At 33.6% G+C, this 72,089-nt stretch overlaps 2 protein-coding genes, 1 long non-coding RNA gene and 1 other non-coding gene across 4 annotated transcripts; 3 read left to right on the plus strand and 1 right to left on the minus strand.

Annotated features, from left to right (window-relative positions):
- Window positions 1–8,582: 8,582 nt before the first annotated feature.
- Window positions 8,583–9,308, minus strand: LOC131170215 (uncharacterized). Its single transcript, XM_058129285.1, has 2 exons — window positions 9,104–9,308; window positions 8,583–9,052 (listed from the first exon to the last, which is right to left on the minus strand). The coding sequence occupies exons 1-2, from the start codon at window positions 9,306–9,308 to the stop codon at window positions 8,583–8,585; spliced, it is 675 nt and encodes a 224-aa protein (XP_057985268.1).
- Window positions 9,309–12,534: 3,226 nt separating this feature from the next.
- On the plus strand, window positions 12,535–14,755 carry LOC131170422 (uncharacterized). Its single transcript, XR_009141173.1, has 3 exons — window positions 12,535–12,706; window positions 13,148–13,206; window positions 13,785–14,755. It is a non-coding gene; the product is annotated as an uncharacterized LOC131170422 (long non-coding RNA).
- A 16,153-nt stretch (window positions 14,756–30,908) lies between these two features.
- On the plus strand, window positions 30,909–31,016 carry LOC131170878 (small nucleolar RNA R71). Its single transcript, XR_009141643.1, has one exon. It is a non-coding gene; the product is annotated as a small nucleolar RNA R71 (small nucleolar RNA).
- Window positions 31,017–44,869: 13,853 nt separating this feature from the next.
- LOC110668484 (BURP domain protein RD22) lies at window positions 44,870–46,597 on the plus strand. Its single transcript, XM_021829748.2, has 3 exons — window positions 44,870–45,015; window positions 45,159–45,264; window positions 45,540–46,597. The coding sequence occupies exons 1-3, from the start codon at window positions 44,962–44,964 to the stop codon at window positions 46,409–46,411; spliced, it is 1,032 nt and encodes a 343-aa protein (XP_021685440.2). The 5' UTR covers window positions 44,870–44,961; the 3' UTR covers window positions 46,412–46,597.
- The last annotated feature ends 25,492 nt before the right edge of the window (window positions 46,598–72,089 follow it).

Consider the following 72,089-nt stretch of genomic DNA (forward strand, 5'->3'; position numbering starts at 1 on the left):
ACTCTTAACTCCATTTTATGTTTCTTTCATTTACTTTATCATTTTCCTTTGTAAATATCACTATGAGTGAGTAGATTTTCCAATATTTTATAGTTGGGTTGTAATATTTTGAATTAAATTGTGGATTTGGATTTTTTTTTTAATTTATAATATTTGTAAGTTTTGATTCATTCTTTGTGTACTTTATTGACTTGCCTAGTGTTGGATTGCATTAGGTTTAGTTTTCAATCTTTGATTAAAAGACCGAGAGGTGAAAATCATTAATAGATAATTAAGGTTTTGAACTTAATTATCTAGTGTTAGAGATAAACTAGAGATTAAAAGGATTTATTGTTGATTAACGTTCCTAATGGGTTTTGGGTAAATCAAACATTTTACGAGAGAGGGTTTTGATTTTCTTAAAACACTCCTTGGTTTGCTTGAGAAAGAAATCAAAGGAGATTAGATTTAGCCACCTTCAAACCATAGATTTTCTTAAAAATTAGATGAACCTAGCCAAATCCCATTTGGTTTAAAGCATGAACCCCAACTCTAGAATCACTTTTACTATCAATTAATCTCTATTCTTACTTACCCATTATTAGTTTATTTAAAATTTACTTAGTTTAAGTATTTATTTGCTTTTCCCATTGCATATTTTCCTTTAAATTTCATTTACATTGCTGCATTTAGTTTATTTTGGGTTTCATATATATTGTCATTAGTCTAAATAACCGTAGTAACCATAGTTTAGTACTGAAACACAATTTCTCATGGGAATGATACTCAACTTATTACTCAATTACTTGATGCAGCCCATGCACTTGCTAATAATACATATCATTGGCTTCATTTTTTTTAGCAAGAATAATTTTAGAGAGACAACGATACAAATCTCATCCATTCTCTAGGCTCCTAATGTTGGTAGACATGACAAATTTTTAAAATGTTATATCCACATCAAAAACTCAAACCTTTGGTGCTATTAAAGATAAAATGCAAAATAAGTTAGTGACCTAGAAGGAGCAGCTTCTATCTCAAAGGTCGGGGGGGGGGAGGGGGTGGTGGTGGTGAAGATGTCACCACTTCCATTCCCCAATGTGCAATGGCAAGTTTCAAACCACTGGTATCTCTTTGTAAAAGCATAAATGATATGGTGGCTAACTTCTAGTGGGGTCAAAAGGATGAGGAAAGGAAGTTGCATTAGATTTCATAGGACAAAATTTACAGAGGGAAATCAAAAGGATGCATGGGTTTTTGAGACCTTGAATGTGTTAATAGACCCCTTTTAGCTAAACAATGATGGTGTATCCTTAACAAAACTAACTTTTTTCTCTCTTAAGTTTTGGATAGTAAATAATTTCCCCATACCTCTTTTATGAATGCCTCTACCTGTTCTAACATGTCTTGGGGATGAAAAAGCTTGTTATGGGAATGAGAAATTTTAGAACAAGGGCTTAGATGGCAAATTCATAATGGTGCCTCCATACTCTATAAAGAGGACAAGTGAATTCCCTTTTCCTTTCCTAACAAACCAAATGTTAAATTTGATGCAAGTTTAACTATCCATTGGGTTGCATAACTCATTGACAAGGATTGCAGATGTTGGGATGTTCGTGCTTTACGATCAATTTTTCACGAGGATGAAGTTGCAAATATTTTAAACATTCTTATCAATTTTTTCAACAGAGATGATCGGCTTATTTGGCATCATACTTGAGATGGTCTCTTCATTATTAAATCGAGTTATTATGCAGCCTATCAATTGAAGTACCAAAGTTGTAATTTGAATGATGCAGGTCTTGGTCTAGCTTCATCTCTTAATTGCTCCAAGTTTTGGAAAGAAATTTGGAAGTTAAATTTTCCTACAAAACTCTCCATTTTCCTTTGGAAATTCTATAAGAAATGTTTGCCCCCTAAAATGTTGATCAAGAAGCAAATTCCAAATTTCAAAAAGGAATGTAGTTTCTATGGGGCTCAAGGATCAATTAAGCATATTTTCTTCTCTTGTCCTTGTGCCATAGAAGTTTGGGTAAATTCTCCTTTCAGAATGTGATCTTCAATAATCTATGGTCATTTAATGTCAATTTGTTGGGTGGAGATTAAAATTGGCATCTCAAGACAACTGGAAGATAGTATTTTCCTCAACATTGTCCTATTTCTTCTTTAGTGTATTTGGAAGAGTAGAAAGGCCATGACTTTTCAAAACTAGAGGAATCATCATTAACAAGTTATATCAGCAGCTCTTCATCTTTTTGAAGAATTTTAGTAGTGCAAAATCAACATTCTTAGCACACTGTGGAGCCCACAAATCAACATGTTTGGTTGGGCCCTCCTTTGGGTTTGATCAAAATTAATTTTGGTGTTGCACTAAACAAGCGCAACATATTTGGAGTAATTGCACCATCTGTAGAGATAGTTCAGGTTGTCCTTTCTACTAGAGCTGCAAAAGAGTGCCGCAAATTGATGATCCACTTGTTCTATAAAGTCTATCTTGTAAAGAAGCAACTTCCATAGCCAAAGCCAGAGCTTAAATTTGGATAATCATTGTATTAGATAGTTATTGAAGGAGATGCTAAAGTTGTCATTCAATGTATAAATGGTTCCACTCCCTTGCTTCCTATTAAGAGTGTTATTTTTGGTATTCAAAATTTAGCCAATGATCTTCATGATACTTCTTTTTCTTTTGTTAAACGTTGTTGTAACAAGGTGACTCATTAGTTAGCCTCGAAAGCTCTATATGATGATTCATTCATGGTCAATGTCATGAATTAGTCTCTTTTTGTAGTTGGTATTTGGCTTATGGAGACTCTCTTTAATATAATTCCAATCTTTTGAAAGAAAAAGAAGAAAAAAAAAAAAAAAAAGAGAGAATTGCTTGTAGTTTGTAGATGAAAAGAAAATTAATTGATTGAACTAAATTGAATTGATTTTTTTGGATTTGATTAGCTTTTATAAATTAGTTTGATTTAATTATTTGAAAGTATATCTATTATTTTTTTTATTTGATTTGATTTAAAATCAAATAAAAATGAAAAATTATTAGAAAATATGAATTATTCGTATAGAACTACAATGATTATCGACTTTTTATTTCAACTTACATATGCTATATTATTTTATTATTATTATTATTATTATTAAGCATATTCTTAAAATATGACACAAAATATATAGTTTGAGAAACAATAATGGAGAATGCGTCTTTGCCATGAAGTCACCATCTTGTTCTGCTGAAAAACACAAAAAAAGTCACCATCTCGGGCATTGTGTGCTGTATCAATTTCAAAAAAGTCACCATCTCGGGCGTTGTGTGTTGAATCAATTTCACATGCCATAGTTGACTTTGATTTGACATCCTTTCCTTAGCATTTATGCATGGTTTTACAGTTTTTTTTTTTTTAAATAATAAAAAATTTTCTTTTTCAGGGGCATATCCCCCAATCAAAGAACAGCCAAATCACAGGGAGGATTAGAAATCCATCCTGCCACTCGTGCCTGATTGGCTAACCAATTTGACATTTTAATAATGATACCACCTGTAGTAATAATTGAATTAATGATACTATCTAACTTTTTCTTTTTTATTTTAATCGATGGAGATTATTATGGACAAGATTTACGAGCAGGTGTTAAAATTTAATTAAATGTATTTATATTTAATATGTATATATATTTTTTAATTTTTTTTATTTATCAAAATAGACAATGCCAATTTTTTTAGTTTTAGCTCATTGAAACTTCTTAATGCTCAATAATTAAATTTTTATTTTTTTTTTCTAACTTTTTGATCTTCAATATTTTTCTTTTAAAGATACGTCTATTATAATAATTTTTCCCATAAAAATTAATATTTTTAAGCTTAAAATTAAATTTTAATATTTCATAAATCACCTAATATACAGAATAACAATAGCAAAGCCATCGAACATATTTTTGAAATACTAAATAAAAAAATATATAAATATTAGCATAATGTCCAAGAATGAAGTAAAAAAGTTTCATAATTCAGAAAATTTAAGTAAAAAGGTTTCATAATTCAGAATTTTTTTTTTTAACTCTTTAGAACTTTTGCATTATATATTTAGAGAGTATTATGTTAATTAACATTTCAATAAAATTAATGGAATTATTTCAGAATTTAAGTTATAAGATTAAAATTTCTCAAATTTATTATGAATATCAAATATAAAAATAAAATGATATATGTTGAGGCAGTGGGTGTAGAATAGGCTTTAAGGCGTGATGAATATTAATTGTCCCTACTAGATTGCTACAGGGTTATGGCAATATACCTCCAGGATACAACAAAGTCTGAAATCTGCAGACAGCAACTCCTGAAGATTTCCCTTAAGAACTCTTTATATGAACTGAATTTAGAGAGATTAGAAGAAAAGAAGAAGAAGTAGAAGTAGTATATCTGGATTGAAAAAACTCATCCATATTTATAAAGAATGAAAAGTCATGACACATTTATTAGATACACACATCTGTCTATCTCCAATAGATACAACTGTTTATGTAATAGACATGTCTGTTTATTAAAAGATACCTATACAAATAGTTGTGACTATTTGTATAGAATAGACATGTCTGTTTATTAACAGATACCTATACAAACAGTAGTGACTATTTGTATAGAATTGATATGTCTATCTATTAACAGACACATCTATTTGTTAAGTGCCATAATAGAATAATATATATTGAATTATATATATATATATATAATTCTATACATATTTCACTCTTGCCATTCCTTCACTTTCTTATATTTTAACAATATAGAAATTCTTTCTCTCTGTACTATCTAACATACAAGCTATTTATAACAATCCCCCACTTAGCTTGTATTGTTAGATCCCATTGTTTCATGCATAATGAAAAGTATCTTTCGATTTAAACTTTTCCTTAGTGTAAGTATTTCAAAGTTCTAAAGAAATCATGGTGGCCTTAGCTTAAACCTAGATTCCTATTAAATAGAACCGGAAATACTACACACACGAATCAATTAGTTCGACTTAAAAAGTTCACCAAAATTTTAGCATGAATATGGCCTTGTGCTACCTCCTGTTTTCATGAACATTTACAAAGTTATTCTCACTTTTGTTGAAGCGGCACCACTTCCTATGTTCATATAGGTGAAGTTTCCTTTGTAATAATTTTAAACTTCATTAAGAGTATAAATACTCATCCTTATTCCATTAACTTAATACACTAAGTACTTAATTACAACATTTACTAATGACTTGTTGTTACCCTTTAAACTTTATTTAGTAATAATACTATAAAGTAGGGTTCCCATCATTAGTAAATTTAATGGAATATTTTTAATCCTAATCCAGCACATGTATTTTTATTATATCTCTCGAGAGCCCTTTTGTAAACGGATCTGCCAGATTATTACAAGATTTGACATAAGTAATAGTAATAATTCCATCAGAGATTAATTGTCTCACATACTCATGTCTTAAGCTAATATGTCTAGACTTTCCATTATAAATTTTATTATAAGCTCTAGACATTGTTGCTTGACTATCACAATGTAAGGAAACAGCATGCATCGATTGTGGCCACAACTTGATATCTAATAAAAAATTTCTCAGCCATTCTGCCTCCTTACCAGCTGCTGCTAGAGCTATAAATTCTGATTCCATTGTAGAATGGTTTATACAAGTTTGTTTCTTTGATGCCCAAGAAATAGCACATCCTCCTAAGGTAAAAACCCAACCGGAAGTTGATTGATTATCATTAATACTAGTTATCCAGCTAGCATCTGTATAACCTTCTAACACAATTGGAAATTTATTATAAAATAAACCAAAGTTTATAGTTCTTTTTAAATAACCAAGAACTCTTGAAATTGCTTTCCAATGTTCAATACTAGGCTTACTAGTGTATCTTGATAATTTACACACTGCAAAAGCAATATCAGGTCTAGTGCAATGCATAGCATACATTAATCTACCAATTGCACTAGCATACTCAATTTGAGCAAGCGCCTGCTGAATTTTGATTAATTTGGAAGAAACATCATATGGAGTTTTTGCTTCTTTGACTTTTAAATGATTAAATTTATTTAATATTTTCTCAATATAATGAGATTGGCAAAGAGCAAAACCCCCACTATGTTTTTTTTACTTTGATACCTAAGATTGGATCTACCTCTTTTAAATCTTTCATTTTAAATTTTGAGGTTAGATACTTCTTTGTATCATTCACACCTTCCATATTTGTTCCAATTATAAGCATGTCATCAACATAAAGACAAATTATCACACCAAAATGATCTGTAAATTTGGAATAAATACATTTATCAGCACTATTATGTTTAAAGCCATATTCCAAAATTGCGAATCAAATTTCTCATGCCATTGTTTGATTGCTTGTTTTAAACCATATAAAGATTTAATTAATTTACAAACTTTTCTTTCATTCCCTGGTAAAACAAATCCTTCTGGTTGCTCCATATAAACTTCTTCTTCTAAGTCACCATTTAGAAAGGCTGTCTTAACATCCATTTGATGTACATATAAATTATATATTGATGCTAAAGATAAAAGTACTCTAATAGATGTTATTCTAGCCATTGGTGCATATGTATCAAAGTAGTCAATTCCCTCTTTTTGTTTAAAACCCTTTGCAACCAATCTAGCTTTAAAAGTTTGAATCGATCCATCTGTGTTATATTTTCTTCTGAAAACCCATTTACATCCTATTGGTTTAGAACCAGGTGGCAAATCAACTAGAACCCATGTATTATTAAATAATAATGAATCCATTTCATCATTGATTGCCTCTTTCCAAAAGGCCACATCCCTTATAGTCATTGCCTCTTGAAACGTTTTAGGATCATCTTCTACATTCAACAAAATTGGTATTTTGTTAAGTACAACTGACCTATTGCCTTCTACCAGAAAAAAAATAGCCTGAGAAGATATAAAATCTGGATGTAAATTATTTTCTTTTCTAATACGTTGACTTCTTCTAATTTTATTAGAAGAATCTAACTTTCTTTTGTTGCTAGACGTCGATTCAAAATTAATATCAATACTAGAACCATTGCTTTGACTTGAACTATTCATGGGCTCATGTATAGGGTCATTATGAAATTTATTTTCAATAAATTCAACATCCCTAGATTCTACAATTACATTTAAGTCTAAATTTAAAATTCTATAAGCTTTGGAATTTTCGGCATAACCAACAAAAACTCCTTTCAAAGCTCTAGGACCTAATTTAGTCCTTTTAGGATCTGAAACTCTATAATATGCTAAACAGGCCCACACTCTTAAATAGTTCAAGTTAGGTTTTCTATTTTTTCATAATTCATATGGAGAAATATTAAATTTTCTAGAAGGAATTCTATTATGTAAGTGACAAGCAGTAAGTAAAGCTTCTCCCCATAAGTTTGTTGGCAAATTAGATTTCACAAGCATAGAATTAAGCATATCCACTAAGGTTCTATTCTTTCTTTCTGCCAACCCATTTTGTTGTGGTGTATAAGGTGCACTTATTTGATGTATAATTCCATTTTCTTCACAAAATGAAGAAAATTCATTGGAAAAATACTCACCACCTCTGTCACTTCTCAAAATTTTGATTTTTTTTCCTTTTTGATTCTCAACTTCAGATTTATAAATCTGAAACATTTGGAATGCTTGATCTTTATTTTTCATTAAATAAACATAAGTATATTTGGAGAAATCATCTATGAAAGTTATAAAATATCTATTTCCTCCTTTAGTCAATATTCCATTTAATTCACAAATATCAGAATGCACAAGTTCTAATAACTTAGAAGATCTTTCAACTTTTGGAAAAGATTTCTTAATCATTTTTGCTTGTATACAGATTTCACAAGATTTTTTATTATCATCTATATATGAAATTAAACCATGTTTAGCCATAAATTTTAAAGATTTAAAACTAATATGTGCTAAACGATCATGCCATAAAGATAAAGATGACTCAACAGTATAAACAGAAATATTCATATTATTATTAATACTGAGTTTAAACATTCCATCACATGAGTAACCTTTTCCCACAAATAGTCCATTTATGGACACAATTATTTTATCGGACTTCAGAATAGCCTTATAACATTTCTTACACAACAGACTAGCAGATACAAGATTTTTCCTTATTTCTGGCACATATAACACATTTACTAATAATAGCTTCTTTCCAGAAGTGAAGTTTAATTCAACACTTCCTTTTCCCACCACTTTAGCGGAATCATGATTGCCCATTAGAACTTTCTGCCCATTTACAACTTCTTCATAATTTTTAAATTGAGTCTTATCATTGCAAACATGAACAGTAGCTCCAGAATCATACCACCAATCATTAGATTTGGTTGTTGTAGCCATTTTGAGTTCTGTTACCATTCCAATATGCAAATCTGATATCATTGCAATCAATTCAGTAGTTTGTTCAACTATATTTGCTTTATTGGAATTCTGAGCACTATTATTCGTATCTTCTTTCTTATGTTTCTTTAGAAACCTGCATTCACGTTTGTAGTGCCCTTTCTTGCCACAATTGTAACAAGTTCTTCCTTTCTTTGATTTCTTTATTCGCCATAACTAGTAATCTTGTTACTGCTTGCTTGAAAACTTTCTCTTACTTCCAGAATTTTTCTTTTGAAAATTCTGACTTCCTTGCACAAAATTAACTTTTGTAGTAGATTCAGAAACAAATTTCTTATCACGATTTCTTGTCTCTTCTTCAATGCGCAAGTGTTTCTGAATCTGTTCAAGAGAAAAATCTTCTGTGGTATGCAGTAATTTCTTCCTATAATCATTCCAACTAGGAGGAAGTTTTGCTATTATTCCTCCTACTTGCAATGATTCAGGAACTATCACTTTCAAATCTTTAAGTTTTGAAACCAGGACATGTAACTCATGGACTCGATCCATAACAGATATATTATCAACCATTTGGAATTCAAAATATTTCATGATGAGAAATTTATCCACACCTTGTTTTTCTGAGTTGTATTTGAACTCCAGTGATTTCCAGATTTCCATTGGAGACTTGACAGAAGTAAATAGATCATACAGCCTATCTGACAAGTTGTTAAGAATATGACCTCTGCATAGCAATTCATCTTCTTCACGTTTGTCTCGATCTGCTTTCACTTGTTCAGAATCTTCTGGAGTTGGTGGTGAAATAGCAGGCAGACTTGGATCAAGTATATAAGAAATCTTCAATGTGGTGAGTAAGAATAGCATCTTGTCTTTCCAGCGAACATAGTTTGTCCCATCAAAACGATCAAGTTTCACAAACTCTTGATTCATCACGGAAACAGCCTTGGACTCCATTGCGATTAATACCTTAAAATTGTTGAGGCAGTGGGTGTAGAATAGGCTTTGAGGCGTGATGAATCACTATCTTTAAGGTATTAATTGCCCCCACTAGATTGCTGCAAGGTTATGGCAATATACCTCCAGGATACAACAAAGCCTGAAATCTGCAGACAGCAACTCCTGAAGATTTCCCTTAAGAACTCTTTATATGAACTGAATTTAGAGAGATTAGAAGAAAAGAAGAAGAAGTAGAAGTAGTATATCTGGATTGAAAAAACTCATCCATATTTATAAAGAATGAAAAGTCATGGCACCTTTACTAGATAGACACATCTGTCTATCTCCAATAGATACAACTGTTTATGTAATAGACATGTCTGTTTATTAAAAGATACCTATACAAATAGTTGTGACTATTTGTATAGAATAGACATGTCTGTTTATTAACAGATACCTATACAAACAGTTGTGACTTGATGCGTCCCTACCGCAAGTGCATGGGTCGTACAAGTAGTATAGAAAAGATATCGATCCCACGAGGAGTTGTGTTAATGATTGAATTTTTGATATAAAAAATTGAGTAAAATTGAAATATTTTTGAAATTAAAGTAATGAATTGATGGGTAATGGAGTATGAAATCTAAATATGCAAAAATTAATATTCTATTCAACAATGTATTAATTAAACTAAAATTGCATCAAATTGAAATAAGCAAGTTCAAATATGGCAATATTCAAAATGGCAAGTAATTAAATTCGATTAGAAATTAACAATGGTAAAAAGGCGATTCCGGAGTTCGGGATTTCATATTCGAGCTATTTTGGGATTTTAAATTGGTTATCCAATCTTATGAAACTTATGGTTTTAAGGAGATTAATTCTTAAATCCTTTGAATTCCCTTTCGAGTGAGACAAAGAGTGCCTTAATCAAACTAATCCTACTTTCGTGGAGTTAGAATTAATTAAGACCCATTAAGTTCTTTAATTAATCTGTGAATCCTCTTAATCCTTAGCCTATTTCTAGGTCTAAGTTAATTAAGTCCAATTTCTTGATTATCTATCACAAGGCCTTCTCCTTTCGGTGCTTCAACCATGGATTAAGAACATCACTTAATGGGATCCTACACTAAGCATGTCATTAAGCATACAAGAAATGAATAAAACTCATTAAGACCACAAAATATGGATTACCCAATCAAAATCCACAAAATATCTCAAATATTACAACCCTTACTCCAGAATCAAAAGTAAACTACTCACTATCCATAATGCTTACAAGATATATTGAGTTTAAATGGAAATAAAGCTTTAATCTAAGCTAAGGAATAAGAAATTAAACACTAGAAATGTAGAAAAATGTAAGGAAAGAAAGAAATCTGCAAATCTTGGTTGAAAATGGTGTGGAAGGTGAAAGTGACTCTTCAAATTCTGCCTCTACTCTCCTTTCCTTTTCTGCTCCTTGTCTCCTCCCTCTAAAATGGGAAAATGAGACTATTTATAGCATTTTTCTGACATGGAGCCCTAAAATGGTATGTTCTAGGAGGAATTATTTGAGGGAATCTCCTGCCAGCTCATTAATGAACTCTTTATGGGACTGCATAAGTGGACTGCATAAGTTATGCAGTCCCTTATGCAGTTTTCGGCTGGTTCTGAGTCACTTATGCGAAACTGCATGACTTGGTGCATAGGTTATGCACAATTCCGTGAAGGTGCATAAGGGAGGCGAGAATGTGCATAAGCTGCAGTCTCCTTATGCACATTTCGGCTGAATCTGGAACAGTGATCTTTCTCCTTATGCAGATCTGCATAGCTTATACGGCAAGTTATGCATAGTTTGGTCAATGCATATTTCAGCTTGAAAACCTGTTTTTGACATCTTTGGCTGTAGAAGATACTCCTCAATGGCAAAATTCTCTTTAGTCCTTCAAAAACACCATTTTTCCTACAAAATAAAGTAAAAATTACAAATTAATGCAAGATTGACAACTATGAAAAACTAACTAATTAACTAATGAAATTAGCTAAAAATGACTAATAATCAAATAAAAATGGTTATAAAATTAGACCTAAATGACTATGCAAAATGTATGCATCAAATACCCCCAAACTCAAGCTTTTGCTTGTCCTCAAGCAAACTTTAGAATGTGATGCAAAGTTTTTAGGGGTGCCTTATCCAAAGAGCTATGAAAATTACCAATTGAAGTAACTTAACACACCTTCAGCCATACCAGCAATCCATATACCCATCCTTCAAAATGCAAAGAATTTAATGCTTATCCAAGCTTTCACCACTTAGCCATCAAGTCAATTATCATTCAAAATCCCCAAACCAACCAATCAAAAGAGAGGGTCATGCTCAAAAGGAATTCTAGAACAATCAATAGTCAAAGTGTCTCTATATGGAATGATGGAATTGAATGAATGAATGAATAGTTTTCCAGTCCCATAGGCAAATTCCCTACTCCTATCTCCACTAATGTAGCAAGTACTATCAAGAGATCAAAGGTCTTTTTAGGGATGTAATGGGGCCTTGGGATTCAAAAAGAGGCTAAGAAGAAAGATGGGTAAAAAGTAGTCAAAGCATGAGAATATTTTCAATTTTGAAACATAAGGTACACTTTTTATATCTTTTTCTCTTTTTTTTTTTTTTTATATATATAGGAGAAAGAAATACACAATGAGGATTGTCAAGTGCTAGCATATTTTACTAGACACATAAAATGGAGGGACATTTTGATACTTTAGATTTGTATTTTGCATTTTCTTTTGATGCTTGTCCCTAGAATTTGCCACCCCCAAACTCATTTCTTTTAATACTTTGGGTGGATTTCGTTCATTTTGAATGACAATGGTGAAAAGCACATATACTAGCACTTTTTTACAAGATGACAAGCATTTCTTCTCCCTTTTATTGTATATTTTTTTTCTTCTCTTTTTTTTTTATTTTTATTTCTATTATTTTTAGAAAGTATACCTAATATTCAATATTATTCTCATGAAAAGGGTTGGAGTGTTTGGTTCATTGGCTAGGTAGCAATAAGGGTTTCAAGAAAAATTAGGAATAAAAAGGTTCAAAGGGGTTTGCAAGGGTTAATTTTAATTAGAAAAAAGGCCAAAGGTTTAAAATGAGAAGGTTTAAATCAAAGAATACCTAATCATCTCTCTTTTCAAGTACAAGCTGGTATTTCGCCTTGAAAGGTTTAGAAATGTAACACCCTTGATTTTTTTTATATATTATTATTGGGCTTCGTGTAGGTATCCTCAATTCGCGGAAATTCGACAGTTGTCCGGATCTGTGAATTTCCGGACAGACAGACCAGCTACCGGAAAAGTCTCCGAATTGGATCGAGATTTTGGCTACCCCACCATTGTTAGGCATCCCGAGCACGTTCCCTTAGTCGGAATCGGCAAAGGTAAACCAGAACCTTGTTTTTTCATAATTTTCTAGTGCTTAAATAGGATTAAAAATCCATAAAATATTCGTGGTAGCTTAGAAAATTACGATTCTTTTTGCAATAGCTTAGTAATATTTCTAAGGACCATGCAAGAGTTTTATAATTTTTAGAGCTTATTTGAGCGCTTTTTGCAAAAATGATCAATTATAAGGACTAAATTGAAATTTTACATATTGTGATGGATGATTGATTTGATGGGCGGGAGGGGTGTGTGATGTGATTGAGTTGTGGATATATGGATTGTGGATATAGAAGTGTGTTTTGAGCCCTTTTACAAAGTTGGGTAGGTCCTAGGTATAGGGAGACTCACGGATTTTCGGCATGACTAAGGACGTATTGGGTCTTTTCTTGATTTGTATTGAGTCAGATTGTATTAAATAAATGTAATATGATTGTCAGGTGAGCCGGGACAGCCTTCTTCCTCCGCCCAGCCGCCACAGTAATTTGTCGTCAAGTCTGTGAGTAGAATATTAATTTTAATTGTAATTTCGATATTATTATATGTTCAAGCATGCCCATGCATCACTTATATGCATATATTTATGTAGTTAAACTCTAGGCACGATTTATGTTGCATTCATAACTGTTGATGTGCCATGGATGTTGTTGTGGTAATTTAGAGCAGTGTGCGTGCGTTGGCGTGCGTGTGATGTGGTGTGGACTATGGATAGGACGGGGTAGTCACGGCTTGAGTAATTCGCTGGGACCCGATCCTTCGAGGGGTAGTCACGGCTTGAGTAATTCGCTGGGACCCTCGATTTGGTTATTAAGTGGAAGTCCGAGCTTGAGTAATTATTGGCACCAAAGTTGGATTTAAGAGAGTCAGATAGGGATCAGCTCCCATATGTTATGATTGATACTACATGGTGTGTGAGTGCTCCAAATTACCTTTTTGATGTTATGATGTGAAAATGTTGTTGATGTTGCATTTCACTCTACAAGGTGCATTAGTTCTAGATAGTTATAGAGATTATGGTTAAAATTGATATTTTACTCTCTGAGTCGAATGCTCACTCCTGTTCAAAAATTTTTACAGGCCACAGGAGGATATTTTGTTCTGGGTTAACCTGCCTTTTTACCTCGCAGGTTGTTTATCAATATTGTGTAATTTTAATTACTCCTAGAATTTCCGCATGTGTTAGCAGTAATTATTTGAAATTGGTCTGTAATATTATATTCATGTTGGACCTGTAAACTTAATATTTTAAGTCTGTTTGATGGATTGGATGAGGGAGCTGAGCTCCCATTTATTATTATGTTGATGAGTATGTGGAGGGTGAGCTGAGCTCCCCAATGGATTGTTTATTGTGTTTACAGGTCGGATGAGTCGAAAACTCCCCGTTGGAAAGTCCATTTTATGGCCGGACTCTGTCCGTTTGTTTTCTTGATATTGGGCCCAAATGGGCCTTAGAGTTGGGTTAATGAACAGTTAGGCTTACTACGGGCCTCGGGGGCTTTAGGCTGGCCCAGGTCCTAGTGCCGGTCCGGCCCATAGGTTGGGTCGTGACAGATGTGGTATCAGAGCTTAGGCTCCAGATTCATAGGGAAAAATCATCTAAGTGTTGGGAAGAGTCTACTAGGAGTCACATGCAGAGTATAGGATTCTGTTTCGTCTTTTTCTGTAATTCTTTGTTTCTAGATTCTACGTTATACCTCGGGAAATATAAGATTACCTCAGTTAATGTCTTGATTTTCGTGGAGTACATAGAAATGTGAAATATAGTTAGTAGACATGCGAGGTCTATCATGAGGATACGTACTCCAAGAAATGTTATATTTTTGTCAGTATGGGTTTAAATAGTGTGCCCATTTCGTGCAAGGCACGAGTACATAAAAGTAAGTCCTGAAAGTACAGTTGCCCTAGATAAGGATGAGGATACCACTGCTGGCAATCATCAGTAGATGACCCAGTCAGAATAAGTTTTTGATAATAGAAGATTCAAGAGAGATAAGAAATTGGGAGACCTAGTCTGTCAGGACGTATCGTAGTAACTATACAATGTTCTCGATATCCTGCTCGTGTCGCAGATTACAGTACCGACATGGGATTATTGTGTAGAGCTGCGTACTTCCCTGTAGTGCTTATGATGAGGATGTTGCAGGCAGTCTTTGTTTTGGTACAGTAATACCAGAACAGAGTTCTATATCTGCAGAGGAGTTGGAAACTCTTGATTAGGGGTCTAGAGTTAGAATATTGAAAGGTCACAGTTGGGTGATAACTAGAGTCAGTGACTCGATTACTGACAAAGATGAGCTAGAGTTACATCAAGAGTTGCCATCGGACTGCAGGTTTCGGACTAGTTGCAAAGTAAAGGTGACACTTATAGAGTGAGAATAGTATACCTTGTGTGTATCAGTATGGAATAAAGTACAACTCTACTACCTAGAGAAGGTCGAAACTATGAATTGATGATTTATAGAGCTATGATATGATAAAAGAGTCATTAACTTGACATGGTTCTGGCAAGGTGGTAGATGTAGTACCTTTGTTGCAGCAAGTTAGGATATAGTCCTATCTTTTCAGAATGGATCGAAGGTTATTACTGATAATGATGACTTATGGAATAGTGTCCCAGATGGGACTGTAGAGTGTGGTAGAGAGTAGTTGGCTCGGGTATCCTGGAGAGGATACAAGTTCCATCATAGGAATCATATATAATCAGATCATGATGGATGTAAATCCTTTGAATTGGATGACGGGTTTGGGTGCCCGAAATCTTAAGTTTTGGAATTGAGTAAACATGGAAAATAATAATAATAATAATAATAATAATAAAAATAATAATAAATAAAATTACTGCAGAATCAGTTCTCGAGGTAGTAAGGGTATTATGTAAGTTAAAGGATAAGAATAGAGATCATACAATAAAAGTATGACTGTAATTTGCTGAGTTCCTTTCTAATTTCAAATTATTCAAAACAATAGTATAATCTAATTATAATAGTGTTAAGAGTAATAAATTAGCAAAGATAAATTATAGAAGGCCAATGGATAGAAAAAGTACATAACGAAAGTTTGGACAATTCATTGCAGATGCAATATAATCTAAATGCCAGTGGGAATACCAGCTAGAGTGGTCAAAGGACCAAATCTGAGTAGCACAGATATGTGATAACGCGGTAGAGACTCTGAAAGATATAGTCAGCAAGTACAGCTGTCATGTTAGGAAGAAGAATGAAACCAGGGATAGAATAGTCAAGTTCTATTTTGGGTAAGACAAAGGAAATGAATGAAAGGACAATCTGAAGGGCGCGTAATAAACGGAATAAAGTTAAGATATAGAGTAGACTAAGTGTTATTCTTAGCAAGGAGAATGACAAGGATGGAAAACCCAAAATGGGACCACATTAGTGAGAATAGTGATGGAGGTATGGAATAACATAATAATGAGTAAATGCTAGAAGGTGTGCGATGATATTGCGGACTACCTAATTAGGTAGAGAAAAAGAAGTTAGTAAATAGTAAGTTGAATAAAAGTCAGTCTACGGGATCAAATAGGTATGATGAGTGGAAAAAATTATAGATAATGACACATAAATTTTAGGTTAGACTTTTGAGATAGTGAGAAGGTAGTTAGAGGTTCGTTATGAATGTCAGGCAAACATTTTTAGTGTGATCAACAGAATCACTTTGTAGTGAAGCAATAACGACAGGACAATAGTAGGGGTAGAACGAAAAGTGACAAGTCTGGATGGTTATAAATTACTAGAAAGTTCAAGGATCAAATTAATGACCCTAGATAAGGGTGGAATTAGTGTTGGAAGAATTTATTAGTGAGAGAAATCTTTCAGGAATCAACAAAAGTTAAGGGCACAATAAAAACGATGATAGATATAAATCATAGGTCGAGTATAAGTAAAGTTAATAAATTATAAAATATTATGTCAAGAAGGAAAATGGTACGGTAAAGGGTTCATGCAGATGATACCTTATAGGTAGAGCATAATTGTGCTAGGAGATGATGAAATTTGGAGAGAAAGACCAAGAAACTTAGGTGAAACGTTATAATATGACAATCGGGTGTAGTTGAATATAAGAGGATATTTTCTTTCTTTTCAAGTTTAGCTTGTGCTTTTGGTTCTAGAAGGTTATATAAGGAACAGAAACTGAGTCAAGGAGACCTAGTTATTGAGAGTTTGGTAGGCACAAATTCATACATAATTTCCTGATATGAGAATGACAGTAAGTGCATACCTAGTATTAAGTATGAAAGGACAAACAGAGTAATGACAGGAGTTAAATTGAGTTAGCTACTAAGGCTTGCAACTGTTTTAAACTATGAGCTAGAGGAAATACTAATTGTGGATGAGTTTCAATAGATGAAATTATTGCTAATGGGTAATTTGAGGTTGACGTTTGGAAAGTTGTGGGCAGTATATGTGATTATATTAAAGAGAATAAACACGTGAAATATCTTATTTAGAATTAAGGCATGACACACATTTCCCACAGTAGTGTTAGTTCGGATGGAACTTATAGTTTCGGAGCTCCTATCCATCCAGGATGAGCAATTTCCTACTAAGGCTGGTAGGGAATGATAATGTTCTGATAGTTAAGTTGGGAAAGGGGTTACAAAAACGAATTTTCTATGGTTAATTATAAGTGTTACAAAAGGTGAAGAATGTGCTGGCAGGAGTAAGCCGTAAGGTTAGAATTTTCGAAGTAATGGAACTAGTAATCAAGATAAGACTAAGAAATAAAAAGAAAGTTAAAATTGATGATGGGATAGACGTCTTTGAAGGAAAAGGTGTAAGGATGAGATAGGACTAAAATTAAGGAATAAGTACAGCAGGTTGAAAAGATACCAACAATACCAAAAATAGGAAAAGGGAAGTGGATAAGATGCAAAGGACAGGAAGAGAGCTCGATAGAGTCAGTTATAATGACGAGGATAAGGAGTGTCTAACCATTGCCCCTGTGTTAACACTACCTATGAGCGGTGAAGGATACACCGTGTACTGTGATGCCTCTAGAGTTGGCCTAGGGTGTGTTTTGATGCGGAATGGAAAAGTAGTGGCTTATGCTTCAAGGCAGCTGAAGAGGCATGAGCAGAACTACCCCACCCATGATTTGGAAATGGCGGCTGTAGTCTTTGCACTTAAAACTGGAGACACTACTGCAGACGGTGAAGTGTGCGAGATATACACCGACCACAAGAGTTTAAAGTACATCTTCCAACAGAGGGATTTAAACTTGAGACAGAGGAGATGGATGGAGCTTCAAAGACTATGATTGCACCATCCAGGTACCACCACAGGAAGGCCAATGTTGTGGCAGATGCCTTGAGCGAGAAAATCTTACGCGGTTTGGCGCACATTTCAGCAGAGAAAAGACCATTGATTCGGGAAGTACATGAGTTGATGGATCAAGGTCTAATCCTAGATCTTTCGGATGAGGGGTATTGTTGGCTCACTTTTCGGTGAGGCCGGACTTGAGGGACAGAGTTAGAGTTTCCCAAAGACAGAGACCAACAATTGATGAAGATCATAGAAAGAGTAAAGAAGGTGAAGGTGGTGAGTTTGGATTTGCCAATGATGGCGCCCTAGTGCAAGGTTCTAGGATATGTGTGCCCGATGTGGACAACCTCAGAATGAAATCATGCAAGAGGCACACTATACATCTGCAAGATCCACCTGTGTTCCACCAAGATGTACCATGATGTGAAAGATAGCTACTGGTGGAATGGCATGAAGAGAGACATAGCAGACTTTGTGTCCAAGTGCTTGACTTGTCAGAAGGTGAAGTTTGAACACCAGAGACCGTCAGGGAAGTTGCAAGAGCTCCTATCCCGGAATGGAAGTGGGAAATGATTACTATGGATTTTGTATTTGGTTGCCTCGTACCACGCGAGGATATGACTCGATATGGGTAATTGTAGACCGCTTGACCAAATCAGCTCACTTCTTACCTGTAAAGACTACATACTCTGTGGCACAGTATGCCCGGCTCTACATTCGAGAAATAGTCAGATTGCATGGAGTTCCGGCTTCCATAATATCTGACAGAGGGCCCCAGTTCACTTCTCGGTTTTGGAGAAAGTTGCAGGAGGCACTTGGCACACAGTTGAACTTCAGTACGGCTTTCCACCTTCAGACAGACGGACAGTCCGAAAGGACAATCCAAACACTGGAAGACATGCTTCGCACGAGTGTTTTGGATTTTGGAGGTCAATGGGATGATCAGCTAGCTTTGGTGGAGTTTGCCTACAACAACAGTTATCACTCCAGCATAGGGTTGGCACCCTATGGGGCATTATATGGAAGAAAGTGTAGGTCTCCTCTGTGTTGGACAGAAATGGGAGAAGCGAAGGTGCATGATGTAGACCTAGTGCAGTACACTTCAGAGATAGTTCCTTTAATCAGGGAACGATTGAAAATAGCTTTCAGTAGGCAGAAGAGTTATGCAGACCCCAGATGGAGGGATATGGAGTTTGCAGTAGGCGACTATGTATTCCTGAAGGTTTCTCCGATGAAGGGAGTCATGAGATTTGGAAAGAAGGGCAAGTTGGCACCTCCGTATATTGGACCTTTTGAGGTTACTGATAGAGTTGGAGCAGTTGCCTACCGGTTGGAGCTACCACCCAACCTTTCTCACATTCATCCCGTGTTTCATATCTCCATGCTCAGGAAATACATTCCAGATCCTTCTCATGTACTACAACCAGATGTAATAGAGCTAAAAGAGAACTTGGCATTTGAGGAGCAACCTGTAGCTATAGTGGACTACCAAGTGAGACAGCTAAGATCAAAATAGATCCCTATGGTTAAGGTTTTGTGGAGGAGGCAGTCAGTAGAAGAGTGCACCTGGGAGTCAGAACGGGACATGCGTAGCAAGTACCCTTATCTGTTCAATGTGTAATCATGTACTTTATTCTGCCTTGTGTAAAATTCGAGGACGAATTTTCTGTAAGGGGGGAAGAATGTAACACCCTGATTTTTTTATATATTATTATTGGGCTTCGTGTAGGTATCCTCAATTCGCGGAAATTCGACAGTTGTCCGGATCTGTGAATTTCCGGACAGACAGACCAGCTACCGGAAAAGTCTCCGAATTGGATCGAGATTTTGGCTACCCCACCATTGTTAGGCATCCCGAGCACGTTCCCTTAGTCGGAATCGGCAAAGGTAAACCAGAACCTTGTTTTTTCGTAATTTTCTAGTGCTTAAATAGGATTAAAAATCCATAAAATATTCGTGGTAGCTTAGAAAATTACGATTCTTTTTGCAATAGCTTAGTAATATTTCTAAGGATCGCGGGGCAGAGTTTTATAATTTTTAGAGCTTATTTGAGCAGTTTTTGCAAAAATGATCAATTATAAGGACTAAATTGAAATTTTACATATTGTGATGGATGATTGATTTGATGGGCCCAGGAGGGGCTGTGTGATGTGATTGAGTTGTGGATATATGGATTGTGGATATAGAAGTGTGTTTTGAGCCCTTTTACAGGTTGGGTAGGTCCTAGGTATAGGGGAGACTCTGCCGGATTTTCGGCATGACTTAGGACGTATTGGGTCTTTTCTTGATTTGTATTGAGTCAGATTGTATTAAATAAATGTAATATGATTGTCAGGTGAGCCGGGACAGCCTTCTTCCTCCGCCCAGCCGCCACAGTAATTTGTCGTCAAGTCTGTGAGTAGAATATTAATTTTAATTGTAATTTCGATATTATTATATGTTCAAGCATGCCCATGCATCACTTATATGCATATATTTATGTAGTTAAACTCTAGGCACGATTTATGTTGCATTCATAACTGTTGATGTGCCATGGATGTTGTTGTGGTAATTTGGAGCAGTGTGCGTGCGTTGGCGTGCGTGTGATGTGGTGTGGACTATGGATAGGACGGGGTAGTCACGGCTTGAGTAATTCGCTGGGACCCGATCCTTCGAGGGGTAGTCACGGCTTGAGTAATTCGCTGGGACCCTCGATTTGGTTATTAAGTGGAAGTCCGAGCTTGAGTAATTCGCTGGCACCAGGTTGGATTTAAGAGAGCTGTATAGGGGATCAGCTCCCATATGTTATGATTGATACTACAGGGTGTGTGAGTGCTCCAAATTACCTTTTTGATGTTATGATGTGAAAATGTTGTTGATGTTGCATTTCACTCTACAGGGTGCATTAGTTCTAGATAGTTATAGAGATTATGGTTAAAATTGATATTTTACTCTCTGAGTCGAACGCTCACTCCTGTTCAAAAATTTTTACAGGCCACAGGAGGATATTTTTTTGAGGTTAACTCGCCTTTTACCTCGCAGGTTGTTTATCAATATTGTGTAATTTTAATTACTCCTAGAATTTCCGCATGTGTTAGCAGTAATTATTTGAAATTGGTCTGTAATATTATATTCATGTTGGACCTGTAAACTTAATATTTTAAGTCTGTTTGATGGATTGGATGAGGGAGCTGAGCTCCCATTTATTATTATGTTGATGAGTATGTGGAGGGTGAGCTGAGCTCCCCAATGGATTGTTTATTGTGTTTACAGGTCGGGTGAGTCGAAAACTCCCCGTTGGAAAGTCCATTTTATGGCCGGACTCTGTCCGTTTGTTTTCTTGATATTGGGCCCAAATGGGCCTTAGAGTTGGGTTAATGAACAGTTAGGCTTACTACGGGCCTCGGGGGCTTTAGGCTGGCCCAGGTCCTAGTGCCGGTCCGGCCCATAGGTTGGGTCGTGACAAGAAAATTTGTTCTAGGATTGGTGAGACATCATTTGACTACCTTATATCCAATAACTCCCTCTAAACACTTCCTTCTCCAAATGACTAGTTGGGTGGCTTTTTGGCTAAGAAGATATAGGCAAGGGATAGACACTTCAAAACCTTGCACCTTTTAGGAAACTTTCAATCCACAAACCCACTAAAAGGTGAGTCAAATCACTCTCATAGGCACATTTTCAATACTCAAGGGATTTGGCAAAAGATTTTAATGCATGGTGCATGATTCCTAAAATGAGTAATGCATTAACTAAATGGAGGAAGTCTATTTGTATGCAATGTGTACAATTTCTAAGTGATGTATAATGTGTGTGTAAATGTGTTATGTATATGTATGTGTGGAAATATATGTAAAATATTTACAATATATGTAAATGAAATGGGATGAGATGTTCCTATACTCAAAATGTGAAAAATGAAGCAAAAATCAAAATGTTAAAGCCAAAAATCAAAATGTGCACCCCCAAACTCAAAATTGGACATTGTCCTCAATGTCTCAAGTAGTGGATAACCAAAACTCAAAGCAAATAATATTGACCAGGAATTGTAAAAATTAAGAGCAAAAAGAAAGAGTTACCTGGTATGGAGCAGAGGAGAATTCAAGATATAAAGGGATGCATAAGAAGCTGCACAGGTTATGCAGAGTTAAGTGCAGTCCAGAACATGTGCATAAGTAGGGTGCATAAGCCGTGCGGTTCTGCATAAGTGGCAATATGGGTTGCATAGGCTATGTAGGACATTTACATAAGGGGAATACAGCCTGTGCAGTTATGCATAAGTAGTAGAAGGGGTTGCACAGGCTGTGCAAAATTTCTGCATAAGGAAATTCATAGCCTGTGCAGTGTATACAAAAGCTGCTGCATGAGGATTGGCAAAGGGAAATGTACAACCAGCAGTAGAAACATTTGAAATATATACAAAGCATGGGCAAATATGTACAAAAGGGCAATAAGTGCAATGAAAATCAAAGAAGACTAATGTAATAGCTATCCAATAAAACTTCAAGAAAAACAGAATTTAAAACAAACTAATTCAAAACAAACAAACATAATTCAAAACAAACTATAAATGTTTGAACATATTTACAAAGAAAAGGTCCTACAAGATTGAACAAAAGTAAAACAAAAGCTAATCTAGTTCTATTGTTTTGCCCTTGTCCAAAGATGTTGTTAAGGGGCTGGTGGCTGTCACTTTCTTTGTCGAAATGATGAAATGGAGGAGGTGATGGAGGTGGGGGTGGCATGCCCAAAAAGATCATGAGTTGCTTCACCATCTCCTTCAATTCTTTCTGCTTGTCCCTGGTTTCCATGACAAGGTCAAATAGGTGATCATGACGATCCTTGAGTGTATCAAGACCAGTGTCAAGCTTCCTATCCACAAAGTATATATCATCACTAAGCCTGTCAAGATAGGTGAATAAGGCTTTAGTGTTGAATGCAGGAGGGGTTGTGGAAGAGGAAGGTTCAGCTGTAGGAGGTATGGGTGAGGCAGGTCGCTAGGATGTCTGTGCAGTGAGGGTGGGGTAGGTGTAGTAGGGTGCTGTGGGACTGATGGGAAAGGTTGTGTTTCTGGTTGTGCAATGGGCTCAGTTTCTGCTGTAGGTTGGGCAGTATCAAAATATGACAAATTGAACCCTGTTTTGGTTAAGTGTGTAGTATCAAAATATAAAGTATCCACAAGTGCTGGTATTGAGTGCTCTGCAGGATTAAAACCAAAATGCTTGGCTATGACAGTGATGAGCCCACCCAAAACAATGTCACATATGGATTTGGTGGCAATATGCAGCACATGCTCACAAAAGAAATAACCAGGAGAAACCTTAACTTTGTGAAATGCACACCATAACATAAATAGTTCAGATTTTCCCACAGCACCAGAACTAGTCCCTCTGCCCAATATGGTGCTAGCAATCATCCGATGAATAAACCTAAGTGCAGGGTCAAGTATTTGTGATGTTTTTGATCTTTCAGCAGAGAAAGTTTGAGGTTGGTTTGTGATGATTCTCCAAAATTGGGCAGTATTCCAAATGCCCTTGTTGGCTACCTCTACTCCAGTATGTGGTACTCTAAATAACCCATCAATTGCAAAACCAAAAATGCTATGAAATTGGTCCAATGACAGCTCTCTATTTTGCCCCAAGCATCTAAATTTCATAATTGGTTTATGGTCTACATCATGCAATTTAAGGGTAGCAGAGAATGAAGAAATAAACTCCAAAACTAGAGTTGGATAAACTATCTCCTGTTTATGCACAAATTCCATCCAACCCATACCATCAAGATATGCAACTACATTGTCAAATAAACCAAGGGATTGTAGAGAATCGGCAGAAATATACCTAGTGGGTTGTACCCTTCTATCCTTGAGTCTCTTAAAAGCTGCCTTTTGAATTATATCAGGAAGAGGCCAAGGTAGCTTTGATACCTGTGAAGCTACTGAAATTGGCTTTTTGCTGGAAGAGGGTGTGGAGGCTGGAGCTTTTGGCTTTTTGGGTGGTGGTTCCGACAATGGGGTGGGTGGTTCTTTGCGTTTGGACAGAGGAGGGGCAGAGGACATGGGTCGCACAGATTTTGACCGGATTTTACGTTTGTACGTGGTTGGGGGAGGTGGTGGGGGTGTCGCTTGTGGAGGGGAATTAGGGTTAGGAGGTATTGTTGACAATGGTGAAATCTAGAGAGGGGAAGCTGGACGGGAATGGGGAGGCGACTCCATTGCCGATAGAGAGGATGGAGAGATAATGGCGGAAATGAAAATGTAGGGGGGGGGGGTTTAGGGTTTACGTAAAGAAAGTGCTAGTGGAGAAGAAGGGAGAGAGACGGTGAAAATGCCGGAAGAAATGGAGGTTGAAGGACGGTCGTGGGTAGAAGAGTCGGAAAGTGGAGGTGGGAATTTTGTTTGCCGAAAAGGAATTTGATTTGAATCGGGTTTGTAAAAGACTGCATAAGTGAAAAATGATTTATGCATAACCTGTGCACTCTTTTATACATGTTTCAGAATGATTTGAACTTCAGAGAAATAGCTTATGCACAAGTGCATAGGTCATGCACTGTCCTTATGCACTGTTCGGCAGGTATTAAAATCTTAGGTTGGTGGTCATGCAGTTGTGCATAAGTCATGCACCTTCCTTATGCATGTTTCGGTGACTCTTGAAATTTTGAGGAGTGAAGTCATGCGGGAGTGCATAAGTTATGCACTCCCCTTATGCACCTCTCGGCAGAATTGGTTTTTCAGAAAATCGGGTCATGCAGAAGTGCATAGGTCATGCACTCTGCTCATGCACTCTTCGGCAATTTTTGGAATTTGGGTTGGTGGTCATGCAGATGTGCATAAGCTATGCACTCTGCTTATGCACTCTTCGGTGGGTTTTGAGATCCAGAGTCTGAGGTCATGCAGAAGTGCATAAGCTATGCACTCTGCTTATGCATGTCTCGGCAGCTTTTGGAATTCAGAGTCTTTGGTTATGCAGAAGTGCATAAGTCATGCACTCTGCTTAAGCACCCCTTGGCAAGTTTGATTTTTCTGGGTTTCTGGTCATGCAGAAGTGCATAAGCTATGCACTCTGCTTATGCAGACTTATGCAGACTTCGGCAGAGAGAGAAAATGAAGAATTTGAAGTTATGCAAATGTGCATAGGTCATGCACTCTGCTTATGCAGGTTTCGAAAGATGTGAAATTTGACAAAATTAGGCTATGCAGAGTTGCATAAGCTATGCACTCTCCTTATGCACTTGCAATAAAGGTGAAAAATGGCAAGAATTGTGGTTATGCAGGATTGCATAAGCTATGCAGTTGCTTATGCACAATTCAACAAGATTAAGTTTGCAATGGAACATGAATTGCAACTCTGAAAAATACCCTAAAATGAGGAAATATAATTCTATGAAGCATAAACCATGAGAAATTTTCACCAAAAACACATCAATATATACAAAGTTCATCAAAAATGCATCATACAAGCATGTAAAAATGGATCCTACATAAAAGACCTTTGAGAACTATGCCATTTTGACTCAAATTCTGCAAATCAACATTTAGCACATTAAAACTCAATAAAATCTCCATGAAGTTGCATCTATTCACAAGTGATGACCTCTCCAAGTTTTGCCAAGAAAATGCAGCATTTCTACCTTGAATCCTACAACCCAAAGAAGCTCAAAACTACAAAAATGACCAACTTACCACCATATTAGCATTAAAAGCACATATACTTAAAAGTCACACACCCCACCTCACCAAAAACACAAGCCATTTGCTGCAGATTTCACTTTTTGCTGCAGATTTCATTTTTTTCTCCCTGCATAAACCAAATTGCAGCTCAAGGACAGAATCTATCTGCTGCAGATTGCACTTTGCCTCTGCATAAACCAGATTGCAGCTCCTGCATAGGTTATGCAGCAAAAACCAATCAGTTCTTTTGAAGGACAAAATTTTCAAGTTAAGAATCACTTCCCCAACAGTTCACCAGCCTTTCTTCATTGAATTACATCTACAAGGGACAAGATTTAACAATGTCAAAAATTGAATTTGGGGAGATTCAGGATAAAAACAAAATCAATGAAAATGAAAGTAAATTAGCAAAAGCAAAATAAAAGGACTTGGGATGCCTCCCAAGAGGGCTAATTTATAGTCCTTGGCTGGACTCTTCATGAATTTCACTGAAAAGAGGTGAGGGATTGGAGAGCTTGTAACAGCTTGCTCCTATTATTGGGTCTCCAGTTATGTAATGTTTCAATCTATACCCATTAACTTTAAAATTCCCAGACTTTTCACTCCAAATTTCAATTGCTCCATAAGGGAAAACCTTAGAAACTCTATATGGACCAGTCCACCTTGACTTGAGTTTTCCAGGGAACAATTTCAATCTTGAGTTGAACAACAAAACTAAATCACCTTCTTTGAATTCCTTTTTCCTCAGATGCTTATCATGCCAAACTTTAGTTCTTTGTAAATACGGGCACTTTCATAAGCATCCATCCTCAATTCCTCAAGCTCATTGAATTGTAACAACCTTTTCTCACCAGCTTGCTTAAGATCAAAATTCAAGGTTTGAATGGCCCAATATGCTCTATGTTCTAGCTCCACAGGTAAATGACAAGACTTACCATACACCAACCTAAAGGGAGTAGTTCCTATAGGGGTTTTGTAGGCAGTCCTATATGCCCATAAAGCATCATCTAGTTTGATAGACCAATCTTTCCGAGAATTGTTCACTGTTTTCTCCAAAATATGCTTGAGCTCTCTGTTAGAAATTTCAACTTGTCCTGAAGTTTGAGGGTGGTATGGGGTAGCTATCTTGTGCACTACACCATACTTCCTCATTAAGCTCTCAAATTGCTTATTGCAAAAATGGGAACCCCCATCACTAATTATAGCCCTAGGAGCTCCAAATCTGCTCAAGACAAATTTCTTCAAGAATTTCACTACCACTCTAGCATCATTAGTTGGAGTTACAATAGCTTCCACCCACTTTGACACATAGTCAACCCCAACTAAGACGTATCTATTACCATATGAAGGAGGGAATGGCCCCATAAAATCTATTCCCCAAACATCAAATAATTCCACTTCAAGAATATTATTTAGGGGCATTTAATCTCTTTTTGACAAATTTCCACTCCTTTGACATTTATCACAATCCGACACAAATTTCCTCACATCCTTAAAAAGATTTGGCCAAAAGAAACCAGCTTGCAAAATTTTACTAGCTGTTTTAGAGATTCCAAAATGTCCTCCATAATCAGAAGCATGGCAATGATGCATAATACTCTGTACCTCCTCTTCAGGAATACATCTTCTAATTAGACCATCACAACATCTCCTAAAGAGTAAAGGATCATCCCATCTATAAAATTTCACCTCATGCAAAAACTTTTTCTTTTGTTGCCATGTCATACCTAGAGGTAAAACTCTACAAGATAGATAATTCACAAAGTCTGCATACCAAGGTAGTTTAGCAACAAGAGAGAAAAGTTGTTCATCCAATAAAAACTCATCAATAGGGATTTCATCCAATTCTTCATCATCCAATTTCAACCTACTAAGATTATCAGCAACTACATTTTCAGCTCCCTTCTTATCTCTAATCTCCAAATCAAACTCTTGTAGCATCAGAATCCACCTAATGAGCCTAGGCTTAGCCTCCTTTTTATGGAGCAAATACCTGATGGCTACATGATCTGAAAATATAACCACTTTTGAGTCAATAATGTAAGGTCTGAATTTTTCCAATGCAAAGACAATTGCTAGAAATTCCTTTTCAGTTGTTGCATAATTTGTTTGAGCCTCATCCAGTGTTCTACTAGCATAATAAATAGCATAAGCCTTTTTGTCCTTTCTTTGACCAAGAACAGCCCCAATTGCATAGTTGCTAGCATCACACATAATTTCAAAAGGTAGGCTCCAATCAGGTGGTTGCATGATTGGTGCAGTGATAAGAGCTTGCTTCAACCTGCAAAAGGCATCCAAACACTCTTGGTCAAATACAAATGGTGTGTCATTACTTAACAAATTAGACAAAGGTTTAGCTATTTTAGAAAAATCCTTGATAAAGCGTCTGTAGAACCCGGCGTGTCCTAGAAAACTTCGAATTCCCTTGACATTGGTAGGAGGAGCCATCTTCTCTATCACTTCAACTTTGGCTTTATCAACCTCTATTCCTCTGTTAGACACCAAATGTCCAAGTACTATCCCTTCCTGAACCATGAAATGACACTTTTCCCAGTTTAACACAAGGTCAGTATCTGCACATCGCTGCAAAATTTTAGAAAGGTTAGCCAAGCATATGTCAAATGAAGATCCATAAACAGAAAAATCGTCCATAAAAACCTCTATTATGTCTTCAATGAAATCTGAGAAGATTGCCATCATGCACCTTTGAAAAGTGGCTGGTGCATTACACAACCCAAATGGCATCCTTCTATAAGCAAAGGTTCCATATGGACAAGTAAAAGTGGTTTTCTCTTGATCATTTGGATGGATAGGGATTTGAAAAAAACCTGAATATCCATCTAAATAGCAAAAGTAAGAATGCCTAGCCAATCTTTCTAACATCTGATCAATGAAGGGAAGTGGAAAATGATCTTTTCTAGTGGCAACATTTAATTTTCTATAATCTATGCACATTCGCCAACTAGTCACTGTTCTGGTGGGAATTAATTCATTATTTTCATTTTTGACAACTGTCATTCCACCCTTTTTTGGGACAACATGTACTGGGCTCACCCAAGTACTGTCTGAGATGGGATATATGATCCCTGCATCAAGCAACTTCAAAATTTCCTTTTTAACAACTTCTTTCATATTTGGGTTCAACCTCCTCTGATGTTCAATAGATGTCTTACAATTTTCTTCCAAAATGATTCTATGCATGCAAAAGTGTGGGCTTATTCCCTTAATGTCATCTATGGTGTATCCCAAAACTTTCCTAAATTGCCTCAACACTCTTAACAACTTATCAGCCTCTAAGGCACTCAAGTTTGCATTTACAATTACTGGATAAGTGTTATTGGTGCGAAGAAATTCATACCTGAGCTGAGAAGGAAGTTGCTTAAGTTCTACCTTAGGTGCATCTTCTTCCTTGAATGATGGTTGCTTAGTTTCTGCTTTTTCCTTTTGTGTGAGTTGAAAACCGGAGCGTAAATGAATGGTGGACTACCCTCTAAGTGTTGAGCATATGCAGCTACATGAGGGTTGTCATAGTCTATGCCTCCTCCATGAACCAAACAATTTTCAAGTGGATCTTCTGGATATTTCTTTCTGAAGTGTTCTTCAACCAGCTCATCAATAATATCAACTCTCAAGCAAGTATCAGCTTCAGAATGATGCTTCTTCATAGTGTTATTAATATTGAAAACCAATTGCTCTTCACCAACCCTAAGAGTCAATTTTTCTCCCTTAACATCAATCAATGCTCCTGCTGTAGCCAGGAAAGGCCTTCCCAAGATAATTGGAATATTAAAATCTTCCTCCATGTCCAAGATGACAAAGTCAACAGGTATGTAGAACTTCCCAACCTTCAGAGGCACATTCTCCAAAATCCCTTCAGGATACTTAATTGACCTGTCAGCTAACTGAAGAGAAATGTGGGTTGGTTTAAGATCTCCCATATTGAGCTTCTCATAAATGGAAAGGGGCATAAGGCTAACACTAGCCCCTAAATCACATAGAGCTTTTGTAGAACAAGACTCTCCAATGTGGCATGGAATTGAAAAACTCCCTGGATTCTTGAGCTTTGGAGGAAGTTTCCTTTGGAGGATAGCACTACATTCTTCTGTCAAAGCTACAGTCTCATGATCTTCAAGTTTCCTCTTGTTTGAAAGAATTTCTTTCAAGAATTTTGCATAAGAGGGCATTTGTGAAAGAGCATCTACAAAAGGCACATTTATGTAAAGCTTCTTCAAAACCTCTAAGAACTTCCCAAATTGCTTATCAAGCTTGGCTTTGTGAAATCTCTGTGGAAAGGGAAGTTGTGGCTTGTAGGGTTCAGGAGGTATATATTTCTCTTCCTTCTCTTCAATTTTCTCTTTACAATTTTCTGCACTCTCTTGTTTTTCACTCTCATCAGTATTTTACTCATTTTCTCTCTTCTCACTGTTTTCACTCTTCTCATCATTTATAACTTTCCCACTTCTTAAAGTAATAGCTTGACACTGCTCTCTTGGGTTTTCTGGTTGACTTGGAAGCTTTCCAAAAGACTTGGCACTTGAGGAAGATGCTTGTTGTGCAATCTGATTTTCCAAAGATTCATTATGTGTCCGCATCTGTTCCGGTAGTGCTTTCATCTCTCTCATCTCCTCATCATGCTTATTTTGGTTGGCAAGAATTTGTTGCAATAAAGCTTCAGTGGTGGAATTTCGTTCTTGCTGTTTTGGTGGAGGGTTCATATTTTTCTGCTGAAAATTAGGCAATGGTTACCTATTTTACTGATATGGAACTTGACTTTGCTGTTGTGGTTGAAAATTCTGATTTGGAACTTGACTTTGCTGATTTCCCCATGAAAAGTTGGGATGATTCCTCCAATTTGGATTGTAAGTTTGAGAATAAGAATTCCCCATTTGCTTGTTTCCATAATTACCAACATATGCTGCTTGTTCTCCATAATCTACTCCACAGCTGGTAGTTTCCTCTGCTGATGATGATGAACTAACCAACATACTCAAATCTTCCATCTTCTTAGCAAGGACATTTGTAAGTGCATCAAACTTTGCATTAATCATGTTGAATGGATCAAGATCATACATTCCAGCAGCTTGCCTTTTTTGAGTTGGAGCTGGTCCTCTTGGACTACTCCAAAGATGAGTATTCTTTGCAATTTTCTCCAATAGCTCATAAGCTTCATCTTCATGCTTCATAATAAATTCTCCTCCTGTTTGAGCATCAATAATCCCTCTAATTGCAGGAGTGACATTTGTGTAGAAATTCTGATTTATCATCCATTTTGGAATGGCATGATGTGGGCATAATCTCTCTAATTCCTTCCATCTCATCCATGACTCATATAGAGTTTCATCTTCTCTTGGTTTGAAAGCTGTCATTTGATTCCTCAACTCTTGAGTTTTTCCAGGTGGAAAATATTGTGCAAGAAATGCATCAGTGAGTTGCTCCCAATTTGTAATGGAGTTGTGAGGTAAAGAATCAAGCCAATCCAATGCTCTATCTTTCAAAGAGAATGGGAATAGCTTCAATCTTGCTGCATCATCAGACACTCCAGGTTGTTTTTGCATGTCACAGATCATAGCAAATTTCTTCAGGTGTGTGTGTGGATTTTCAGAAGGATGTCCCCCAAATTGAGAATTTTGAATCATTTGAAGAACTCCAAAATCCATCTTGTAACTATTTGCATCGATTCTTGGTCTTGCTATGCTCTCTCTCAAGTCATCAAAACGAGGAAAAGCATGATCCATCATACTTCCCCTAGGCACGTTTGCATTAACAACTTCTTCCCCTTGGGCTTTATTTTCATTGTTTTGACCATTTCCAGCATTAACACCAATTCTCATTCTTTCATCAGCCATGTCTATTTCAATTTCGGTTTCTCTCAAAGCTTCCTTTCTTTTTCTGGTTTCTTTCTTGTTGGCCTTACAAAATTTCTCAATTTCAGGATTGAACAATAAGGATGTGTCACTTGTGCTTCTGGCTCTTCTCATAAAAGATTAAAAGTACCTGAAAAAGAACAAACAAACACAAAATGAAAAGATAACAAAGAAAATAAAACTAAAATAATCAAGAATTTAATCTTAAACAAACAACTCCCCGGCAACGGCGCCAAAAACTTGATGCATCCCTACCGCAAGTGCACGGGTCGTACAAGTAGTATAGAAAAGATATCGATCCCACGAGGAGTTGTGTTAATGATTGAATTTTTGATATAAAAAATTGAGTAAAATTGAAATATTTTGGAAATTAAAGTAATGAATTGATGGGTAATGGAGTATGAAATCTAAATATGCAAAAATTAATATTCTATTCAACAATGTATTAATTAAACTAAAATTGCATCAAATTGAAATAAGCAAGTTCAAATATGGCAATATTCAAAATGGCAAGTAATTAAATTCGATTAGAAATTAACAATGGTAAAAAGCGATTAAGGTTAGGATTTCATATTCGAGCTATTTTGGGATTTTAAATTGGTTATCCAATCTTATAAAACTTATGGTTTTAAGGAGATTAATTCTTAAATCCTTTGAATTCCCTTTCGAGTGAGACAAAGAGTGCCTTAATCAAACTAATCCTACTTTCGTGGAGTTAGAATTAATTAAGACCCATTAAGTTCTTTAATTAATCTGTGAATCCTCTTAATCCTTAGCCTATTTCTAGGTCTAAGTTAATTAAGTCCAATTTCTTGATTATCTATCACAAAGCCTTCTCCTTTCGGTGCTTCAACCATGGATTAAGAACATCACTTAATGGGATCCTACACTAAGCATGTCATTAAGCATACAAGAAATGAATAAAACTCATTAAGACCACAAAATATGGATTACCCAATCAAAATCCACAAAATATCTCAAATATTACAACCCTTACTCCAGAATCAAAAGTAAACTACTCACTATCCATAATGCTTACAAGATATATTGAGTTTAAATGGAAATAAAGCTTTAATCTAAGCTAAGGAATAAGAAATTAAACACTAGAAATGTAGAAAAATATAAGGAAAGAAAGAAATCTGCAAATCTTGGTTGAAAATGGTGTGGAAGGTGAAAGTGACTCTTCAAATTCTGCCTCTACTCGCCTGTCCTTTCTCGCTCCTTGTCTCCTCCTCTAAAATGGGAAAATGAGACTATTTATAGCATTTTTCTGACATGGAGCCCTAAAATGGTATGTTCTAGGAGGAATTATTTGAGGGAATCTCCTGCCAGCTCATTAATGAACTCTTTATGGGACTGCATAAGTGGACTGCATAAGTTATGCAGTCCCTTATGCGATTTCTGGTTCGAGTCACTTATGCGAAATCGCATGACTTGGTGCATAGGTTATGCACAATTCCGTGAAGGTGCATAAGGGAGGCGAATGTGCATAAGCTATGCGATCTCCTTATGCACATTTCGGTGGTTCTCGAACAATGATCTTTCTCCTTATGCGAATCTGCATAGCTTATGCGGATCGCATAAGTGGATCGCATAAGTTATGCGCCCTTATGCGCTACTGGTTCGAGTCACTTATGCGAAATCGCATGACTTGGTGCATAGGTTATGCACAATTCCGTGAAGGTGCATAAGGGAGGCGAGAATGTGCATAAGCTATGCGATCTCCTTATGCACATTTCGCTGGTTCGAACAATGATCTTTCTCCTTATGCAGATCCGCATAGCTTATGCGGGATCGCATAAGTGGATCGCATAAGTTATGCGATCCCTTATGCGATTTTACTGGTTACGAGTCACTTATGCGAAATCGCATGACTTGGTGCATAGGTTATGCACAATTCCGTGAAGGTGCATAAGGGAGGCGAGAATGTGCATAAGCTATGCAGTCTCCTTATGCACATTTCGGTTGGTTCTGGAACAGTGATCTTTCTCCTTATGCAGATCTGCATAGCTTATGCGGCAAGTTATGCACAGTTTGGTCAATGCATATTTCAGCTTGAAAACCTGTTTTTGACATCTTTGGCTGTAGAAGATACTCCTCAATGGCAAAATTCTCTTCAGTCCTTCAAAAACACCATTTTTCCTACAAAACAAAGTAAAAATTAAAAATTAATGCAAGATTGACAACTATGAAAAACTAACTAATTAACTAATGAAATTAGCTAAAAATGACTAATAATCAAATAAAAATGGTTATAAAATTAGACCTAAATGACTATGCAAAATGTATGCATCATGACTGTTTGTATAGAATTGATATGTCTGTCTATTAACAGACACATCTACTTGTTAAGTGCCATAATAGAATAATATATATTGAATTATATATATATATATATATATATATATATATATATATATATATATATATATATATATATATATATAATTCTATACATATTTCACTCTTGCCATTCATTCACTTTCTTATATTTTAACAATATAGAAATTCTTTCTCTCTATACTATCTAACATACAAGCTATTTATAACAATATATTGACCTAAAGATTTAAAAGATAAAGATTAGTTAAAAGAAGGTCAATGAAATTGAAAGCTTGAATTTGGAAAATTATTTTTATTATTTTTCGATGAAAACAGTGTGAGTTCGTGAGGGAGAGGAAAAACATTTTACTTCTTTTAAAAACTTTTACTTTAAAAATGAAGACAAGATAATATCTTTTAAATGAATTATTTTAAAAATATATCAAACAAAATGTTTCATTTGATTCACTCAAATTCTAATTTATAGATAAAATAAAATTAATATTTTGATGGATTTTATTTTTAGAGAAGCCAATTTTATGGTTGATCAGTTGGCTCATCTTGCGTCCGATTGGAGCTTAGGCGCGCATAGTTTGCATTATTGTCCTTCTTACCTGTTTTATTGGTTAATGCACGATACGATCGGAGGGGCTTATCCTAGAGTGGGCTTAGGCTAACGCAGTTTTATTCTGTCTCTTTGTTTAAAAAAAAAAAAAAAAAGCCACTAAACTCAAATAGATAAATAACTTGTTAAGATAATTTATTTGTTCTTCTTTCATTTTTAGGGTATAGGGAGTATGAGATCTTGAGTTTCAATCTTTCAATTGCTCTATTATAAGATTATTCACTTTATGTGAAAAAAAGAGATGATTATTTTTTATTGTGCAATTCATTAATTATCATTCAATTTATTATGTTCCTTTATTGAATAAAAAAAAGTAACCTAATAAAATATAAAAAATTTTAAATTTAAGAAGAACAATTTAATTTTAAATATATAAAAATCTATTTTTTTTTTTTACAAAATTAAGGATCAATTTAATTTTAAATATATAAAATCATAATAAAAATTTTTCCCCACAAAATTGCGGCCTTGACCACAGAGCCCCCTCCCTCCGCCACAATTTGTAACACTTCAGGAAAAGAAAATTGCTAAAATATTTAAAAGAAAATGTATATAGAACATGATTTTTTTTTTATTCCCCTTTAATTCAAAAATTGTTGAGACACATCTGATCTATTATCAACAATTATAAGATCGAATCGATTTTCATTTTCAAATTAAGAAAAAAAAAAGGGTAAATACAAATTTAATTTCAATAATTGTGGTATAGACTAAACCAATTAAAATATAACATATCAATTTTAATATTGAATAAATCATTTTACATTTATCCTAGCTTAGAGCAATTTCAACTTACAAATAATTCTCGTGATGGGTTTGCATCAAATGAATTGACTTGTAAAAGATTTGAAAAAAAAAAACCCTCATTAATAAATAAATGATTATATTTGATATCACATTCATACACTATAAATTTCTTTTTATAATTAGTCTTAGTTTTTTAAAAATATTATAATTGGAATTATTATTAAAAAATACATTATTCAATATCTTAATTAGAAAGGATTAAAAGTTAATTTAACGTTAAATTTAATATATTATAATTATAAAAACTTTAAAATAATTAAATGACTTTTCAATAATATCTAAAATGAATGTTAAAAATAATTTTTAAACATTTCGATTACAATCGCAAACCTCTACAAAAAATTTAAAATTTAGCTATCAAAATTATCAATTATTTTAGAAGGATTTTAGTAGGTAATTTCAGTTATTGTCTAAATATCGACTAAAATTAGGTAGTACACTAATTAGGTTGTAGTAAACTAATTAGGTTATAGGTAAATTTTATCGGCTACCCACTTATAGTCTGTAAAATTATAGATAAAATTATTAATTTTTTAGTTGGTAAATTTATCTATCAAATTTTTTCTAGGTAATTGATAAAAATATGGTTGGCATTGTCATAGGCGGATCGTAGGAATGAGGGGCTTAGCTACCATTTACTGACTATCATAGTTAGTCGTAATAACCGACTAAATAGCAATCAGTAATTTTTTTATATTAATTTTTATTTTGAATACTATAATAAAAAATAATACTTGCCATTTTATTTAGTCAGTATTTTTATTAATTACTAAAGAAAATAAACTACCTACTAAATAAATGTTATTTATTTTTTTATATAAATTTTTATTTAAAATAATATAGTGTTAAAATAAAGTAATAAAAAAATAACGAATACTCTAACTAGTTTTTTTAATTATTTAATACATTACCAATTAAATAAATGGTAGCTAATTTCTTTATATAAATTTTTATTTTAAATAATATAATGTTAAAAATTAATACCAACCACATATTTGGTTGGTATTTTTTTTTAATAATTCTTTAATTAATTACTAACTAATCTAAATGATATGTATTTATTTATTCGTAATTATTTTAAAATTTAAAATTTTAAATAATTTTGTTGTTGATGATTTGAAAGTTAAATAATAATAGTAATAATATCAAATTATTAATTTTATTTTTATAAGCCTTTACATTTATCAACTAAACCACAACTAGTCTATAATTACCAATTAATTGGCCATTTAATCAGTAAATTTTTAATGTGATTGTAAAATTTTAATTAAACCACAATTAGTATATAATTACCGGCAAAATTTAAATATGATTATAAATTTTTACTCTTATTAGCCTTTAAATTTACCAACTAAACAATAATTAGTCAGTAATTTTGAGCTATCTGGATATTTAGTCCGTAAATTTTCAATGTGATTGTAAAATTTTATATTTATTAGCATTTATATTTATCAACTAAATAATGTAGTTGGTATATTTTTTTGATATTTTAAAACTTTATCTTTTTTTTTTTGTGTAAATTTAACTACCAAATTCTTTTTAGTCAGTAATTATTGACTATACATTTAGTTAGCATATCTTATCATTGGTCGCTACTTTTGATACATGCATTTTATATCATCGTTTATGCATAATTTTGCACTTAATTTACCTTTGTTTATAACTTTTACTGTAGATATTAGTCTATATTTAGTTAATTTTACCTTTTTATACTTCTTAGTTTAATTTTTGACATTTATTTATTTTGTAGGTTAAACTTTGGAGAATTTTGGTAATATTTTGATCAGAGCAACTATTTCAAGGAAATTAGAGTTGAATTGTAAAATTTTAAAAATAAAAATTTGAAGTTAAGTTTTAAAGAGACAGAAAGTTGCACAACCTATGACACAATTTGTGTCACAAGTTGTGTTGTTGTCAGATATGAAGTTTTTTTAAGACAGAAAGTTATTCAACTTGCAATACAAGGAGCAACACAACTGATTCAGCTTATAACATTTTAATAAAAAATTGCTAACGTGGCACTTTTGCTCCTCTGATTTCATACATATTTTCTCCAGAATATTCTGTCTTTTAACCCATTCTAGGGCAGACCTCTGAACCATATAAAAACATCATTTTCTCTTTCTTACCATAGAGAGAAAATAAGGAGAAAACAAAGGAGATTTGGCAAGAGGAGAGGGAAAAAAAAAAGGGGAGCATGATAGATCGGGTTTTGTAGCAGTAAAAGGGATGCCTTCTTCAACGTTCCAGTAGCAGTTTCTTCACCATTTTCACTGAGTTTTTCTATCCCTTCGCTTAGATTTTCATTTCTTCACTTGGGTTTATCTTAAAAACATGATTTGTGAGTAGAAGTTTGAGATTGTAGAGATAGGTCTATAAATATTGCCTTGTATTGTGATTTTTGAACTGATTTAGCTATTTTAATGAGATTTGCTGTATTTTTTATTTATTGCTTGTGAGCTTATTGTCTTGCTTGATGAAAGGGCACTCATTAAGTTAAGTTTTAATCCTTTACAGATGGACTGAAAAGAGAATGTTTAGGATAGATAATCTTGCAATAAACTTGATTTTCTTCGTGTTAGAAATAAGCTAAGAAGATTAAGAGGACTTTCATAATCAATTAGAGCTTTAAATAGATTTTTATGAGGTTTGAAATACCATGAAAATTTGATTTGATAAAAACTACCTTTGAAATGCTTGAAAGAGGTTTCAAAGAATTAAGAATTTATTTCCTTCAAAAATTGCAAATCTCATGTGATTGGCTAAATTGGGGATAAACCATATGCAAATAATATTGAAAATCCCTATCTTTAAAATTACTTTAATTTTTATTGAAGTTAGATTTAATTCCTGCCATTTTCATAATTAGTGATTTCAATTTAAATTTTAATCATCTAGTTTAATTAGTTTAATTAATTATTTGGTTTAGTTTAAATCCCTCAAATATCAATTTTAATTTTAAATTTCATTATTAATATCTTTAAATTTTAGTATTCTAATTAGCTTATTCTTTTATTTTTAATTTAAACACAATTCTCTGTAGAAATGATATTTTTTTTAAAAACTATACTACTGTGACCCGTGCACTTGCAGAAGCTATTTCACAGCAACATCAACTTTTGCCTCCATTCTTTGTCCCTATTTTTACCGCCATTTTTTGGTGCCATTTTTACCTACTAAATAAAGTAGTTGGTAAATTATCCATTGGTAATCGGTTGGTATTTTAGTCTAAAAAAATTAATTTAAATTTTAGTTTTCTTCGAAATCTTTAGTTTTTAATTGGTAAATAGTTGGTAATTACTAACTAAAAAATTATATAGTTGGTAATTTTTATTGCTATTTTTTTAATTTCTTATAGTGAACAAAAGTTTATTAGTTTAGAAGTCATTAGTAAATTCTATCCATTTTGGTAAAATATTACATAAATTTCAACAATTGTGTAACATTAAAATTATAAATCTTTTTAGTGTCTTGGAAATCAAAGAAGTAGTCATTCTTTTGAAGCTAAGTATTGTGCTCTTGCTTATGTTACTTGTGAACAATAATTGCTGACTTACTTACTTGATGATCTTTATATTTCTTACAAGAAGCCTAATTTAATCTACTGTGATAATCAATCAGCTTTACACATTGTAGCCAATCTCACATTTCGTGAAAGAACAAAGCATATTATCATATTGTTAGAGAAAAGAGTCAATAAGGCTTAGTTAAATGATTAATCATTTTTTCCTTAGCTCAAATCGTTGACATTTTTACAAAACCTTGCCTATTGTTCAATTTCGTCATCTTCAACTCAAGCTAGGAATGTTCGATATCCATTTTCCAGCTTAGGCAAGGGAAGGGCAGTATTATTGCAAACAGAGCATTCACAAAATTAGCTAGGCTATTTATTCAAATTAATTAACTAGTTCCACAGTTAGTTAACTAGTTTTTGTAATTAGTTACCTAGTTTTAATTAGTTAGCTTAGCTAATGCCAATTTGTTAAACTAGCCTTTTTCTCTATTTTTCTGTTAGCTTCCCGCTCTTTTTTCTGGCTTGCATAAACTGATGTATAAAGACTTTCTTCTTCAGTCAATATATCAAAATTCTATTTCCAATTCATTTCTTGTTAGGAAGGGAGAAAAAGTAAAAAAAGTTTAGCATTTGGGTGTAGGTTTTAGATCTCAAGTTCAGGCCTTAAAGTGCGAGTTTCAAGTGTGCCCATAGGGTAATGGGTTTGGGTAGAGCACCCATTTCATTTTCTTCTCAGTTAAGTCATTGTTTTGGCAATAAGTTCTACTGTCTCGTGGACTACACTCTCTCTCTCTGCCTCCCATTAACTATCTAATGATCAGTGGCCTTTAAAGCAAAATTTTTTGAAGAAGAGAAGCACAAACTTCGAGTCATTATAGGTAACCCTCAGTTGCCCATATTTTACTACATTGGTATCAAGAGCATATCCATGGATGGTATAAAGTTATTAATCAATTCCTCTGTTTGGTCAATTGACGAGTTGGGTAACAAAGGTACAATCATTGATTTAGGCATTATGTTGTGGCAGTGAGGGAGCCGTGTGATGGTGGGGCAAAGTTGGGTCCTTGTATGCAGTGCTTGACCATGGGGAAGGAGATGGAATGGAGAAGCTATGTAACATCCCTAACTTCGGAGCTCTGAATAGTACAATTTTCAGTCAGTAAATAGTAATATTCAAAGTCAGTTTGAGGACTAAAAATGAAATGAAAATAAATTAAAATAAGCAGTATAAAAATCAAAGAGACCATCGGGTTATGGACTTAAACGTCATTATCAAAAAAGATAGAATATAACCTGATGAAGGGCATTTTGGTCAATTCACTCCCTGTGTTGATTTTTGACTTAAATGTCAATTAAAATGAGAGAGATTAAAGTATTAAAAATGACTTAAAAATATGAAGTGTGTATGGAAAAAAATTAAAAGGGATACAAAGGGAATTATGGAAATTGTTAAAATTATAATAATTATAATTAATATTTAAATTATATATATGGATAAATATTAGAGTAGAAGACAAAAGTTATTAAATGAGCAAAAGTCATCTTCTTACTCCCTAAGGCCAGCTGAACCACCTCCATAGCCTTCCACCATTGATTCTTCTTCCAAGCTCTATTTTCCTTGCATTCTCACCATAATTCCCATAGCCCCCAACATTAAACTTTGATATTTGACCTAGAAAAGAAGATTGAGAGCAAAAAGAAGAAGAGAAATTGAAGATTTGGAGAGCTAGAAATTTGCTAAGTGAGGTATGTGCAAAATTCAACTTGAATTATTGTTTATTTCTTGAATTTGAGTTTGGATATGGATAATCTACAAAGAAAATGATGAAAATTATGTGTGATTGGAGCCATATAAATTTTGGCCTATTTGAAGAGGTTCATATAAATTTCGGCCAACTTGAAGAGGTTTAGGGTTTTGATATTTTGATGAAATTGAACATGCTTACTAGTGCTACTTGATGTGTATACATGAATTGAAATGGAAGTTCACATGATTTGCATGAATTGGGGAAGATGACCAATTAGGGTTTCGAGAAATTGGGGTTTTGGTAGTATGATGTATAATTGATGTGTTTGAGGTCAAAGATTGACCAATTAATGTGTATTGATTGTGAAATGAAGTTGATGGTTGAGATGAATTAATGAATTGGAAGTGTGGCTCTAGTGTTGGAATTCTGGACCCTTAAGTCCAGTAGGTTTAAATGGCTATAAGTAGAGCTACAAAGCTCCAATTAGTGTGAGGCCAATCGGAGATGAAAGATAAGATATAATGCTAAAAATGTCATGAAGAAAGGTTACTTAGAAAATAACCACAAAATGCCCTAATTTAGGCTTGAATCCAAAATAGCACATTCGGGACCTGCAGAAATGACCATATGAATAGTAAATATTCAAATAGGCATAACTTACTGTAGAAAACTTCAATTGACCTGATTCTTAAACCTATGGAAATCTGAGACATAGTAGAATATTTTATATGAAGAACTCAAAGCTAAATTATGACCCTCAACCAAATTGTTGTACAAAGTTGATCCAGAAACCTGCCCTGAATTATGGACTATACTTGAAATCTTGACCATTTAGGTATCCGATTAGTTTTGGCAAAATTGTCATAACTCAAGCTATAAAACTGCAAATTCAGTGATTTCAAAGTCAAAATGCTCATAACATATAGAACTATAACTTTTGTGTTTTGACCATAACCCAAATCTTAAGGCAACTTAGGAAAATTGTTAGAGAAAGTTGGAAATAACAATGCTAGAATTCTTGAATTCCAGCAAATGTACCTTATGACCTCTGAATGGTTAATAGGTCGTAACTTTCTCTAGAAAACTCCAAATTAAGTGATTCAAAAAGATTTGGAAACTTAAGACAAAGACCTAAAACTTTGTTTTAGGGACTTGAAGCTAATACTGAGCCTAAAGTGCTTGGATACTAGTTTCAAAAACTTGGTGAAATTCTGAAAATAAGGAAAGTGCAGGGTTAGTACCCTAAAATAGCCCTTGGTAACTTGACCATAACTAGAGTTACAAAACTTCAAATTGAAAGATTCAAAAAGGGAATTAATGTTCAGACATAGGGGAACAACTTTCATGAAGAAAGTGAGGCTAAACTGAATTTACATCTTGGCCAAATTGTTAGGCAAAATTAAAATAATAATTCTGGAAATTCATGAAACTTTCACAAATGACTTGACATGCAATATATTCTTAACATAAATGATTTGATAAACACATGTATCACATGAATATGTGATTGGGACTTATGTTCCCATTATGAATAGTGTACTAATGCTATGAAGGATGGATAACATATGTGATTAAATATTGAGATATATGAACACATAATGACACTAAACTTGCCCTTGTATGCCTAGACTTATGAGTATGAGTTGGATTGATTGACATGTCAATTAGGGACCACAAACGCAATACTGCCCATGGCTTTTTAGCCTACTTCATGAATGATCATTGATAGACAATGTATATCCGACGTGATTATTCTTTTGACTTTCTGCCTAGCCGTTGGCAAATTTTGCCTGATAGATTATACTAGTTTTTATGCCTACCCGCTGGCTTTATGCCTGATAGATGTATACATGATAAGCACATGGGGTGGCTAACTAGTATACTCCCGTGTATCCAGTTTTAACAGTCTGTTATAGGTCAGTTGGGCAATAAAGTGAGTTAATAATAAATGAATAGAAAAGATCAATAAATTGTGAATTACTCATAAATTATGAGTATACATTCTTTTATGGTATTACACACATGAAACATGTACCTCTATTTATTTAGTTTATTTTTAATTTTATTATTGTACCACTAAGCAATATGCTTAACGCATTGGTTTGTCCACACGTAGGTATTGGAGACAAGGACCAGTAGCGATTAGATCTGCAGTAAGAGAATTGTCACCTCAGTAGAGTATTTTGGTAGGGCCCATGAGCTACAGAAAATTTGTCACTGTATATTGTAATTAAACATCCATCTTATAATGTAAATTCCGAACTTGTATAATGTTTTGTAAATTATGTAGTTCAATAAATGTTATAAATTCCATGTATGGAATGAGTTTGGAATTTGATATGGATCAATATTATGAGATGATTGAAATTAAGATGGAAATGTATATGGATAAATATGAGTTCATGGTTTGGAATTATTGAAATGATGATGAGACTTTTAAACAGGTAATTATTTAACAGGTCAAACGTTAATAAAATAAGGAAAACTCTGTCCGTTTCTCCTTTAAAAAAAATAAAAAAAAAATTTATCGATAAATGGAATACCGTCAATAAATGGAATTTAAATTAATAATGCATAAAATTAAATGAGATAGGGTGCTCCAGCACCGAATGTGATATTCTTTACTCGGCTATACTGTAAATCGGGTAATGGGTGTTACAAGCTATGTCTGTAGATGGAGAGAGTCATGAAATAGAGGGCTAGGGAGCCAAGTTGAAATGGAAGTTAGGTGTCTAAGTGATGTGGTTTTGTGTGTACAGGTGACTTGGTGAGGAGAGGCAGTGCCGGTGTTAAGGAAGCTAGGCATTTTAATGAAGGTGAGGGAAATGGGTTAGTCGTGAGGGAAAAGGGTCGTTGGGAATGGAGGCGTGGAGCTAGTCTGACGAAGAAGAAATTGGATATGTGATCCCATATTATTTTTTTTATCATGTGGCTTATGGTCCCACATTATAAATTTAAAATAATCTAGTTAGTGTGTCATGTTAGATGTGGCACACTCTACTTAAATTCTATTCAAAAGTTATATAAAATTTGCATGAATTTTGAAAAATTTAACTATTTTACTAAAATTGAAACTTTGAATTGAAATGTAAATTAGTGAAAAGGTTTGAATTTTTTTTTTAATTAGGTCTATGTTATATTATTTATATATGTTATAATTCTGGAGTATATACTACCTAATTAATATATTATCTTTCATTCTATATATATTTTTTTAATAATTTTAGTTATAAATATATTAAACCAACTTATAATACTTAAATATAAGAATATTAGTATATTATATAATATGTTTAATCCTTAATTATATATGTATATTATTGTTAAAGACTATATACATGATTAAAAATAATTAAAAAATATATTATATGATATACCATATATTCTTTTTTACAACAATAATCATATAAAATGATTTCAAGAATTGAAATTCAAACAGAAATCATAACAACTAAAATCAAAATATCTAAAAATTAAACTAAAATTAAACTAAAATCATATTAAAATTTTAATTTAATATTAATTTCTAAATAGATTTTAAATCAAAACCAAAACCAAAACCACACATTCTTAATTTTTAAACATAGAGGCAGCATAGAATTCCGTAGCAGGAACTTAAAATTGCTGAAAAAATAAAGGTGGGCAATTCAATAACTCGAGTGCATCATGTGCACAAGCTTACAACCGTCTGATGAGAGTATTCACTCCCTTCAGACAACTGAAAATTTTGAAAAATGAATCATAACAGGAGCAATGACTTGAAATTTGAAGTGAAATACATCCACTTAAATATAAAAAAAAATAAATAAAAAAAAATAATAATAATAATCCCAAAACCGACCATTCTAAGCGTACAAGAAAAAAGTCAAGAAAACATGGCGATGGCTCCCAAGATTCGCATAATAAAACCAGTAAAATCCAAGTTGCAATTGGAAATAGAATGCACAATCATGGCTCTCAACCTCTTCTAACCTCATTAATATGGTAGTTGTTTGTTAAGTTTTGAGTCACAAGTCCAAGCAATTAAGACAAGTCCCGATTGCACAGCCTTGGTGGTTCATTGTATGTCATGGACAAGGACCTGTCCAGGACATAAGGAACCATTCTGGTTCCACGTTATGCAGTGAGGAAAGTTTTTTAAAATCAAATTGAAACTTGAAATCCATTGCTGATTAGGGATATTTTTTTTTTCTATTTACCACACTAACACATCAATTCTTGTTTCTATTACACCTGTCCCACTCGATACCAATTGCATTAAGTGAGTGCACCAGGGACAGTTGAAGCAATTATGCCGGTTGATAAGGTAGGTGATGTGTTGCTATTCAAGTTGTAGTACTCCTATGGACAAAATCTCTATATATGTTACAACTCACTTGCTCTTTCTCCTTGTAAATATAGTACTTTAGTTGTTTTCTTTCACTATAATTGCCTTGTTTTCTGTTTCATGTTCAGAGTTCAAATGGAGTTTCTTCTCCCCAACATACTTGTTTTTCTCGCTGTAAGCTCTGAATCTTGCACTAGTTTTATTAGGAGAGATTTCTTGTTTCCTAAATCTGTTTTTATAGTATATATATTTCTATTTATTATCATATAAAGTGTATTTTACGGAAGTTTTTCATATATACTTACCTCCTGCTGCAGATTGCGCTAGTGACAAGCCAGGCTGCTTTATCTCCTGAGCAATACTGGAATTTTGTTCTGCCCAACACTCCAATGCCAAAAGCTGTGAAAGATCCTCTGCAGCCAGGTCAGTACTCAAGACCTCAGCTATTCTTTACATAATTTCAACAGAAATAGAATTTCTATGAAGTTTGCTGCACTGTTCAACGTAATTCTTGTTGTTACCTTGATTTCTAAAAGATTCACGAAGTATTCTGTTAAGGTGATGGTATATATCTGTAACTTACATGGACAACAATATTACAGCAAAAGCAGTATTTGTGCTGTCTTACTGAGTACAGAGGTTTTGATCAGCCTTTCCTTTTTAAGATCTTAATTATAACTAACGTAGCTAAATTGCAGACTTCGTGGACGAGAAAAGCACTTCGGTCGGTGTAGGAAAGGGAGGTGTAAATGTTAATACAGGGAAAGGAAAGCCTGGCGGCACTTCTGTTAACGTCGGGAATGGTGGAGCAAATGTAAACACTGGACACAAGGGAAAGCCTGTGTATGTTGGAGTAAATCCTAAGTATGGCCGATTCAAATACTTTTATGCCGCCACTGAAAATCAACTCCATGATGACCCAAATGTGGCTCTTTTTTTCTTGGAAAAGGACATGTATCCCAGCAAAACAATGAACTTGAACTTTGCTGAAAGCCCAAATAAGGCAACCTTCTTATCACGTCAAACTGCCAATTCGATACCTTTTTCATCTGACAAGTTGCCAGAGATTTATAACCGGTTTTCAGTAAAACAAGGATCAATGGAAGCTGAGATAATAAAGAATACAATCAGAGAGTGTGAAGAACCTGGTATTAAAGGAGAGGTGAAATATTGCGCAACTTCGCTAGAGTCGATGATTGACTTCAGCACTTCTGTACTTGGAAAGAATGTCCAGGTAGTCTCCACAGAGGCGGAAAACCAAAACCAGTTGCAGAAGTATACAATTACAGATGGAACAAAGAAGATGGCGGGTGACAAATCCGTGGTGTGTCACAAGCAGAACTATGCATATGCTGTCTTTTATTGCCATGCAACACAAACCACGAGGGCTTACATGGTTTCCTTAGCGGGTGCTGATGGATCAAAGGCTCAAGCAGTAGCAGTCTGCCATACAGATACATCAGCTTGGAACCCAAAGCATTTGGCTTTCCAGGTGCTCAAGGTCAAGCCAGGAACAGTTCCTGTTTGCCATTTCCTTCCTCAGGACCACGTTGTTTGGGTTCCCAACTAGATGCCTGAAGAAATATTGTACTTCTAGTTCCATATCTTCAGCCAGAACAGTTCATACAGGAATACTATATCTATCTATTTAGTTTTTACAATAATGTAACTATATGCCCACTATATTCGGTTTTATATCCTTCAAAAGTTTGCTATAGCAATGTTCAGTAATAAATAACGTCTCCTGCTTCTATCATATCCAATGCTTAATTCAGTGTGGGTTCAGATAAGACTGATAGTGAAAACACTAGCCATGTGAAATAATAACAAGCAGAAAGGGCATTTCTCTTTGGGGGGGAATTTTTGCTTAGCCCACTTCATTATGAACTCAATCAATATACAATTATGTGAAATTCATGTACTTAATAAGTGGATCACAATATATACTTTATGTCTTGGATCCGTGGTAGATTTAGTTTAGAAAAAAAAAATCCTTTTTTTTGGTATGCGTCTCCAAATATGGTGCAAGAAATGATAAAAAGCCATACCAAGTATGGCAACATTTCTTTTTTATTCGTGTTTTCAAATATTTTTGTCAAATAATAAAAAAAAGCACACAATTAATAAATAACTTTACAATTAGAGTTTATTTAAAAGGCAACCGGTTGATATTCTATCCGCTATCGATCATCTATTAGTTGTGAGTTTATCAAACACTTTAGTTTAGCTGTTTAGACATCTAATAACTAAACTAAATATCTTTTAATTAAATAATAATTCGTTAGTGATTAAAGTCTTGTGTAGAAATTAAATTTGTATAGATTTTAAATTGATTAATAATAAAATTAAAATTAAAATTAAAATTGATATATTATTATGATTTATCACATGAGGATTTAACCCAAAATTGTTTAGAGTGTAGAAAGTGAATCCATATAGCCGACCCCAAATTTTTAGGATAAACGTTTAGTTGAGTTGAGTATATTATTATGATTTATTGGAAAGTTTTCTTAAATCGTATTAAATAATAAAATTAATATTAATATTAATTATGTTTTACTTCGATCTTTTTGAATAATAAAAATTAAAATATTAAATTTATAAATTAGCCATTCTAATTTAACGGAATGTTTTTCTTAAATTATTTCAATTAATAAAAGATAAAAATTAATTAAAATTAATATAATATTATGATTTAACAGAATTTTTCTTAAATCATACAAAATAAAAAAAATTAAATTAATATAATATTATGGTTTAAACTTTTCCTTAAATCATTTTAAATAATAAAAATTGAAAATAATTAAATTATTAAAAGCCTAAAAGAAACTTTTAATTAAATTAATATAACATTACGGTTTAACGGAGTTTTCCTCAGCTGCTTAATGTTGTCGTAAGCACTCTCTCTCTTTGTTATGTACTGTTAATCTATATTAACAACTAATTAAGATGGACACGTTTCACATTTATGTTGTAGAATGCAAAAAGTTCACTTAGAAAAATCAGAGATGTGTTGAAGAAAGATGTGGTTGAGCTGTCAGCTTCCTCATGTGACACTACGAGGGTGTTTGATTAACTTGTTGAGTGCTGGTAGTTATCGATTCCATCAAAAATTAAATTAACTGAAATTACTAGCTATAAAATATTTTCTGCAGTAAATGGTAGATCCAAGTCGAACCCTAAAGACTGAACTACAAAAATTTCGTACACTTGTGTAATAGAAAAAGAAACAAAGGTTGGGAGGGGGGGGAGTAATTCGCAGTCCAAATAAGAAATCAGAAATCATAAATTAAAAACTAAAATTAAATATGAAACTCTCAAATTAAACAAACTTCAATCCAAGGTAATTCGCATTCCAATGCATTGATTCGATCATAGACAAAAGAAATACAATTATATCTTATTGAATACTTAACGTAGATTTACCAAACAGCGAGATAAACCCCTGACTTCCCTATACTCATCAATTCGAGCCCAGCACTCTTATTGACTCTAATTATTAATTGAATTGGTATTAAGTAATCATCATCAAATTAATAACTGCTTTAAGAATAGAAAGTAGTTAAGCTGAACAACAATTTATAAAGCATTAATCATTTAATTCACCCTATTATTTCCTTAGGTTATTATCAAAAACTTGGATCATAATCAATAAAATTTGCTACTCCCGTTCAATCTTAAACAACAATTACGGATTATGAAGATGAACTAGCAATTGATCACATCAAACAATTAACTAATAGGCCTTTTTAGCAAATCATTTAATAGATCAAAAACAATGAAATCAGAAAACAATAGATATTCAAAAAGACATAAATTAAATTAAAAATCTGATCTCACAAATCACGCATAAGAACTAGAATCCCTTGAACTGAATTAAAAACTTAGCCACTCATGTTCATGGCTTACAGAAAAATAAAGAAAAATAAAGAAGAAATCTAAAAAGAGAATGGAGAACGAAGGTCTGAATTGGATGTGTTTTAACTGCTACCCAAAGACGTATTTATAATAAAAAACCTAATCCCAAAGATAGGAACCAAACTGGAAAAAATTTTGAAATTCAAAAGACAGATTTTCAGCCTGCATTCACGTTTCTAAAATCAAGACCAATTTTTAGCGACTTCCTTTCCGAATTTGTCTCTGCCCTCTTTAGGAAAGTTGTGGCTCTATTTCTTAGCTTTCCAACGGGTACTCATTTACCTAAATCTAAGGTCTACAGTCCAAGTTATGGCCCAAAAATTGAGACTGATTTAGATAGATGATTCAGCTTATAGTGACCACTTCATTGCCATTTTTGACAATTAAAATGACCTTATCTTGCTTCTAGCCCCTCATAGAAGTTGTAGAGGTGGCTCTTAAGGTTCAATTGGGCTTGGGCTTTGCTTCATTTGGACCTCTGGAACTCCAGATATAAAATAAATACTAAAACTGGTTGTGACAATCAAGTGTGGACTTTTGCAATAGATCCATAGCTTATTTTGTCAACTTTGGAGACTGATTTGGGCATTGGTCCCTCTTTATCATTTGAAGTGCTCTATCTTAGCTTTTCAATGGATTAAACAGCAATCAATTTGGAGATCGACAACTTTAGAAATACCTGAAAAATACAGCAAAGGTCAAATACTAAAAATTTCTACATTTAACACAATTATTCTACAACTATCTATAAATATGCCTAAATGATAAATATATTTTAATCAGCTGAATTATGCATAAAAATATACTAGAAACACTAAATGTAATGGGAGTAAAATTAATTAACTATGCACTTATCAAGTGCAGCTGATAGCTGATAGACACCTAAATAGATGAACTAAAGTGTTTGGTAAGCTTAAAAAAATAAAGTTGATAGTTGATGGGTAACTGATATGGTACCCATCAGCTGCAATTTGTATCAACTTTATTTTTAGAACTGTTTCTCATTAGTTGATAACTGATTTGATTTTATTTTTTATTTTGGCTATGTTATCCTTTTTCATTTAACTTGAAAATTAATATTATTAATACTTTTATCTTTTTAATTTGTAATTTTAATATCTTAATTAAAGCATTTCAACTAAGGGTGTGTAAATGGTCGGTTTGGTTCTAAACCGAACCGAACTGATAAAACTAAAAATTGAAAACAAAAAATTTTAAAAATCAAACCAAACTGATTATTAATAGAAAATCGAACCGAACCAAACCGATAAATATCAGTTCGGTTTTAAACCGAACAAACTGAATTTTATAAAATTTAATATTTTCAACATTAAATCTCAATAACAAAAATATAAAAAAAAACTTAGAAATCAAAACTAAAAAATCTTAGAGTTTCCTTGATATATATATATATATATATATATATATTAGTAATTTCGGTTCGGTTCGATTTTTTTTATTTTTTATGAAAATAACTGAACTGAACCGATTAACTGAAATTATCTAAATTATAAACCGAACCGAATCGATTAAATTTTAAAAATAAACTGAATCGACTCGATTCGTTTCAATTTTTCGGTTTAAACTGAAATCTGCTCTCCCCTAATTTCAACTTTATTAAAATATTTTTTATTAATAGCATAAAATATAAAATATTTATTTACATTTAAAAACTTAAAATTAATTATAAGTTTTTTCTTTATCAACCATAATAATTATTTTATTATTTTATCTATATTTTAAAAGTTATTTAATTATTTTTTGATGAATTTAATTATTATTTATCTCAAAAATAAAATAAATGATATAATATAATAGATTAATAATTATATATTTATTTTAATAATATAATAAATGATATAATATATTAATTTAATAATTATATATTTAATTTAATAATAAAATAAATAATATAATATAATAAATTTATAACTTTATATTTATTTCAATAATAAAATAAATTGTATGATATATAATCTTATTAATCATTTTCTATATCAACAGCAACAGCTAAACATAGTTTTACCAAATACTTAACATAAATCAGTTATCATCAGCTATCAGCTATCAGCTATCAATAATAGTTATCAATTAACAGTTATCAGTTATATTAAACAGTTAAATCAGACATACTCTAAATGGGCTGCAATGGAATCCTCCCATAATAGTGCCAAGCAGGCTCTTTTCCCACAATGCCTGAACTGGATTATGGAGAATCAAATTGATATAATATTCTAGGCATTATTGGGCATGCCAGAGACATGGGCTTGAATCTTCCTTTTAACAACCCTTCAATTGAGGAAATGCTTCTCAAGAGAGATTTGGAAATTAAAAGGCATAATATATCCATATATAATTGTGAATTTTTTATTATTATTATTCAACTTTTATGTATAATTAATGGCTTGGTGATGTATATTGATACTGAGTTCTTCCAGTTGCAGTTTCCTTGGAGAGACATACCATCTTGCATACGTTGCAAAGGGGTTGATGACCCGATTAAAGGATTGGCAGGAGCTAATGAAATATCAAAGAAGTAATGGCTCGCTCTTGAATTCACCATCCGCAACTGCAGCTGCTCATATTCATCTTCATGATGGAAGATGTTTAGATTACCTGTCCTCGTGAAAAAATTCGACAAGGTGATGATACATAGTTTTATTTTTAATATAAGTTGTAGCATTTTTCAGATTGATATACTTGAGGTTTTATGTAATGGAAAAAACTTACTGATACACCATGATATGAACCCAAGAATTTCCTTATGTAGTATATATTGTTATTAAAATTGAATCGGACTAGCTGATCTAACCGGTTTAATAAAAAATTAAATTAATAATTGATTTGATTTAAATGATAAATCCAGAATTATAAAAACTCGAAATTAATCTTGTCAATCTGGTCAGATTTAAATAATTAGCTCAAAAATTAAACCTGGCCGAGTTTAATTGATTTGATTATCTCAAAAAAAAAAAAAAAAAAAAAAAAAAAGAACTTGCGAATGAGAGGATTCAAACCTGCACCATACACATGAATAGCTAGACAGACCTTCGGAACTGGGCTTCAGTTTTAGCAAAGCTAATAATTAATAGGCATTTCACTGAACTTGAAAAATTTTAACCGAAGAAATTTCTAATCCATTCATCCGTAGGAGTTTGAGAGTTAGTACTTGGCTTACCACTTGAATATGTATATTTCTTGCTACAGATGCATTGGTGAATTTTGACAAACAAGAGAATATCTTAAATTTTGCAAATGAGATAAAGTTTGTTTTGGAGTTATACAAGGCTTCACCAAATGACAATATTTCAAAATGAATCTGTTCTCAAAAGAAGTTATGTCTGGACAAGCACTTATCTTGAAAAGGAGTTAACGAGTACTAGGGTGATTCAAGACGAGTTTGCATAATGAGCTATAACCATATCACATTTTCAATTAATTAATATTTTCTTATATTAAAAATTATTAAATCTACAGGTGGGTTATTCTTTCAAACATCTATATGGTAATTTGGAAAGAATTGAAAGCCATCGTTATATTGAAAATTATAGTGTAGATAGCATTTCACTTCTTAAAACATTTTATAGGTAAGTGATGTTGTTCTCCTCTTCTATGAGTATAGGATGTTGGAATTCAGATATTGGATTTGCAAGATAAAGTGAACACTAGGTGGGTTAGTTAACCACCGCTCTAATGCTTAAATCAGTAATGAGAATTGGACTGTGATAGGATAGGTAAAAAGTTGAACAACATACATACTTGATGGCCCTAATATAGGTTTTGATGTAGATTCCTATTAGGATTAGGAATCTGTGATTGAATAGGACTAGGAGTCTACTTTGCTGGTTGAATCCTCATATGGATGGAACTTTGATTGTAGCAGATATCTCGGGATCCTTATCCTTATAAAGTGATCCTAGTATCATGCATATGTTTGGGCGAGTAACTTTCTGCCTTAGTGTTCGAGTATCCCATGGATATTTAGATCGGATAGCCCATTACTTATTACTCGGTTATCCATTATTCGCTTCTTAGTGTTATGTTAATGGTTGTAATATCATTAGTCTCTGCAGATATCCGAGGCTTTTAGGCTTGGCCATCTTCTAATAGAAATTCTTATCTCATGATGAGCATCTATCGCACTTGTTGCTTAGATGGCATTAATTGACTAGTGAGAGGTGAAAGGACTTGATTTGATTTGGCCCTTGGAGATTCATGTGACAATCATGGCAACACAACACTCTAAGCATCTTATTTAGTATTTCATTTTTTTTTTGTATTTATTACTTTTGCAAAGATGAGAAATTTTTTTCATTTTCTGCTCGTCTTCCTCCCAACTTTATTTCTCCTTTTTGAGCTTGCTGGAGCTTGCTTCTCCACTGAAAATTTCTCTTACATGTTTCTTTTTAAGGTAGCCTTCTTTTTCCTTTGTTTTTATTTTTCGTTATTTATATTCCAATGAGTATTGGTGCTCCCAACTCTGCTCAAGGCACCATTGAGGACTCTTTTGACTTGGCTACTCCTCCCTGAGAAGTATTAATGGCTAGAGAGGAGTCATCTTGGCCAATGGTAAAAGGGCCAAAGACAATAATGGCACCTTTTGGGGTTGGGGGTAAGGGAGGCCTGTCTATGGTGCCTAACCTTACAGGACCATCTGGTTCTAGATATGTGGCCCTGCACTGCAACCGTCGAGGCAGAAGAGCCGTTCAAGGAGCCTTTAGAGTTGGTATGCTTGTTACTCAACTAACTAAAGATGAAATTCATAACATGCAAGCGAATGACATACTTTCCTAGGGCAACTCCATCATGATATATGAAGAACAGTTGAATGCGGGAGTACGATTCCCCGTAGATCTATTTTTCATGGAAGTCCTGCAATTTTACAACATTTCCCTTTCTTAGCTACATCCTAACAACTGGCGGATGTTAACTATAGCCTTCCTCGTGCTTTGTCAGAAGAAGAATCTAGTTGCTATAGCCAAGGCTTTTCGTAACTTCCGCAAGTTCTTCTCTCGAGAGAATGCTAACTTTTGCTACTTCACTGCAAAGACCAGCTTCCCTTTGTTTATCGGTCTTTTTTCCTCCTTGAAGCAGTGGAAGAAATATTTTTTAACGTTGATAATGGAAGAGGGCCAAAGTTGGGAGCACTTTCCCTATATTGGATGCCTAAGCCCACAAGGCTTGAAGGAAGACAAATTCTAAGCGAGAATGATTATACCACTATCAAGGAGAGCTGGAGAAGGCGTGTAAGACTGAGAAGCGTCGTGTTATCATGTTAGTCGATCATTACATAGATTAATTTGCTCATACCAGTAGGGTGAATGAGGTTAAGTCTTGGGTGGGCAAGGCTTTGCGATTAAGTGTGGAGGATACTACAATGTTCCTGAAGAGTGTAAATCCAAAAATTTTCTCCTTTTTTCTCATTTGTACTTACTAATTTCATTTTGTCTTTACAAGTATGGCTGGAGGTGGGTATGATTCTCTAAGAGCAATTTTTTGCTTAAAAGAGGAAAGAAAAATAATGTGGGGCAAGTGTCGAACCTCCTCAAAAGAAGAATAAGAAGATTAAGGAAGTGCTTACTCCACCTATGGTGGTTATTTCTAAGCTTATTGTGGCTAAAGTATGCTTCCTCCTCCTTCTCTGATTGCGGAGACTGTTGCGACACCGAGTGTCGGTGGGCTTTACGCTATTTTGAGGAGGCACGCTTAGGTGGCTGGGAATTTGCAACTAATGGAGCTGCTAGGGAGAGAGTTAACTTTTCCTAGCGACTGAGCTCGATTTGAGCCCGAGCGTGATCTGATTCTCCAGTCTATGAGCCTAAACCTAGAGGCCTAAACTATGAATTACCTTATGCAAGAGCACCTCCAGGGGCTTCTTGATAGCTACGATGAGCTTCAGACAAATTATAGTGCTTTGGACTGCATCATAGAGGAGAGAGATGACCAAATCAAGCAACTTCAATCTGACCTGGAGGCTTCTAACAAGAAGGTGGCAAAGCTTACTTAGGATTTGTCAGCTCCAAAGAGCCATCATCAAACTGAAATGGGGTGATTCAACAGTCAAGTTAAAGATTTGGAAGTAGAGATCAAGTCCTCTAATGAAAGATTGGTGGACTTGTACATTGCTTTACAAACAACTATCATGTTAGGGTTGTCCAAGCATCAACCGGGTGTTGACTTTCAATGGATTAAAGAAATTATCCTTAGTCAAACTGATTTTGCTAAGGAGCAGGGTGTGTAAGAAGATGGGGGAGAGGGAGAGGATGCCAATACTCCTCCTGGTGGGAGTGATCAAGTCGGGGCAATTGCCCTGTAAAACTTTGTAATTATGTTATTGTCTTTTGTAGCAACCCAAGAAGGGGGGTGAATTGGGTTCTAATTGAAAATTTAAAGCTAGAGAGAGATTAAATAAATTAAGGCTCAAAGAAAGGAGAGGGAAGAAAAGATGAACAAAAAAAATTTTATAGAGGTTTGGCTATCCCAAGCCTACGTCCTCTCCTCAAGGCCCTCCTTGAAAGTTAACTCCTTTAGAATTCTTCTTTGGGTGAAGAATAAACCCTTTATAAATACCTCAAGAGTAAACCCTTACTCTTTTACAAATTCCTTTACACACAAGAGCAATTTAATGCTCTATCACACTTAAGTAATAATAAATCCTCACAACAACTTTGAACAAACTCTCTGAACTAAAGAATTACAACTCAACAATAAAGCTCTCAAGAATTAATTATCGTAGCTCAAGTTCTAGAGAGAGAGAGAAGGATTGAAAATCTTTAAAGCTCAATATCTCAAAGAAATGGTTTTTGTAACTTCCCTCCAGTCATAAATGGTCTTTATTTATAGCTATTGGAGGTGCATTAAATGCAAATATAATCGTTTAACTACTAAAAAATCTCGTTTTATCGAGTTGCAGAAATCTAAGTTTGGCTATTGCCGAAGCCCCTTGCTTCGACTGCCAAAAGTTGAGGCTTAAAAAACTTACTTTTAAAAACTGAACTTTGGCTACTGAAGTTCCCAACTTCAGCTGCCAAAGTGCTCTCTGAACAAGAGGGCACTTAGGCTTTAAAAAACTCATAACTTTTTGACCTGAACTTGGATTTTTGATCCGTTTAAATCATTAGAAAGCTAATTTGATAAACTTTTCAATGAAAACACTTTCAAAAACAAATTTGCATTTCACAAAAATGAAAATTTTATTTTACCTCTACTTGGTCAAGAAAAGTAAAAAAATAGAGACACTAAGAAAATTTAGTGAAACCTTAATTTGAGCCAACATAACTAACTATTTGAGATTCATAAGATGAAAATAATTTATATTGTAGTGTCTCCTCAATCTTTCCTTTAATTTCTTGCTCTCTTTCAATCTTGATTTGAAGCAATTTCTCAATTTTGAACTTGGGACCTACAATCTCAACACAAATACTTTTAAGGTAGATTAGTAGCACAGCAGTTGTTTATTATCATCAAAACATGGATTAAGACCCTTAGGTCCAACAATCTCTCCCTTTTTGATGATGACAAATAAATAGTGGATGAGGAAAATTAAGCACACATGAATTGTGTATTTTTAAAAAATTCTCCCCCTTAATGTACTCTCCCTTTCAAAAACAATTTATGCCTCAATAATTAGAATTTGGAGAGCACATAAGAGAGGTTTTGACTTAATGAATGTAATGCCATAATATTATGAGTCCTAGATGAATGATGATACAAGAGTATTTCTGGTTCAACAATAGTCCAATAGATCAGAATATATCATAGCTATATCAAAAAGCATCATATAAATATACCAAAAACAATGTATCCCAATATACCAAAAACATGTATCCCACTAAAAAGCATATATACCATGTATAAAACCTAGAATCTGAAACTATACATCCACTATCTACATATCTCCCCCTTTTGGCATCATTAAAATACACACCAAAGGGGAAGATATACAAAAAGGATAAAAAAAAACTACTAAAAAAGGATCAAAATATCAAGGCTTTGGAGGAGGTGGAGAAGCTGTATTTGGTGAAGGAGTGCTAGAGGCCATTTGCTGAAGAAGAGAGAAGATCTGGGCCATCTGCTCCTTCACATGTTAGTGATGATGTAGCTAGCAATCCTTTATCCGCTATAAGCAATCCTCCATTTGTACAGTGCAGAGCTCCAGATGAGCTAGGGCATCATAGATGTTATGTGAAGTCCGTGAGGACTCACCCTGGTCCACTGTGACACTAGGTCTTGCAGAAGCGGTGGCTGCACTAGCCTAATCAGAAGCAGCTCCTACTGGTTTAGCGTATGGCTCTAATCTCTGTGGTTATGGTCTCTATGAAGATGCAGGGTGGTCCCTCCTAGATGCATGTAGCTGTCCTAGTAGACAGTGAGCCCCATGTATGGCAGAGTGTCCATGGTGTAAAAACCATAGTCTCTAAGAATAGTCATGGTAGCCTCTATGCCTAGATCAGCTCTAAGGGCCCTAAGAAGTCTAGTAATAAGACACGATGTGGAATGCCTAAGGGTTATGGCCATAGTGTGAAGGATTAAGAAAGGTAGGTTTAGAAGTTGACTCTCTGGAAGGTAGGTCATGAAAAACATATCTATGTAGGTTAGGTCAGACGTATGACCAGTTTTAGGAAGTATCTTATGATTAATGATATGGTGAACAAGCTTGAGTACTGCCCCAAGGTGTGCAACAAGGAGACAAATAGGGTCACTAGTATGGCTACCCTAAGGGACAATCCAGACTTGATCAGCAGGAGTATAGGGATTAATGATCCATTGATGAGTGTTAGTTACTACTACACCATCATTTGGGATCCCTAGATGTTGAGCTATGGTAACATGAGTGAGGGAGACTCTGGTCTTTGGTCCTGGTGATAATATCAAACTCAAAGGCTTGATGAGGTGTTTGGGTAAGTGGACCTCTACTGGACTCTCCCCTAGGTCTTTTATCACATGCCCTCTTTTGACCCATAGAGAAGAGAAAGAAAGCGTATAGAAAAAAAGACAGGGCATTACACAAAAAGAATATTTTCAAAGTCAAAAGTAACACAGTATTTGCTAATCATAAAAAAAATCTAAACCAAGTCATAAGAGGTATACAAAAGTTAAAGCAGAGGACTATGTGCCAAAATTATAATATCATGTCAACTTAGATCCATATAGCTCAAAATGTAGAGATGGAGAGCAAGAGTAAGTTAATTGGAAGTATTATGACTATATGGCAATGTATTAAGATCACAATAACACTGCATATAATAATAAACTCAAAAATGCTATTTCTAAATTAAAAGATCATAACATTTAGCTAAACATCAAAAGAAAGGCCCAAACCATATTAACAAAGGCACCAAGATATCACAAGCAAATTTAAGAAACCAAGCAACTCTATTATAATCAATATATATATCACTGCTCAATTTTAAGCAGTGTAGCCCACTTACCAATACAAGGCTATAGCAAGTATAGGCAAATTTTTCAAACATTACAACTAAGCCAATTTGCAGGACCAAAAGAATTTTAGAATTCAAACTAACATTAGTCACTAGCGTAAATTTAACGGGTGTTGACAAAATAGAAATGTGAAAAGCAAAAATCATTTTTGTAATGTGCAAAGGAGAACATTTTGCATACAGACAGTTAGCAAGTCAAGGTAATGAGTGAATAGTCATAGTATGAAGAAAAGGTATGCAACAATGAGAAACCTATATCATAAGTGCACCAATTTGGTTATAACAGTAATATGCATTTTTAAGACTCACATTAGCAGCAAGTAGTTAATAGGGCTATTGAGTTCATAGGATCAAGAACATATATATATATATATATATATATATATATATATATATATATATATATATATATATATATCCATAAATTAATCAAATGGGCATTTTTACTCATTTCATGATATATAGCAAACAATTATCATATAGTTGTTTTGATTCAATGACTGGAGATAAATTAACTAGAGTATACATAAGTATAAAATAGAGATAGCATGAGTAGCTAAATGAATAACAAAACTCAAGCGGCAACAAAAATAGAGGGACAATGAACAACAACAACAATTTGATTCTCATTGAAATATCAATGCAGTACCATAGACCAATACCATAGCAAGTAAGCTTCATGACTTGCATTGATCAACTTAAATTAGACAAAATCTCAACATTAGGCAAAAAAAAAAAAAAGAAAAAAATCATAAAACCACGAATGTACATTTGTATTTAAATATACCCAAAGAAAATTCAACTACTATACTCATATATGGTAAAAAAAAAATTAATTTAGGGCAAGAGACTAACTAATGCAAACACAATTTATCCAAAATAACCACTTGAAATCAACCTCAAACAATATAGAACATCTAATGTCCAATGAACTAAGATTTTTCAACAATGATAAATTAATCAACAAGCATATCCAACAAGCAACAACAAACAATAGGCAATAAAAACAAAATAAAGGATATAAATATTTACCCAATAGAGAGAAAAGCCAAAAAAGAGTAACCAAAAAATCCAAACATGTAATAACTAGCAATTTACATAATAAAACACAAATAATAAGCATAAAAACATAAATCCAAGTAATAATTTTTAAAGGAAAATTAGAGAAAATGTGAAAATACCTAGGTATGGTGAATATAGTTACAAAAACCCTAGAAAGAGAATATAACACTTCGAAATACAAGTGTAAAAGAGAGATTTTGAATGCAGACGATAGGATTTTATATATTTTTGAAGAATTTGGACAAGGAATGAGGAAAAGAGAAAGAAGATGGGAGTGAGTGAGAGGCACAAGAGAGAGATAGAGAGTGGAAGTGAGAGAACAGTTGAAAAGAGGGAAAGAAGTTTTTAAAATAATCCAGGTTCGACAGCAGAAACCAAGGTTTTCGGCTGCCGCAGCCAATTCTGCCCATTTTTAAAAAAAGAAGTTTTTGCTTTCTTTCCAAATTTAAAAAACAGGGATTTTGAAGGTTCAGCAGTCAGAACAAGGACTTTCGACAGCCAGAACAAGGACTTTTGGCTACCACTTTAGCTACTGGCTAATTTTAAAAAGAGTGAATTTGAAGGTTCAGCAACCGTAAGAGATAAGTTTGGCTGCCGAAAGTGCTTCTGCCTGAAATTTTAAAAACACACTTTCAAGGCCATACCAACTTCAAAAAACTTTTCTTTTTGAGAAAATAAAACTCTTTACACATAATTTTTTTAAAAAAAAAAAAAAGACATTGAGGCAAATCTTAAACCAACAAAAATACGTCAATTAATCAAGAATTTTCAAAAAAAAACACATACGACATCACAAATTCAAGCATCAAAGTTATCAAGTATGTCTAATTCTCTCTTAATGAAATTAAACCTATCTTCACTTAAAGGTTTTGTAAAGATATCAGTTAACTGGTGATTTGTATCCGCAAATTCAAGAACAACATCACCATTCAACACATGATCACGTATAAAATGATGTCTAATGTGTATATGCTTGGTTCTAGAATGTTGTATGAGGTTTTTGGTCAAATTGATTGCACTTATGTTATCACATTTAAAAGGAATGTGATCAAGAGACACTTTGAAGTCTCTTAATTATTGCTCGATCTAAAGGATTTAGCTACAACAAACACTCGCTGCCACATATTCGGCTTCGACGATAGAAAGTGCAACTAAGTTTTGTTTCTTACTACACTAAGAAACTGAAGAGTTTCCTAGGAGTTGACAAGTACCTGAGGTACTCCTCCTATCAATGATGCTTTCAGCAAAATTAACATCCGAGTAGGAACATAAAATAAAAGATGCATTTCTATGATACCATAGACCTAAATGCAATGTACCATTCAAGTATTTGAGAATACATTTAATAGCATGCAAATGAGACTGTTTAGGACTTGATTGAAAACATACATATAAACATACGAAAAACATAATGTCTGGTCTACTAGTTGTGAGGTATAAGAAACTATCGATCAAACCTATATAGAGCTTTTCACCGATCGGTTTTCCTTTTTCATCTGCGTCAAGTTTTGTGTTTATGCTCATTAGAGTTCTACTTGGCTTGTTATTCTCCATCCCAAACCTCTTGATAAATTCTTTGGTGTACTTGGCTTGGTTGATATAGATGCCATCCTTAGCTTGCTTGATTTGAAGCCCAAGGAAGAACTTGAGTTCTCGCATCATGCTCATCTCAAGCTCACTCTTCATGGTGTTAGCAAACTCTTTACATAAACACTCATTAGTAACACTAAAAATAATATCATCAACATATATTTGCACTATAAGAATGTCATTTTCATAATTTTTAACAAAAAGAGTTGTATTAACTTTTCCTTTTGAATAACCAATTTATAAAAGAAAGTTACTAAGACTTTCATACTAAGCTCTAGGAGCTTGTTTCAAACCATATAAGGCTTTGGTTAATTTAAAAACATGATTTGGAAACTCATGATTTTCAAAACCAAAAGTTTTCTCAACATATACCTCCTCATCAATAAAACCACTTAGAAAAGCACTTTTAGCATCTATTTGAAAAAGTTTAAAATTCATGTATGATGCATATGCAAGCGAAATTCTAATAGCTTTTAATCTAGCTCTGGGGGCAAAAGTTTCATCATAGTCAATGCCCTCCTTTTGGTTATAGCCTTTGGCTACTAATCTAGCCTCATTCTTAGTTATGTTTCCATCCTCATCTAACTTATTTCTAAACACCCATTTGGTGCTTATGGATGGATGGTTCTTAGGCCTGTGAACTAAGGTCCAAACCTTATTCCTTTCAAATTGGTTGAGTTCCTTTTACATTGCAAGTACCCAACCCTCATCATTAATGGCCTCATCTATGCTTTTAGGTTCTATTTAAGAAATGAAAGCAAGATTATTACATATATTTATAAGTGAGGATCTAGTTATTACCCCTTTTGATATATCACTAATGATTTGGTCCTTTGGATGATCCTTCTTAAAGGTCCAATATTTAGTAGATCTTGCTGATCTCCTTGATATGGAACTAGTTAACCTTGTTGGTCTTGAAGCTCAACTTAATCATTTCCCAAATCTTTCAAGGGATCTTCCTTGAGTTGATCTTGATTTCCACTAGATTGAGGATCTCCAAGGGTCAACTCATCAAAATTACCTACAACATCATCATCACAAGTAATATCCTTTCTAGGATCAAATGGGTTAGCTTCATCAAATACAGCATGCATTGACTCCTCAATAGCTAAGGTTCTCTTATTGAAGACTCTATATGCTTTACTAGATATAAAGTAACCCAAGAAGACACCTTCATCTCTTTTGGAGCTAAATTTATCTAAATTATCCTTAGTATTCAAAAATAAGCATTTGCAACCAAAAACTCTAAAATAACCTACTTTGGGTTTCTTGCCATTCCATAGCTCATAAGGGGTTTTCTTCAAAATAAGTTTAATCAAAATTCTATTTGAAACATAACAAGCCGCATTAATGGCTTCTACCCAAAAATAAGTAAGCAAGTTATATTGATTTAACATCATCCTCCCCATGTCTAAAAGAGTTTTATTTTTTCTTTCAACAATACCATTTTGTTGGAGAGTCCTAAGAGAAGAAAAATTGTGAGTGATCCCTAGTGAGTTACAGAATTTGAAAATAATTTTTCAAATCTCTCATTTTCAAATTCTCTACCATGATCACTCTTAATAGAAGAGATTTGAAAACCTTTTTCATTTTGAACCTTTTTTGAAAATCTCTAAAAAAAACATCAAAACATTTATCCTTATGAGCAAGGAATGCAACCCAAGTATACATAGAGTAGTCATTAACAATCACAAAAGCATAATATGCACCATCTAAGCTAGCTAGTAGGACCAAATAAGTTCATATGCAACAATTGAAGGGGTCTAGAAGTGGATACCTTATGATCAGATTTGAAAAAGCTCTTGACTTACTTACCCATTCGGCATGCATCACACACCTTGTCCTTTTGAAACTTGATCTTTGGAAGCCCATCAACTAACTCATCATTGTTCAAGTTTGCAAGAAGGTCCATGTTAGCATGTGCAAGCCTTTTATACCAAGTTCGAGAGTCATCACTAATAGAAACAAAACACTTAACATCTTTATTAGACAAAGCATGCAAAGCAATAACATAAATATTTTCAATCCTTTCACCAACAAACAACATTTTGTTATCACACATTCTAGACACAAAGTGAGATTTAGACTAAAAAATGACTTTATAACCCTTATCACACAATTGACTAACACTAAGCATATTATGTTTTAAACCATCAACCAAAAGTACTTCATCAAGAATAGGGGAGTTTTCCTCACCAATCTTACCTATCCCCTCAATTTTACCTTTACCATTGTCACCAAAGGTCACTTTCCTACCTCCATCTTTCTTTTCAAGTCAAAGGAAAAGGTCGACATAACATGTGCAAGCCTTATATGCCAAGTCCAAGAGTCATCATTAATAGAAACAAAACACTTCTCATCATCTTTGCTAGACAAAGCATGCAAATCAATAACATAAATATTTTCAATTCTTTTACCAACAAACAACATTTTGTTATCACACATTCTAGACACAAAGCAAGGTTTAGACTAAAAAATGACTCTATAACCCTTATCACACAATTGTATAATACTAAGAAACTATGTTTTAAACCATCAACCAAAAGTAGTTTGTCAAGAATAGGGGAGTTTTCCTTACTAATCTCACCTATTCCCACAATTTTACCTTTACCATTATCACCAAAGGTCACTTGCCTACCTCCATCTTTCTTTTCAAGTGAAAGGAAAAGGTTTGCATTTCCAATCATGTGTCTTGAACATCCACAATCCAAATACCACTTACTTTCAAGCCTTAAGGATTTTAAGCACATCTACACAAGACAATTCAATTTACTTTAGGTACCCAAATGTACTTGGGTCCTTGTTGGTTAGTAATTTCATCATTTGAATAAAATATTCTATAATATCCAAGATGGACTTTCCTAATAGCACACCTGTAGTTAGTGTGATCAAATTTGCCACAATAGTGACAATGACAATTGAACCTTCTTGTTCTTGGTCTAAATGCATGAGAGTGTGCATATGGTCCATTCTTTTTGTGTCCATCATGTGCATGTGAGAAAGAGGCATGGTGAGTGTGATGATAGTTATAAGGCCTAGTAGCATATCTCTTATGGGGGTTTGGCCTAGATGCAACTCTCCTAGATGTATATGTTATATTTACATTTTTTTCTAGGAGCATGTTGATGAAATGGATTCTTTCTAGTTTCATTTCCACTAGATGTCTTTGGTTCACTAGAACTAGATGCTTTAACAAAAATGGTCTTGGAAGGAGGTGCTTGAGCAAATTTGCTATAGCGAAGTCCATACTTGATGCTTAGAGACCTTTGAGAATCCAAAATTGCATCAAGTTTGTCCTTTCCTTTAGCAAATTTGGAATGAGAAGTTTTTAACTCAATAATTTCATTCTTCAACTTCTCATTTTCTAATGAGAGCTTGTCTAAGGATTTTTGCATATCATTGCCTAAAGGTTTATCATTTTTAGTTGAGGTCTCATTCTTCTTCCTCAAACTAACTAGTTCCTTTTTCAAAAGTTTATTTTCCTTATGACTTAACTCAAGTGCATCATTCATGACTTTAAGTGCATTGACAAGTTCATAATAAGAAAATTCAATAATATCATGATTTAAAATTATTTCATCGGAGCTTTCCTCCATTGCCATGAAGCACATTTGGCTAATTTGATCACTAATTTCCTCATCTTCAGAGTCACTTGATTCATCCCATGTTGCTTTGAGTGCCTTCTTCTTGAACTTCTTGAAAGGCTTCTTTAATTTGGGACAATCCATTCTAATGTGACTCGGCTTATTGCATTCAAAGCATATCGGAGGATCCCTCTTGCTACTTTCACCCTTGTACTTCTTGAAGTTCCGATTTAGGATGAACTTCTTGTTTTGAAGAGCATTTTCCTTATTCTCCTTATCATTAGTGCCAATTCTTCCTCATCAAACTTTTCTTCTTCATCACTTGAGTTTTTGGAAGATACTTTGAAGGCAATGTTCTTCTTAACCTTATTAGGTTCCTCCACTTGCTCTCTTTTAAAGGTCATCTCATAGTTAATGAGATTTCCCAAGAGCTCATCAAGTTGCACCTTACTCAAGTCTTTGGAATCCTTGAGTGAGATTACTTTGGGTAGCCACTCCTTAGGAAGACTTCTTAGAATCTTCTTCACTAGCTTCTCATTTGTGAATGTTTTCCTAAGGGATTTGATTCCTCCTATAATCTCTACAAATCGATCATACATTTGACTTATGGATTCATCCGACTTCATCTTGAACAACTCATTTTGATAGATGAGGAAGTCCATCTTATTCTCCTTTACTTGACTAGTACCCTCATGAGTAACCACCAAAGCATCCCAAATTTCCTTTGCAGTAGACTTCATACACACTTTATTATAATTACTTCTACTTAGTGCATAAAATAAAACATGAATAACTTTATTATTTAGAGCTACTCTTCTTTTCTCCTGCTCACTCCATTCACCCTTTAGCTTAACTACATGCACATTACTATTTTAGTTGGGGTGAATGGCCCATTTTCTACAATATTCCATAAATCAACTCCTTTTGATTTAAGGAAACAATACATCCTCTTTTTCCAATATAAGAAGTTATTACAAAGAAGGGAGGTCTTACCCCCTATTGACCTTCTTATGTATTAGGAGTTGCCATTAATCTTTGCTCCAAGATGATTAATTCTTTGTTGAATGGGGACTGGCTTTGATACAACTTGTTGTCTCTTGTAGCAACCCAAGAAGGTGGGTGAATTGAGTTCTAATTTAAAATTTAAGGCTAAAGAGAGATTAAATAAATTAAGGCTCAAAGAAATGAGAGGGAAGAAAAGAAGAACAAAAGAAATTTTATAGAGGTTAGGTTATCTCAAGTCTATGTCCCCTACTCAAGGCCCTCCTTGAAAGTTAACTCCTCTAAAATTCTTCTTTGGGTGAAGAATAAATCATTACAAATACCTCAAGAGTAAACCCTTTTAACCCTTTTATACACAAGAGTAATTTAATGCTCTATCACACTCAAGTAACAATAAATCCTCACAATAACTTTGAATAAACTCTCTAAACTAAAGAATTACAGCTCAGCAATAAAGCTCTCAAGAATCAATTGTGCTAGCTCAAGTTCTAGAGAGAGAGAAGGATTGAAAATCTTTAAAACTCAATAAATTCTCAAAGAAATGGTTGCTGTAACTTCCCTCCAGTTATAAATGGTCTCTATTTATAGTTTTAGCAAAAAAATGACCATTGGGGGTGTATTAAATGCAAATATAGCTGTTCAACCACCTAAAAACCCTATTTTATTGAGTTGTAGAAATCCAGGTTTGGCTATCGAAGTCCCTTACTTCGGCTGCCAAAGTTCCCAACTTCAGCTACCAAAGTGATCTTTAGACAAATAGGCACTTAGGCTTTAAAAAACTCATAACTTTTTGACCCAAACTCAGATTTTCAATCCGTTTAAACTATCAGAAAGCTAATTTGATAAATATTTTAATGAAAACACTTTCAAAAATAAATTTTCATTTCACAAAAGTAAAAATTTCATTTTACCTCGCCCCCCCGCCCCGCGCCCCCCCCCCCCCCCCCCCTCCCCTCCCTCTTGGTCAAGAAAAGTAAAAAATGGATACACTAAGAAAATTTAGTGAAACCTAGACTTGAGCCAACATAAGTAACTATTTGAAATTCACAAGATGAAAATAATTTACATTGTAATGTCTCCTTAATCTTTGCTTCAATTCCTTGCTCTCTTTCAATCTTAATTTGAAGCAATTTCTCAATTTTGAACTTAGGACCTATAATCTCAATATAAACACTTCTAAGGTAGATTAGTAGCACACTAATTATTTATTATCATTAAAACATGGATTAAGACCTCTAGGTCCAACATTTGTAACTTTCCTTTTTTCTATCAATGATATTAAATATATTTTTCCTATTAAATCTATTGGTTAATTTTGTGATTTATGAGCATGTTCAAACATTTTATTGGTAATATAAGCATCCAGACATCCAAGTATTTTAGATAAACAAAGGATTTTTCTAAAGAGTAGTGTTCGAGAAGCTTTATAAGAGAAGACTTAGGATCTAAAATTGAAGAATAAATCGTCTGAGCATTCAAATAAAATACTTAATTTTAAAAGGACCAATGTCCTGGAATCCTAGTAAATAAAATACTTAGGACTTAAAGGACCACTGTCTAAGTATCCTAGTAAATAAAATACTTAGGATTTAAAGGTTCAGTGTCCGAGTATCTTAGTAAATAAAATACTTAATTTTAAAAGGACCAATGTTCAGGTATCATAATAAATAAAATACTTAGGACTTAAAGGACCACTGTCTGGGTATCATACTAAAAAAAAATACTTAGGATTTAAAGGACCAATATTTGAGTATCCTAGTAAATAAAATACTTAGGATTTATTATAAGGGATAATATCCGAATGTTACCTAGAATGTTTTGGCATAACTTTTCTCACGTAGTCTTGGTTTGTTGTCATTTAGCTTTATTTTTTTATGGATTCTTATTTTAAATGGCTTTTCTCCTGTCACTTAAGAAGGTATTTAATTTTTGTATGAGATTGTCTATGTCCCTTGGGTGGTCTTGTGCTTTGAATGGCTTTGTCCATGCCTTTTGGTGGACTTATGCTTTGGATGGCTTTGTCTATACTACTTGGGATGACTTATGACTTGGATGACTTTGTCTACATTACTTGGGCAGACTAATGCCTTGGATGGCTTTGTCTATGCCCCTTGGGCAGATTTATGCCTTGGATGGCTTTGACTATGCTCCTTGGGTGGGCTTATTCCTTGGATGGCTTTGTCTACCTCCCTTGGGCTGACTTATGCCTTGGATGGCTTTGTCTATATGCCTTAGGTAGACTTATGCCTTGGATAGCTTTATCTATACCCCTTGAGTGGACTTACACCTTAGACAGCTTTGTCTACAACTCTTGGGTGGACTTATGCCTTAGATGGCTTTGTCTATGCCCTTTGGGCCTTGGATGGCTTTGTTTATGCCCCTTGGGCAGACTTATGCCTTGGATAGCTTTGTATATGCCATTTAGGTGGACTTACGCTTTGGATGCTTTTATCTACACCATTTGGGCAAACTTATGCCTTAGATGGCTTTGTCTGCACCTCTTAGGTGGACTCATGCCTTGAATAATTTCATTATGTTTTATCAACATATTAGGCCAATAATACTATCTTTATTAATAAAGAAAAAGAAGGGTAGGTTACATAACTTGAAAAGAGTAAACTAGCCTATTGATAATACTTATTGAAATTGGCAATGTTCCATACTCGAGTAAATTGTTTACCTTTCATATCTACCAACTTATATGCTTCGGGACGATAAATTTTGTTACTGAGTAAGGACCTTCCCAATTTTAGCCAAGTTTACCTATGCTAACTCTGCCTTTTTCAAAGCTAGCTCTTTTCATGACCAAGTCACTTACATAAAAAGTTCGACCTTTGACCTTTGAATTGAACATTCGGGTTATTCTTTGCCTGCACACTGCCATGTGAATGGAGGCTCATTCTGTTTTAGTTTCCAACTAATTAAGGGAAAATCTAAGTTCTTCATTAGTTGCCACTTCTGAATTTGCAACTCAAGTTTTTAGACATGGAATTCTATGGGATCACTGCTTTGACTTCATATGTCAGGGAGAAAGTTGTTTTGCCTGTTCCGAATCTAGGTGTGGTTCAATATGCCCAAAAAACATTAGGGAGATCATTAGGCCATTTTCCTTTTTCCTTATCCAATCACTTCTTCAATCCCTATAGAATGGTTCTATTTGTCACTTCAGTCATTCCATTAGATTGTGGATGGTAAACAGATATGAAGTGGAGGTTGCTTTGGAACTCAGCACAAAAGCCTTTGAACTTTTTGGATTCAAATTGATTGCCATTATCAATGACTATGACATTTGGAACACCAAAACTTACTAGTATGTTAGCCTTTATAAACATAATGGCCTCCTTTGCAGTGATCTTTGGTGTTGCTTCAACTTCTGCCCATTTTGTGAAGTGGTCTATTGCTACTATCATGTATTTACACTATCTCGAGGCTTTTGGGAAAGGGCCAATGATATCAATCCCCAATTGGTAGGAGGGCCATGGGATACCAATAACTACTAGCTTCTTTGCAGGTTGGTGTGAAATGTAATTGAATTCCTAGCATTGCAAGCATGCCTAGACTAGCTGCTTAGCATCTTCAAGAGCAGTTGTGTGGAACCCTCGAACCTAGTTTAGCATTGTCTTCCCATAACACTATCATGATGTTTAGATATTAATATCACAAAATCCAAGGAAAGGAGTTGCCACCCGATAATAACTGGGACAAATTCATAAGAAGGGATGTGGGTGGCAATTACCCCTTGCAGAGTTTCACTACCCTTCTTTTACTATGAGGCCAATAGACTAGGTTTAGGATAGTGAGTATAGGAGAGGGAAGGTGTTAGGCACCATTTCTTTTTAGACTTATCTTAGAATAAGGGCCAGCCTCTACTAAGGATTCCTAAAGTCTAACTTGTTGTTTCTTTTATTTGATTCCTTATTCATATATTTATGCAAGTTTAAAGTTATACATGCATTTGAGTTTAACTATTCAAAATAATAATAAGTATAAGCGCATAGAAAGTCATATCATGTGATATTTCTTAGTTAAAAGAATTACCTTATATACCATCTTACCTTACATACATATTTAACTAAGTTAATTATTTATAATTTCTATTTACATGTCATACATAACATATAGAAGAAAAAAAAATCCTAATCATTTCAATCTAAATTACATAATTAACTCAAAATATTAATTTAAATGTGAAAGCAACTCAAAATATAAAAAAGTAAGTATTTAAGTTGAAATAAAAAAATACAAAAATTAATTGAATTAAATAAACAGAAAATAAATAAAGAAATTCGAAGATAAAATTAACCTAATTAACTAAACTAAATCAGAGTAGGATTAGAATTAATTTTAACCAATTAAAGCCTTCTAATCTAAGCCAATCATTTAATCCTAATTCCAACATATCTAATACACATAATTATTACCAATTAATTAACAAAAAAAGTGTAAATTAATTAAAAAAAAAGTTTAATTCTAACTAAAATAACTTAGATTTGAAAAATTTTAGATTTGTACAGATATTTTGTAAAATCCATAAAAAATACAAAATCTATCAAACAAATCTAGAAAAATTACTTGCAGTCCTAAAAATACCAAACTTTAACATGGAAAAATGAGAACATTCAAAATTTAATACCAAAAAAATTGTAAAATTGACCAATACTGACTTACATGCAGAAATTCTAAAATTGGCCAGTAATTTTATAAAATCAAGAAAAATATTAAAACATGATGAAAAATCATAAAAAAAATACCAAAAGTTACTTAACATATCAAACTAAAACATGGTAAAAAGAAAAATAATTATTCTATCCTAGATCAAATAAGAAAAATTAATTAAATTCACCAACACGAAAATTTACATAGTGTTGCATAATAATTTTGCAAAAATTACTTACACCAATCTACCAAGAATTTTGCAAATCTTAAAAATATGAGAGTAAATTAGACATCATAAATGATCACCACAAAAAAAGAATGACTGAAAATAAGCAAGATTTGTACACTCAACAAATTTTACAAATTCAGGTATCATAATAATCATCCATAATTATGTCATAACTTCAAAACTTAGTATCTAGACCTACAAAACAACTTTTTTAATAATTCAAAAGGTTATGCCATATAGAAAAAACCCAATAAATCTCCTAAAATTATTTTCAAATCCTAAATCTAATAGTTATATGATGAAAATGTATAAAAATAAAAGTGACAAAATTACAACTAAGAGAGACTATAGGTTCCCAATAAGAAACATACATTTATTTAGTTGATTTCTTTGGAATTGTGAGACACTCTTGGCACCTTGGAAGACTTCAAAATGGCAGAAATACAATGAAATAAAATGTTTTGGTGATTATTTAAATTAATTAACCTAAAACTTTATGAAATCTATTATAAATGGTGTGCAAATATAGATAATTGTGTCTAATTTTGCGTAATGAAGAAAGATCTACTAGAAAGTAACCTTTACACATCACAATCGTAGAAAATTAAACTAAGAATTTTTTAATTTTCAACCACCTTTTTCCCTGTAAAACTATAATCATAGCAATACAGTTATAGCAGGGTTAGGATAAAGTGATCTAATCTAATTAGGTTTTCAAAATTTAAATAATAATAATAATAATAATAATAAAAGAAAAGTTCTTTGGCCAAATAACTTTTTTCTTAAATTTATTAATTAATCAAAAACTTTTGTAATAAAGCCGAAATAAAATCAAACCCACATCCATTTATAGTTGAAATTAAAAGTTTAATAGGCTTCATTATTCAATCTAGCTCAATTAAATATTTTTTAGGTCCATTTAAAATCTTAAAAAATATTAAATTCAGCCTAATTAAATAATACAGGTGTATGTCCCTTAAAAACCTTTTATTTTCAAAACAAAGTAATTAGTTTCTTAAAATGCAAAATTATTTTATTTTATTAATATTATTGCTATTGCATAGCCTCCTCAGTGCTTTAGGATTTCTCACCATCCAGTAGTAATTTCATTAGAGGATTCCCCATTACCTCTACAAAACACGCATTTCAAGGGTCAAAAAATAGGTGTCTACAACTCCCTTACCCCGTGCCCCCCACCCCCTTGACGGAGTTTGGGAATAGTGCCAAAGATGCTGCCAAATTTCTTCAAAACTCATATGATGCAAAGAAGTGAGGTTTGAGTATATCACCTTCTATGATACACTTATTGCCTGAGTTAGGTCAGGACTTTAACTATGCTTCCTAATCCTTCTGAGTCTAATGGTTATTTAGGTTGTAGCAAAAGTATGTGATTTTGAAAATGTGTTTAGGCTTTAAACCTAGAACCTTCAGGTTTCCTATGTATCTCCTTTTAAGGGAGAATCAATCGTCTCATAGTTCTAAAAAAAATTCAACTTGATTTGAAAAAGCTTGATTTGAAATTTTGGGATATGCATCTAAGTAACACTTAGATTGCCTACATATCTCCTTTTGAAGGAAAATCATACCCAACATACTTTGACAAATGCAACGTTGTGAAATGATATGTTCTCATTTGAGTGATCCTATCTCTCATATCTGTTTAGACATATTGCTTGTTTGAGAGATTCCATTTCTTATGTCTGCTTTCACATATTACTTGCTTAAGCTAATCAATTTCTTATGCCTACTTCAGCTTATTGCTCGCTT

This window comes from Hevea brasiliensis, chromosome 11, assembly GCF_030052815.1.
Source record: "Hevea brasiliensis isolate MT/VB/25A 57/8 chromosome 11, ASM3005281v1, whole genome shotgun sequence".
NCBI classification, from domain to species: domain Eukaryota; kingdom Viridiplantae; phylum Streptophyta; class Magnoliopsida; order Malpighiales; family Euphorbiaceae; genus Hevea; species Hevea brasiliensis.

Bases quoted from the DNA above. Each gene is read 5' to 3' on its own strand.
- LOC110668484 (XM_021829748.2), top strand. From the start codon at position 44,962: ATGTTCAGAGTTCAAATGGAGTTTCTTCTCCCCAACATACTTGTTTTT. The intron at 45,016-45,158 runs GTAAGCTCTGAA...CTCCTGCTGCAG, and splicing joins ACATACTTGTTTTTCTCGCT to ATTGCGCTAGTGACAAGCCA. The intron at 45,265-45,539 runs GTCAGTACTCAA...GCTAAATTGCAG, and splicing joins GAAAGATCCTCTGCAGCCAG to ACTTCGTGGACGAGAAAAGC.
- LOC131170215 (XM_058129285.1), bottom strand. From the start codon at position 9,308: ATGGAGTCCAAGGCTGTTTCCGTGATGAATCAAGAGTTTGTGAAACTT. The intron at 9,053-9,103 runs GTGAAGAAGATG...ACAACTTGTCAG, and splicing joins GAAAGCAGATCGAGACAAAC to ATAGGCTGTATGATCTATTT.